Source organism: Alnus glutinosa, chromosome 5 (assembly GCF_958979055.1).
Source record: "Alnus glutinosa chromosome 5, dhAlnGlut1.1, whole genome shotgun sequence".
Classification (NCBI taxonomy): Eukaryota; Viridiplantae; Streptophyta; class Magnoliopsida; order Fagales; family Betulaceae; genus Alnus; species Alnus glutinosa.
Window position 1 is genome coordinate 882,667 of NC_084890.1, and position 72,089 is coordinate 954,755.

Genomic DNA, 72,089 nt, shown 5'->3' on the forward strand with positions numbered 1-72,089 from the left:
AAAAGATTCAAAAGGCATGAAAAACTGCCCCATACCAAGAAAAACAAAATTAATTTATGTTGCTAGCTTTGACCAGTCACCTAAAACTCATTCCAATGGCAGGTGAAGATTACGTAGGATGTTTGCAATTGGCTTTTTATTTGACCAAAAGTCAACGTTTAACCACTATAAATTTGCGACGTTAGTGAAAGAAATTTGTACAACAATCACTTGTTTCTCCCCTTTCTATGATGACCATGGTGCTCCAATATTCCTGGGCTCTCACCACTTTTCTTGTTTTCCTCTCTTTGGTTTGGCTGTTAAAGCTATCTAAAAGATCCAAAGGTCAGAAATTACCTCCGGGGCCATGGAAGTTACCTCTTATAGGAAACTTGCACAACTTTGTAGGATCATCACTACTACACCATGCTCTCAGAGAACTAGCCAGCAAACATGGACCCCTCATGCACCTTCAAATGGGTCAAGTTTCTACACTTGTGGTATCATCCCCCAAGATGGCCAGCAAGTTCATGAAGACGCATGACCTTGCCTTTGCATCGAGACCACTATTTCTAGCCCCTAAAATTATGACCTACGGTGGCTCAGACATTGGCTTTTCTCCATATTGTGATTACTGGAGGCAAATGAGAAAAGTCTGTGTGTTAGAACTCCTAAGTGCCAAGAGAGTCCAATCCTTCTCTTCTCTTCGAGTTGAAGAAGTTGATAATCTCATTGAGTCCATCCACTCATCTTCAGGATCTCCAATCAATTTTAGTGAGCATATTTCCACCTTAACCACTACTATTTTTTGTAGAGCGGCATTTGGTAGCAAATACAAACACCAAGATACATTTCTATCATTGACCAAGGAAACAGTCTCCTTGGCAAGTGGGTTTGAGTTGGCTGATTTGTTCCCTTCACAGAAAGTTGTTCATATGTTTAGCGGGACGAAAGCTAAGCTAGAGAAGATTCATATGAAGATGGATAAGATCCTGGAGGACATCATTCATGAGCACAAGGAGAACAAGAAGAGTGCATCAGCAGAGCAGGAAGATCTTGTTGACGTCCTTTTAGGCCTTCAGAAAAGTGGTACACTTGAGTACCCAATCACAACCGACAACATCAAGGGCGTCATTTTGGTTAGTATTTATGCTATAATCCTTGGGTTAAGTCATTTCTGTTGTCATAATCATATCTTTTTTCAATTAAAAAGAACCTGTAACTGTTGCTTGATAAATCACCGCTGTCCCAAAAGTGGTTTCGCGGCCCGTTCCATTAAGCTAGCATTGATGCAGGAAAGGTTTATATGATGGCTAGGAATTTATTATTATTATTATTATTATTATTATTATTATTATTATTTCATGTTTTCTAATTAATTACGACCTTTTTTACTTTTTGGGTTTTCCTATTAACTTTTGTAGAATTTGAGAAAAAAAGTTTCACACAGTTAATTATATATGTAACTTAAATGGAATGTACGTATATATAATATGAGTTAAAGTCAGAATCCAAAATTATTGCTTTCATAATATGTTAAATTTTAATTGTTTAAAAAGATTAAGCTTATAAAAATTTACCAAAATAATTAATTAACCATTGTTCTAAAATTTTCAATTTTTTCTAGGACATATTTACTGGAGGAGCAGACACTTCATCAACCACAATAGCGTGGGCTATGTCAGAAATGATGAGAAACCCTAGAGTGCTCGAGAAGGCACAAGCTGAGATAAGACAAGCCTGCAAAGGAAAGAAAAAAATCGATGAAAAAGACATTCAAAATCTAAGTTACTTGAAGTCAGTAATCAAAGAAACTCTAAGGTTACACCCTCCTGCTGCTTTGTTAATGCCAAGAGAATGTAGAGAAGCATGCGAAGTTGATGGCTATGAGATACCCATCAAAACCCAACTCATCATAAATGCATGGGCCATTGGAAGAGATCCAGCATTTTGGCATGATGGAGAGAGTTTTATACCAGAGAGGTTTGATAGTAGTTCAATTGATTATAAAGGGACTAACTTCGAATATATCCCTTTTGGGGCAGGAAGGAGGATGTGCCCGGGAATTTTATTTGGTGTAGCCAATGTGGAACTTCCTCTTGCTCAACTACTATACCAATTTGATTGGAAACTCCCGGGCAATATGAAACCAGAGGATCTAGACATGATTGAAAACTTTGGTGGTGTTGTCGCAAGGAAAAACAAATTGCATTTGATTCCTACTTCTTTTAGCCCTTCACTTGCCCTTTGAGGCATTATCTGTTATCAATGAGCTCATTAACTTGGCAAGAAGAATAAAGACAGTTTATTTTGGCCAGAATAAAGTATGCTTATTTGGCAAGAATTAAGTATTTTTCCTTTTAAAGCATGTAATCTCTAATTAGGTTTTTCTCCAAGTAATGTAATATTATTTAATAGGTAGTATTTTTTCTTTCTACGGGTAGAAAATAGGGGATATTTTCCCTGATTATCGCTATATATAGCTTGTAAGGGGTCTTTTATAAGACACCTATAGCATTTATTGAATAAGAGCATCTTACAATTTCTTTTGCATATTTCTTGTCATCAAAGGTCTTAAATCTTCTAACACCACTGGCCATTCCATTATCATTACGGTAACTTTGAATTCAGAATTAGTTCTGTTTGTTAATGCTTTTTAGAATGTACTTTTTGTTTTTTGTTTGAAAAGGTGTGACGTAAAAATGAAGATAGTTTTGAATGTTCTTTATTTTTGATTGTTCGTTAACGTTTTTGTTTTGAAATAATAAAAGAAAAAGAAAGAGTGTTATCAAATAAAGCATAATATATATTGCATGTCTTGATAATAAGTTAGTAGTTGTTAAGAATGATAATTCATTAATTTGTGGGATCGATGGTTGGTTGGACATTCAAGAGAAGGAAAGAAAAGTCTGAAATTTTTGGCAAGTTCTTCCGAAACTGGAAAGAAAGATAAAAAGAAATTAATTTTTGGATAAGCTTGAGTAATCTAATTATGCATGTTCAACGCAATATACTTCCTACCAAGTACACGTACGTACAGACAAACTCCTTCGACACAATATGCAAAGGGATTGAGATCCAATGAGGCATTGAACTCTAACTCTTATTTTACACCCCTAGGATATATAGATGTTAGGATGACGGAATTACTACTCTCTTGACCATAGGGTGGTTCGGTCCCCTCTCTCCAAACTCGCAATTAGGAGTAGCGCCACCCTAAACTAGCTATTAGCCCTAATTACAGACTAATTCTATGATGGCTAGGATTTTTCTTTTTCCAGGTTTTTCTACTTATATGAGGACCTTTTACTTTTTGGGTTTTCCCATTAACTTTTGCACTTCTATATTCTTGGATTTTCCTAAAAAATTTAGAATCTGTTTTATATGCTCTTTACGATTTTCTAGTATGCTTAGGATTAGAACCCATAACCTATAAAGAGTCATGTATAAATTTATTGAATCTTTATTTTATAAATGAGATAAAAACAAGAGTTTCTTTTATTGTCAAGGATTTGAGAAAAAGAGTTTCACATGCACCGTGAAATGAGTATAACTTCTATTCGGTGGTAACAAAAATCTAGACCTTTCTGCCCACCAATAAGGAGTTGACATATCAGCATGGAACAAAAAAAAACACAAAAATTATAAATGTTGGCAAAACACCGGATCATTCCTCATTCTTTCACCTTAAACAAAAACCAAAAATCCTCTCAGCCATAGAGCCATTGCCCCACGCGGCCACGCCGGACACCAGAGATCGGCAACTCCACTGCCAGACCGGGGCTTTTCATGTGACGTGGAGGCCACGGAACTCGAAGGAGAAGACAACGACGCGACAAAGCCGAACGAGTTGGGTAGTCCCGTTCGCTCTTCTTGGACCCAAAGTTGGCCTGGGTGGCCGCGCGGCTACCCTCGGTCCATGGGGGTGGCTGCGCGGCCATCACCGGGGACTGGGAGTGGCCTTCGGGCCAACCCTAGATCCATCTAGGGCTGGCCCGATGGCCACCTCAGGCCCTGCGCGACCACCCCCGGCCACTGGGGGGTGGCCATGGTCCATGGGGCGACCGCGCGGCCATCCCCGGGGTTTGGGGGTGGCCTTCGGGCCAGCCCTAGATCCATCTAGGGCTGGCCCGATGGCCACCCTAGGCTCTGCGCGGCCACCCCTGGTCACTGGAGGGTGGCCGCGCGGCTACCCCCGGTCCATGGGGCTGCCGTGCGGCCACCCCTCGGGGTCTAGGGTTGGCCTGAACCTGGGGGTGGCCTTCGGGCCAACTCTTCTGTCCGGGCGTCACTCACCGTCGGCCCAAGTCAACTCCGACTCTGACTCTGCCAGCCGGCCCATTGGTGGCAACTCCAGTTGTGGTGGCAACGGTGGCGGGTTGGGTTGGGTTGGGTAGGCGGTGATGAAGAATAGGGATGGGTTTCAACGGGTTGGGTGTATGAATTTGGTGTGATTGGGTGTTTTCACTCTATGGTACTTTGGTGTGATAAACTGACGTGTTGAGTGTTTATTGGTGGGCAAAATACTCTTGTTTTCTGCCATAACCGTATAGAAGGGGTTCTCCCATGAAATATGTAATTTAAATGGAATGTACGTATAACATGAGTTCATCGAAGTCCGAACTTATAATTATTGTGGAAAAGGATTAACCTTATATATATATATATATATATATATATATATATATATATATATATATATATATATATATATATATATATATATATATATATATATATATATATATATATATATATATATATATTAACATTATTCTAAAATTTTCAATTTTTTTCAGAACATATTTGTTGCTGGAAGTGATACTTCATCAACCATATTAGAGGTGAGTTATGTCATAAATGATGAGAAATCCTAGAGTGCTCTAGAAGGCAGAAGTTGAGATTAGACAAGCCTTCAAAAGAAAAGAAAAAGACAATTAATGAGTTAGACCTTCAGAATCTAAGTTACTTGAAGTAAGTGATCAAAGAAACTCTAGGGTTATACCCTCATGCTCCTTTGACACTTTTAAGAGAGTGTAGAGAGCCATGCGAAATTGATGGATATGAGATACCCATCAAAACCTATGTTATCATAAATGCATGGGCCATTGGAAGAGATCCTTCATATTAGCATGATGTCGAGAGTTTTATACCAGAGAGGTTTGATTCTAGTTCAATTGATTTTAATGAGGCTTGTTGGGAAAATTATCATTCATCTCGTTTAAATAGGCCCATCTTTGAATTTTGGGCCCAGCCAGCCCAATCGATCGGGAAGATCGCTCGATCACATTGTCATATCCGAGACTCGCGGATATCACGGAACCAGCCGAACAACCCAGGATATGAATCCTAGATTCTTGACATTACCTAGTGCAGCCGAGATCGCATCAATGGGTTATGGATCCCAGAAGATTCGTACACTCGAGATCGCCTCACCCTCAACTGTAGATCTCGAAGAAACCGGGATACCCGGAGCATTCTAACCGCATCAGAACATCTATAAATACAAGAGAACACCAAGTATCAAAGAATGGACATACATTCCTGTCTATCTGAAATTATACTAAATATTCATTGGAATTGCCTACTGACTTAAACATCGGAGTGGGATTATCAGCATCCCCCAATGCAGTTATTTATTACTTCACAGATCACGAAGAGAAGGCAAGTAACTAGACGAATTACGGAGTAACATGTCACCTACTGGAAAACTGCATCAACAAGACTTGCTTTGAATACATTCCTTTTGGGGGTAGGAAGAACGTATGCCAGGAGTATTATTTGGGGTAGCCAATATTGAGCTTCCTCTTGCTCACAATTACTATACTAATTAATTTGATTGGCAACTCCCGAGCAAGATGAAATCAGAGGATCTAGACTTGATTGAAGCCAATATCGGTGGTGGTGTTAGAAGGAAAAACAACTTGCATTTGATTCCTACTTCTTTTAGTCTTTCACATGCCCTTTGAGGGATTATCATTAATTACGTACGGTAGGTTTGAACCTAAAAACTTGGAAATATGGTCCAGGAAATTAGTATTGTCTTGATAATTAATTATAAATTGGTAGTTATTAAGAATGATAAATTAGTAGCTCCGAGATCCAAAATATATTTGGATTGGTGGAGGATGTAACCTTGTGTGATCACTAAAAGTGTTTGTGAATTCCAAAGAAAAAACAAGGGACCAAGATCTTTTAATACAAAATCAGCTTTCAATTTATTCAGTAGAGACCGAATGAGATAAAAATGTGTTCCCGTAACCAAGATGTCATCGACATAAATTAAAATGAACTAGTGTTAATTGAGAGCCACGATGAAGAACAAAATAGGGATGCATCACACTAGCGTACGTAGTCCAAATGAACTAGTGTTAACACTGCTTGCTCAAACAAAAGGCACAAAGGAGAATGCGCGGGAGACCAGTATATAGGACCCAGTACAACCTAAATTTCGCAGGCACTTGTGAATTGGTTTTGATTGCTTCCAAACTGGGTATTAATGGGTCAAGCTCAAAATCACAAATTTCTGAGTTTTTGGGTCTTTTTTTATTTTTATTTTTTGTTGAGAATTTTGGTTTTTGAGGTAGATTTGGATTTTGGGGTGTCTCACAAATGCTCAAATACTGGGGCTTTAGGGCCAAGCAAAACCCCTAAATTTCTCAGGCACTGAGAATTGGTTTTGATAGCTTCCAAACTGGGTATTAATGGGTCAAGTTCAAAATCACACATTTCTGATTTTTTGGTCCTTCTTGGGAATTTTGGATTTTGATGTAGATTTGGATTTGGGTTCTCTCGCAAACTTTCAAATACCGGGGGGGGGGGGCTCTGTGTGAAATTTCCTGTTTTGGTGGTTGCATAAATAGATTACTGTCCAAAAGTTGTAACAAAATGCGCTACTACGAGCTAAAGTTGCAGGTCAAACTGAATTTTGGAGCTCGGCTGTTTTCATGAGTACGAGCTGGACTAGAAAGAAAAAGCGTGTTTGTTTAGTGAGAAAGCGAATGCGCCAGACAAGAAAACTTTTAAATGGACCGAAAAAGAAAAAGTCTTGAGTGTATTTGGGCTTTGGCTGACTTTTCATAAATGGTGGCCTCTTTGTTTTGGCCCTTTTGAGTAATAACATGCCTATAAAGTTTTCCTTAAATTGAATTGAATAGATGTTTTTAAATTTTGTCTAAATTTAACCTATTAAATTGATCAATATTGTTAAAATTTGTAATTTTTATATACATTTTTAATAAAATTAACAAAGTATACGAGAATACTCTATGAACAAATGTTACTTTGCTAGACCTAATTAAAGAAACCTTCAACCCAGTTCAGTGAACAACTTTGTCCTAACTTAAGGGCTAGTCCGAATAGGAAATGGAAATAAAAAAAGTTGCATCTTAGTCACCAATTTGGAGAAATATTTGGTAAGTATTGTTTACTCACCAAAGATAAAAATAAAACATTTTTTTTTAAAATTTTAATATTCACTTTCCTTTAAATAAACAAAAAGTAAAGAAATTTTTGAAAAATATTATTTAAATAAAATAATGAAAATAATAGCTAAAATAGAAAATCAGATATAAGTTCTTTAAAAAAATGATAGCTAAAGTAAAAAAAAAAAAAAAAAAACAAAAAAACAAAAAAAAAAAAAAACAAAATCAAAAACAAAAACAAAAACTTTTTAGCTAAAATAAATAGCAAATTTATTTGAGAATTTTCAAATAAATTTATTTAAAAAAGATGATGACACATTTTAAAAAAATGATAAATCACATGAGATTGTGACATATTATTTGAAAATTAATATTTTTTTTTTTAAAAAAATTAAAATATGTAGCACTTCTCACAAAAATATGTTATGGACGCAAGAAGCACTTTGTAGAAATCAATCCCCATGGTCACGACTACATCAAATTTATATGCACACAAATTGTCTTTCCATCCTAACTTTGTTTCTGGCACTCCTAAATGATCTGAATAGTGAATACCTGTTACTTTTTTTTTTTTTTTTTTTTTAGGCTTGTTTGTTGAGGATTTGGCTGGGGTGATGTTAAAAAAATTATTAAAGATTTTATGTAATTTTTTTAACGGTCTAGATTTAATTTCCCCCTCTCTTGCTTGTGAAAATTTTGAAATTAAATCTGAATTGTTAAAAAAGTTAATTTTTTTTTTTTTTTTTTAAAAAAAATTTCAACATTCCATTAGAATTTTCCGTTTAAATCTTGCTAAAATTCTCAAAAAAAAAAAAAATTATAAAATTTGCAAAGAGTTAGGCAAGGATATTTTTGCAAATTCTGTTAAATTCTGACTAACATTTAAATCTTTGCGAAAAAAAATATTTTTTTTTTCCTTAAAAAAAATGAGGGACATTTTGAGAAATTTGACCGGATTTAAAGGAAAATTCGAACTGAGAGTTAAAATTGAAAAAAAAAAAAAAAAAAAAAAATTGAAAAATGGATACTTTAAATTGACACTTTTTAAAGTTTGAATACTTAATTTCAAAAGTGACAAAAGATCAATGATTATAAGTAAAGTTTTCCCTAAAATAAAAGTTTTTTTTATTCTTTCTTTCTTTTGTTGTCCAGAATATTTGAGAGAGAGGAGTGTTAACACTGTGAAATATGTACTTTAAATGGCAGATTTAACTAATATGAGTTAAAGTCTGAACCCAAAATCACCTTTGATACCATGTTAAGTTTTCAGTTGTTTCAAAACATTAAGCTTATATATAAAATTTATGAATATAATTATTTAACCATTATTCTAAAATTTTCAACTTTTTCTAGGATGTATTTTCTGGTGGAAGTGATACTTCATCTGTCACAACAGAGTGGGCTATGTCAGAAATGATGAAAAACCCTAGAGTGCTGGAGAAGGGACAAGCAGAGGTAAGAGAAGCCTTAAAAGGGAAGAAAAAAATCCATGAGAAAGACCTTCGGAATCTAAGTTACTTAAAGTCAGTGATCAACGAAACTCTAAGGTTTCACCCTTCTGCTCCTTTGTTACTCCCAAGAGAATGTAGAGAGCCATGCGAAATTAATGGATATGAGATACCCGTCAAAACCAAAGTCGTCATAAATGCATGGGACATTGGAAGAGATCCTGCATATTGGCACGATGCAGAAAGTTTTATACCAGAGAGATTTGCTTCTTTTAGTCCTTCACTTTCCCTTTGAGTCATTATCATTGCGGTGGCTTTGAACCTAAAACCGATGCTCTAAGAAATTAGTATTGTCTTCTTTATAATAAGTTAATTAGTAGTAATTAAGAATGATAATTTGTGGGATGGTTGGTTGGACGTTCAAGAGAATTAAGTATAGATTCTCCCTTCACTCTTTGATTCTATGTACTTAACAATAAGTCCACACTAGCCGTTCAATATCTTTGCATCGATTTATTCAAACGTCTGCTGTGTGGAAATGTGAGGCAAAAAAGAAGCCCATAACTATTGTTTAACTTGTTCAACAGTTTTGCTATAATACCAGACATCTAAATAACTTGGAGCTGAACATTTGTTAAAAAGACTACTTGATGCTTATCTCAATCGTAATAAATCATCATCGATCAGATGATAGCTAGGTGTGGACTCATTTGTTATGTTTTTAATCCTCGGTACCGTGCCAACTTTGTCGGGAAGAGATAAATATTCTGGATAGACCATATAAGATAAACTATAACATTTACGTATACAAATGTGTTTTTAGCATGATTTTTTCTGCATTAAACTATAAGTATTGTCATCGGAATTATGCTTCCGTAAACATTTTCAGAACAAACCATAACCTTTTAATGAGAGTATAGTAACAGAGCCGATACTTGCCATTTTTTGCAAAATATATACTTATGCATGTCTATGATTCCGCAAATAAAAGTTGATACTCAAGGCTTATTTCATAACCATTCTTCTAATGATTTATTTACTAAGTCATAGACCTACTCAATAGTTTCCTCTGTCTTGAAATCCCTTGGTGTGTCGGTAATTACCAGGTTGATTTTGGTTAGAGTTGAGAGGTTCATAAGGATGAAGACGTCAAGCGAATAATCCCTTGGTAATAGGTTTGTTTAGATTTGATTCAATTTTGGATAACTCTTGCTCTATATTTGATGATAACATTATTTGAGGTTTAATTACTTTTAGATTCTCAGATTTGATATTCTTTCGTATTCTCATTTTCTTTCACTCTAATTAGTTCACAAATGGAGTTTCTACTAGGCAATTACCTATTAATTGTTCTAAAGGTATTGACAATAACTCTCCAAGTTAATTAAAATCATTATCTAATTTTGGGAGCATTACAAATTAGGAGCCACGCACGGTTGCCACAATACAACACAATTATTATTATTATTATTACTATTATTATTATTATTTTTAAGTGATTTGAGTTTTGTAATTGGTTTTGAAAGATGTACATGTTAGCAGTGGCAGTGGGACTGCATCTGAAAATTTGTTTGGTTAACTAATTTTGAGAAGAGTTTTCAGAGTTTGAGATGTGACTAGAATTTTACAACATTTTACCAAATACTCACTAGTTCATGACTATCATCTTGATGATCATATTCTAAGATGCATAAGATTGTACTTCATACAAGTTATAATACTTGACATAACTTGTTTAGACACAAATTTCTTTTTATCATTCTTCCCATAATTGGAAGAACTCACCAAAATGTTCAAACTTTTCTTTCCTTCCATGAATGTCCAAACCAACCATCCCACAAATGATCATTCTTTATAACGACTAACTTATTATTAAGATAATAAGCTTTGTTTGATATTAACACTCTGTTTTTGTAGTTTTTATTTTTTTAAATATGTAAACTCAGAACACTTTTTTTTTATAATAATAATAAATAAAAAAAAAATCATCTGAAAAGCTTGACAAATGAAGATAATTTCTAGACCATCTTCCGAGTAATTTTTAGGTTCAAAGCTCCCATACTGATAATGCCTCAATGGGTATGTGAAGGACTAAAAGAAGTAGGGATCAAATGCAAGTAGTTTTTCCTTTTGACAACTACACCAAAGACTTCAATCATATCCAGATCCTCTGGTTTCAACCTGCCCGGGAGTTTCCAATCAAATTGGTATAGTAGTTGAGCAAGAGGAATCTCCACATTGGCTACACCAAATAATACTCCTGGGCACATCCTCCTTCCTGCCCCAAAAGGGATATATTCAAAGTAAGTCCCTTTAAAATCAATTGAACTATTATCAAATCTCTCAGGTATAAAACTCTCAACATCATGCCAATATGCAGGATCTCTTCCAATTGCCCACGCATTTATAATGACTTTGGTTTTGATGGGTATTTCATAGCCATCAATTGAGCATGGCTCCCTGCATTCTCTTGGAAGTAACAAAGAAACAGGAGGGTGTAGCCTTAGTGTTTCTCTGATTACTAACTTCAAATAACTTAGATTCTGAAGATCTTTCTCATGGAATTTTTTCTTTCCTTTGAAGACTTGTCTTATTTCAGCTTGTGCCTTCTCCAACACTCTAGGGTTTCTCATCATTTCCGACATAGCCCATTCCACTGTGGTTGATGAAGTATCACTTCCACCGGCAAAAATGTCCTGAAAAAAAAAATTGAAAATTTAGAATAGTGGTTAATTGATTATATTCATAAATTTTTATAAGCTTAATCTTTTTTCACAACTAAAATTTAACATAGTATGAAAACAATAATTATGTGTTCAAAGTTTAACTCATATTATTTCAGCTTCCATTTAAGTTAAAAATTTCACGGTGTGAAAGTACTATTTTTTCTCAAATTCTTGACAGCAAAAGGAACATTTCTATTTATTTTTTAATCTAAGTGACAAAATAAAGATTCGATAAGAGTCTTTTCATAGATTATGAATTATAATCCTAAGGCTACTAGAAAATCTTAAAGAGCATATAAAACAAATCCTAAACTTTCCAGAAAAATCCACGATCATAGAAGTAAAAAAGTTAATAGGAAAACCCAAAAAGTAAAAAGTCATAATATAATTAGAAAAACCTGATTCTTTTTTTTTTTTTTTAAAAAAAATAAAATAAAATCCTAGCCATCATATAAATTTTCCTGCATCGATCTGTTAATGGAACAGAACACCACTTTTGGGACAACACTGATTTATCAAGAAACTGTTACAGATTCTTTTTAATTGGAGAAAAATATGATGATGACAACAGATCGAAGTGACTTAACCCAATGATTATATATAGCAGGAATACTAACCAAAATGACGCCCTTGATGTTGTTGGTTGTGATTGGGTACTCAAGTGTACCACTTTTCTGAAGGCCTAAAAGGACGTCAACAAGATCTTCTTGATCTGCTGATGCACTCATCATCTGGTTCTCCGTGTGATCATGGATGATGTTCTCCAGGATCTTGTCCAGCTTCAAATGAATCTTCTCTAGCTTAGCTATCGTCGCACGACTAAACATATGAACAACTTTCTGTGAAGGGAGTAAATCAGCCAACTCAAAGCCTCCTGCCAAGGATATTATTTCTTGGACCAATGATAGAAATTCATCTCGGTCTTTGCATTTGTTACCGAATGCTGCTCTACATATAATAGTAGTCGTCAAAGTGAAAATATGTTCACTAAAATTGATTGGAGATCCTGAAGATGAGTGGATGGACTCAATGAGATTATGAACTTCTTCTTCTCGAAGAGAAGAGAAGGATTGGACCCTCTTGGCACTTAAGAGTTCCAACACGCAGACTTTTCTCATTTGCCTCCAGTAATCACAATATGGAGAAAAGGCAATGTCTGAGCCACCGTAGGTCATAATTTTAGCCGCAAGAAATAGTGGCCTTGACGCAAAGGCAAGGTCATGTGTCTTCATGAACTCACTGGCCATCCTGGGGGAAGATACCACAAGTGTAGAAACTTCACCCAGTTGAAGATGCATGAGGGGTCCATATTTCCTGGCTAGTTCTCTTAGAGCATGGTGTGGTAGTGATCCTATCAAGTTGTGCAAGTTTCCTATAAGAGGTAACTTCCATGGCCCTGGAGGCAATTTCTGAACTTTGGATTTTTTACATACTTTTAACAGCCAAACCAAAGAGAGGAAAAGAATGAAAGTGGTGAGAGCCAAGGGATATTGCAGCACCATCACAGAAAGGAGAGAAACAAGTGATTGTTCTACAAATTTCTTTCACTAACTTTTCAAATTTATAGTGCTAGCTAGCTAGTGTTATATTAGTTGGATCCCTCCCATCAGCCAGTTGGTAAAACATTGACTTTTTTTTGGTGCGCGCAAAGATCGATATATATAGTTTACTAGTGGACTATCACGTACAATTAATATTGCATCCCTAAACATGGAGAAAATTTAATCATTCGACTATTCTAAAAATTGGCCGGGCCGGGAGAGCAAATAATTGTTTTCTTTTACCTTCTAATATGATGCTTAATTAATTTAAGGGCGTGTCTCATTCGTGATAATGAAAAGGCATAATTTCATAATTTTTTTTTTGAATGGGCATAATTTCATAATTAATTTAAGGGCGTGTCTCATTCGTGATAATGAAAAGGCATATATAATTTCATAATTAATTTTAGGTAGGAAAAAAAATAATTCGAGAACCGTTTGGAGAAAACCGATCGACTGGTCAATGGGACATAGAGGCCATGCATGAACTAACTGTTGGTTATTCCATAATGATATGATTATAATTATTTAGTATTTTTCGCTCGTCCTAGAGTCCAAGAAAGACTATATATCCTTAGATGTTATAGTTTAATAAAGAGTTAGATTCCTTTCTTATTAGATTTGTCCTAATCCTAGATGTCAAGACTTAATTAACCTATTATGTTCAACCATAATATATTGTTTCTCTACTTAAATGTGAGCTATCAATAAGAAAAGTATGAATTTATTATTTTAGAATATAGTTTACTGTGTTTTGAAGGTCAAGACTCCCTCGAAGTAGTCATTGAAGATTACGGCTCTCTCAAAGTAACCGATTTATCCTTTCATGTGTTTTGTTATTAGTGAGTTCGCATCAAGTACTGAAGGGGGTGACTTATGGGCTGGATTAAAGAACTGATATGTGAGTAAAGCCGCTAAAAGAGAAATGACCACCATGGGGTCAGTGTTAATAGAGTGAGCCACCGTGAACGTCAGCTGCGGAAGCGTGGTAGTATGTTACAATTCTTATATCCGACATTTGTTAAGTTTAGTATTAACCGTGTGTGTATAAGCTATTGGGCATCTGAGCTTGTATGATGATTTTTAAGAGTGAGTTTTACCCAAAATTTGTCTCATTCACTTGGAATCATCTCTTGCCATATTCTTTCATTTAGAATAATCATATTAAGGTCTTGCCATCTTCCTCATTTAGAATTACGTAGATTATAATAACATGCATTTCTAAAAAATTAATAAAGATATATTTTAATATTTCTACAAAATATATTTTTAAATCACATTGGATTTAAAAATACAAAAAATACAAAAAAAAAAACAATTATTTAAAATATGGCAACCATATTTATGCATGATATGGAATAGTCATACAGAAAATTCCAATAAAAAGATTCACATGGAATAATCACACAAAAATCCAAAAAAGATTAGTGGGGAAAACAGTTCATACCATTCATATTCAAACGCTTAATATAAATAGAAAAAAAAAATGCTTAATATAAATAACAGTTGGAATAAAATACCAAAAAGAATGTTGTGGCCCAATGGTTAGTGTGTACGTTGCTCCTGAGCACATATAGAGGGTTCTTCATTTCTTTTTCGTTTTTTCTTAAAGCTGGGTCAGGCCCAATCGGTTCATGCCTAACAACAGGCCTAGTGAGTAATTAGCCTGCTGAGCTCAATGGGTCCGCTGGACTTGGGCTAGCCAATAAGTTTTTTTTTTTTTTTTTTTTTTTTTTTTTTTTTTTTTTTTAAAAAAAAAGACCTATATTTTTTTAAGAGTTCTGTAACAACATAAGGAAAAGCGCTAGCCACATCTGCGCTATCACCCTAAAAGGACTAGTCAATTTGAAACTTTCCCTAGAATCACTTATAAAGCCCAGTTTCACCTAGTAACTAGGCAATGTGGGACTTAGCAGCCATGAGTATCTTTAAAAACTACTAACTCTATGTGAACTATTGATCTCTTCCCAATATGGGACCGGAGTGTTACAAAAGTTATTGGGAGTGAGTCGTTACAAATGGTATCAGAGCCATTGCCCAGCCTGAGATGGTGGGAGCGTGCACAAGCCCACTGAGGGACGCTGGGTCCAAAGAGGGGGTGATTGTGACGTCCCACATCGCCTGGGAATGAGGATATGCTTATATGTATAAATGTACAATTTATGACATAACGCGTTTTAAAGCCGTGATGGTTATGAACCTATCAAAACTCTGCAGTTAAGCGTGCTTCTGCGAGAGCAATCCCAAGATGGGTGACCTCCTGGAAAGTCTGGTTTGAGGAGCTAAAAGTGGACAATATTGTGTCATTGGGAGTGAGTCGTTACAAGTTGGGCTTTTGGGCCGGGCCTAAGCGGGTTGAAAAGCCTTCTCGGAGCCCATACACATTGATCTGAAAATCTTTTTCCTTCTCCCACCACTGCCCTCCCCTCTTCAACCCAATACTTGCAAAATCTCAATTTGCATGACTTCACACATTTTATCAAATTCATTTTGTGAAGTTCAAACCTATCGCGCTCGCCTAAATGGTCAAGTTACATATGCAACAAAATCGTATCATCATTATCTGATTCTAACAAAATTGATGCTGCAACTCCACCTGTAATTGCGTTCTCAAGTAACTTATACAAATTGTCAATTTTCTTATCTTTCATTACCATTAAAGCACATTTAGCTATTTTCTTAACTCCACAGCACCTTTAGCCCAAAGAATCCAATGTGCTTAAGGATATCAAATCTTTCTTAAGGTCAGGAACATATCTAACATTCGTAATTATCCTAAATCCTAATAACCCTATCAAACATCCTGAATTTTATGGTATATATTGGTACCTATTCTAATAGCCTTAAACCTAGTATCATCACCTATCAGAACAGTATCAGTAGTACATGATTTAAATGCCTCAAATCACTGCCTATGTAGACATATATGATATGAGCAAGTAAAGTCCAAAATCCAAAAATTTATGAAAGAACCTATACTTGAATAAACTGTGAAAAGATTTGCGTTAACCTTATTGTCATTGGACTTGTCATTAGCAACATTGACTAAATTTTTGCAAAAAAAATCTGATTTTATTTTATTTTTTAATTTTCTAAATCTTGTTTCACCTCCCTGCAAAATCTTTCGTAGGGCCATTTCTTATTACACTAATAGCACTCCACATATTTTTCATCTCAGTAAGATTCTTCGTCATTTGCTGAATGTGACTTATACCAAGACTTACTATCTATGCCATTAATCATTATTCCCCTTAGGCTTATCTTTTCCACACTTTGGCTCAAAGCTCAGCATAAGCCCATCAATCTAATCAATTACAAGTTTTCTTCTTGTCTTATGTGACAAGAGAGTTCCACTCACCTTGATCTTCCAACTCCAACTTTTCTTCCCCATACACACTAAAAAAAATTCATAATATGCGGCATTTTAAAAACGCAGCCGATAAGGAAAATATCGTTAAGTGTATAAAAATAAAAAAATAAATAATAAAAAAAAATGTAATACAAAATAATAAAAATTACTGAAGTCAAAAAGTACCCAATACAACTAAATTGCATTCTCACAATTCTCTGATCCTAACACGTGCCGAGAAAATAATTAAGCTGCATGCATGTATTACAAAAGAGTAGAACACATGTATTTCTTTTTATAGATAAGGACACGTGAATTTCAAATCGGTCTCCATTCAACTCCAAATTCAAGTCGTCAGAAGATTCTGTAGAAAGGTTAAATTAATGGCCCATCGTGACATGATATGAAATTTATTCTTACACTAGCCGTTGATATCTTATTAAATTTATTGATATCAATTTATTCAAGCAACTGCACCGTTGAAATGTGGGATGATAGGCGTCGCATTAATGTGTGGTCTATACCAAATTGGGAAGGTGGGAGAAGAACAGAGAAAATTATAGCCCATGTACGTGTATCCCAAACATAGTCTCACAAATTTAATAAGATATAACAACTTGAATCCGGATGTGGTCTAAATTTACACGCAGCATCGATCCAATAAGAGTTGGACACATGCATCAGCTTAATTCAAACACAAAAGATGATAGCCCACCCATGGTGGCCGGGTAGATGCACTGTTGCCCATTCCAGAAACCACCGGATCTACCAAGACCCGCTTTCTCCGCTAAACACTACTGCCTAAATTAGCCAAAGGTCACCGTCCTGCCTTCTCCCATGTATAAAGGCCTTGTTTCGCAAATGAGGAAACAGAACAGAATATTGGGTTGTTAATGTTGAATTAGTAAAAAGTGATATATGTGATGTAGAGTAAAAAGAATTTGTATAGAAAAATTAAAAAGTTTTGTATTATAGTGAATTTTTTTATTTGAATAATAATAAAAAATGATTAATGTGAGAAAGCAAGAAAAAATGATGTGATTAGTGGCAAGCACTATCGGGCCTGTACTGGCCTTTGCCAAACATCGCCAAAGTCCCTGGTCAAGATTTCTATGAGAAGCCATACTCCCAAGGATTTTTTGGGCCACCAAACGGATCGTAGAGATAGAGTAAAAATGGGTTTCATGGCTTCTTAGAGAAATCAAGATCAGGGGATTTTATGAATTGGATTTCTTCTTTAATTTACTTGTGATTTCTCACATCCTGTTGGCATTAACTTTTGGGGATGAATTTACTTTTATTAGTTTACCCACCAAGGATTTCTCACATGCATCGTGATTTTCCTTTCAACTATATATCAAGTTTAATATGATGAGAGTATATATATATATATATATCAAGCCGGAAATTCATTTGGAGATATGAGCAACAATGTTAAAATTGGCAGAATTCCGTCAATTCCTTTTAGAAGCGCCGAAATCCAAATTCTTATTCTTGATTTATTCTTCTACAAAATCCCATTTTCACTGCTTTCTCAACTATCTGTTTGTTTGCTGAGAAAATCCTTAGGAGAGTGGCTTCTCAGCTAAATTGATGCCGGTGTAGGTGGATCTTGTGGTTTTTGGAATATTGGGCAACCAGGGACGGAACTAGAAGTTTTTATGGGCAGGGGCCAATGGCCAAATTTTTTTCTTGGTAGGGCTAATAGGCTATATTTTTATTTTTTACCTTATATTTTTAAATTCTTTTTAGAGTTTTTTTTTTCCCACTTTATAATTTTATTTTATTTTTTAAGGAAATCTGTGGGGTGGGGGGGGGGGACCATGGCCCCTGCCAGCCCCCCCTCCCTCCATCCCTGTGGGCAACGATGCATCGACAAACGTTGGGTTGGCTAATTCAGTGTTTTCGTAATTATTTTACTTTGTGTTTTAAGCTTATGTGTCCAATTCTTATTGGATACCGTAAATAAGTGGGTTTACATTATATCCGGATGAGAAATGATTGTTGTACAACTTTAACAACTTTGTTTCAAACTAATTATTGGATCTGTTTTCTTACATATATGTGGGTCTTAAATATCTAATGGTTGATCTAAAAAAAAAGTGGTAAGAGTGGCACACGAGTCGTTGTACGAAAGTTGTAAAGGTAATATATCTCCATTCGAATAATAGGGGCTCTCATTTAATAATAATTTTAAAAAATAAAAATATGGGAAAAGAACAAAGAAAAAAAAATAAGAATAATTTCTAAGAGTAATATTTACTGCACAACATTTATACACTATTTGTACAACAAAGCTGACATGAAAATTGTTGCACAACATTACACACTTTGTTAAAAACTTGAAAATAATTTACACGTTAACTTTGTGGGGAATGCTAAGCATTCCAAATTTTTTTCCTAAAAGTTGGTTCCCAAATGATGTGTCACAACCTCATATGATCTATCATTTTGAAAAATGTGTCACAATCTCATGGGATTATGACATATCATTTAGGAACCAACTTTTGAGAAAAAAATTTGGAATGTTTAGCATTTCTATAACTTTGTTGTACAAAACATGTACAAATATTCTGCGGCAAACAGTACTCAATTTCTAAAACCCTATTATATCACCGGCGTAGACTACACGATATTATACAGATCGGGAGATCAGAAAAGGCATGAAAAACTGCCCCATACCAAGAAAAACAAAATTAATTTATGTTGCTAGCTTTGACCAGTCACCTAAAACTCATTTCAACGGCAGGTGAAGGAGTACGTAGGATATTTGGCTTTTTATTTGCACCAAAAGTCAATGTTTTACCACTATAAATTTGCAACGTTAGTGAAAGAAATTTGTACAACAATCACTTGTTTCTCCCCTTTCTATGATGATCATGGTGCTCCAATATTCCTGGGCTCTCACCAGTTTCCTTTTTTTCCTCTCTTTGGTTTGGCTGTTAAAGCTATCTAAAAGATCCAAAGGTCAGAAATTACCTCCGGGGCCATGGAAGTTACCTCTTATAGGAAACTTGCACAACTTTGTAGGATCATCACTAGTACACCGTGCTCTCAGAGAACTAGCCAGCAAACATGGACCCCTCATGCACCTTCAAATGGGTCAAGTTTCTACACTTGTGGTATCATCCCCCAAGATGGCCAGCAAGTTCATGAAGACGCATGACCTTGCATTTGCGTCGAGGCCACTATTTCTAGCCCCTAAAATTATGACCTACGGTGGCTCAGACATTGGCTTTTCTCCATATTGTGATTACTGGAGGCAAATGAGAAAAGTCTGTGTGTTGGAACTCCTAAGTGCCAAGAGAGTCCAATCCTTCTCTTCTCTTCGAGTTGAAGAAGTTGATAATCTCATTGAGTCCATCCACTCATCTTCAGGATCTCCAATCAATTTTAGTGAGCATATTTCCACCTTAACCACTACTATTTTTTGTAGAGCGGCATTTGGTAGCAAATACAAACACCAAGATACATTTCTATCATTGACCAAGGAAACAGTCTCCTTGGCAAGTGGGTTTGAGTTGGCTGATTTGTTCCCTTCACAGAAAGTTGTTCATATGTTTAGCGGGACGAAAGCTAAGCTAGAGAAGATTCATATGAAGATGGACAAGATCCTGGAGGACATCATTCATGAGCACAAGGAGAACAAGAAGAGTGCATCAGCAGAGCAGGAAGATCTTGTTGACGTCCTTTTAGGCCTTCAGAAAAGTGGTACACTTGAGTACCCAATCACAACCAACAACATCAAGGGCGTCATTTTGGTTAGTATTTATGCTATAATCCTTGGGTTAAGTCATTTTTGTTGTCATCATCATATCTTTTTTCAATTAAAAAGAATCTGTAACTGTTGCGTCATAAATCACCGCTATCCCAAAAGTGGTTTCCCGGCCCGTTCCATTAAGCTAGCACTAATGCAGGAAAGGTTTATATGATGGCTAGGAATTTTTTATTATTATTATTATTTTTTTATGTTTTCTAATTAATTACGACCGTTTTTACTTTTTGGGTTTTCCTATTAACTTTTGTAGAATTTGAGAAAAAAAGTTTCACACAGTTAATTATATATGTAACTGAAATGGAATGTACGTATATATAATATGAGTTAAAGTCCGAATCCAAAATTATTGCTTTCATAATATGTTAAATTTTAATTGTTTAAAAAGATTAAGCTTATAAAAATTTACCAAAATAATTAATTAACCATTGTTCTAAAATTTTCAATTTTTTCTAGGACATATTTACTGGAGGAGCAGACACTTCGTCAACCACAATAGCATGGGGTATGTCAGAAATAATGAGAAACCCTAGAGTGCTCGAGAAGGTACAAGCTGAGATAAGACAAGCCTGCAAAGGAAAGAAAAAAATCGATGAAAAAGACATTCAGAATCTAAGTTACTTGAAGTCAATAATAAAAGAAACTCTAAGGTTACACCCTCCTGCTGCTTTGTTAATGCCAAGAGAATGTAGAGAAGCATGCGAAGTTGATGGATATAAGATACCCATCAAAACCCAACTCATCATAAATGCATGGGCCATTGGAAGAGATCCAGTATTTTGGCATGATGCAGAGAGTTTTATACCAGAGAGGTTTGATAGTAGTTCAATTGATTATAAAGGGGCTAACTTTGAATATATCCCTTTTGGGGCAGGAAGGAGGATGTGCCCGGGAATTTTATTTGGTGTAGCCAATGTGGAACTTCCTCTTGCTCAACTACTATACCAATTTGATTGGAAACTCCCGGGCAATATGAAACCAGAGGATCTAGACATGATTGAAAACTTTGGTGGTGTTGTCGCAAGGAAAAACAAATTGCATTTGATTCCTACTTCTTTTAGCCCTTCACGTGCCCTTTGAGGCATTATCTGTTATCAACGATCGAGCTCATTAACTTGGCAAGAAGAATAAAGACAGTTTATTTTGGCAAGAATAAAGTACGCTCATTTGGCAAGAATTATGTATTTTTCCTTTTAAAGCATGTAATCTCTAAGAGGAATGCTAGAGCTCCTTCTAGTGTCTATCTGGAAGGATATAAATGTAATAAAAAAAATTAAAAAATTGCATCCATGTCATCCAGAAGGACATAGATGTAATTTTTTTTTATTATATTTATGTCATTCCAGATGGATACCAAAAGAACACTAGAAAGAACTCTAGCATTTTTCAATCTCTAATTAGGCTTTCTCCAAGTAATGTAATATTATTTAATAGGTAGTATTTTTCCTTCTACATGTTGAAAATCGGGGATATTTTCCCTAATTATCGCTATATATAGCTTGTAATTAAGGTGTCTTTTATAAGACACCTATAATATTTATTGAATAAGAGCATCGTACAATTTCTTTTGCTTATTTCTCGTCATCGAAGGTCTTAAATCTTCTAATACCGGCCATTGGCCATTTCATTATTATTACGGTAACTTTGAATTCCAAATTAGTTATGTTTGTTAATGCTTTCTATAATGTGCTTTTTGTTTTAATTTGTTTGAAAAAATGTGACATAAAAAATGAAGTTAGTTTTGAGTGTTCTTTGTTTTTGGTGGCGTGTTAACGTTTTTGTTTTGAAATAATAAAAGAAGAAGAAAGAGTACTGTTACCAAATAAAGCATATTGTCTTGATAATAAGTTAGTATATAGTTATTAAGAATGATAATTCATTAATTTGTGGGATGGTTAATTGGTTGGACATTCAAGAGAAGGAAATAAAAGTTTGAAATTTTTGGCAAGTTAATTCTTCTGAAACTGGAAAGAATGATAAAAAGAAATTTTTGGATTACTTCTGGATAAGCTTGACTGCTTGAGTAATCTAATTATATATGCATGTTGAACACAATATATGAGAAGTGATTCTTGTACTCACAGTATACAACAAGTGTACAACACCAAGACACAATGGAGTGGGGCCCATTGTGTAGGCCCCACTCCATTGTGTCTTGGTGTTGTACACTGTGAGTATTTCTTTCATTTTCCTAGTTAGTTTGAAACAAAATTGCTAGAGGTGTACAAGAGTTGTGCAACAATCATTTCTCATCCGATCCAAATATAATGTAACCCACTTATTTAGGGTATCCAATAAAAATTGGACACATAAACTTAAAACATAAAGTAAAATAATAACGAAAACATTGGATTAGTCAACCCAACGTTAATTTGTCGATGCATGTTGCCCATTCCAAAAATAACAAGATCCACCTACACCGTACCTGCATCAATTTAAAACACAAAGTAAAATAAATCACGAGTAAAAATTATGATTTCAGGGCTTCTCAAAAGAATTGATGGAATTCTGCCAATTTTAATCTTGTTGCTCATATCCTCAAATGAATTTTCGGCTTGATATATATATATACTTTCATCATATTACTCACCAAATTAAACTCGATAGTTGAAAGTAAAATCACGATGTGAGAAATCACAAGTAAATTAAAAGATCGAAGAAATCCAATTCATACAATCCCCTGATCTTGATTTCTCTAAGAAGCCATGAAACCCATTTTCACTCTATCTCTACGTACAATTAATCCGTATGTCTTCTCGATCAGAGAAATCTTGATCAGGGGCTTTATACATAGAAGGAGGCAGGGCGGTGGCCTATGGCTAATTTCGGCACTAGTGTACGTTTGGCGAAGAAATTAAAGCGGGTCTTAATTAATTGGTGGATTCAGTGGTTTCTGGAATGGGCAGCATTAATGCATGCATCTACCCGGCCACCATATATAGGTTGGCTAATCCTGTGTTTTCATGTATATCATCTTTCGTGTTTCTCAAGCTGATGTGATAAGAATCGATGCTGTAAATTTAGACCACATCCGAATTCAAGATATTATATATCTTATTAAATTTGTGAGACTATGTTTGGTATACGCATCCATGGGCTGATCGATGGGCTATAATTTTCTGTGTTCTTCTCCTACCTTTCCAATTTGGTATGGACCAGATTAATGCGACGCCTATCATCTCACATTTCCACGTTGCAGTTGGTTGAATAAAATTGACCAAATCAATAGTGTACGTGCCATGTTCTTCTCCGATAGCCTATTATATTAACATATATGCAGACGAAAAAGTTCGACTGCTAGTGTAAGAATGTTGAATAAATTTCATATCATGTCGCGATGGGCCATTAATTATATTTCTTTGACCTGATCTACAGAATCTTCTGACGATGGGCCAATAAATGTTTTTGGTGTTGAAAATTAATGGAGACCGATTTGGAATACTTGTGTTCTACTCTTTTGAAATACATGCATCATGCATGCAGTTTATTTTCTCGGCACGTGTTAGCTAGGACTGGGGAATTGTGAGAATGAAATTTGGTTGTATTGGCTTTTTGACTTCAGTAATTTTTATTATTTTGTATTATATTTTTTATAGTAAATTTTTTCATGATCCATTGAATGTACCTAACTTAAATAAAAAAAAACCATGTAAATCTATTGTGTTATTTTGTGTGTTTGTTTTGTTTTACTTACTGTAGTTGTGGTATTTTGCACAATAAATAGTATCAAAGCTAATATTTAGTATTCAGATTGACGATTACTATAAATATGACGAGTACCAAGTATAGAATGAAAAATTTGTTGATTCAATAAGGAGTCTACGTACAAGGCGTTATTGGGAAAGGCAAAGAAACCTTAAAAGATAGACAATGATGAGTGGAAAGAGATAAATGCCAAGGTTCCCGGTGCGATCTGTCTTAATCTGTCAAATGAAGTTATTCATAATGTGATTGATGAAAAGAAGGTGTGCATAGATAATTTGACTGAAATTAGAGTCTGTATACGGCGACAAATTTGACAAATAAGTGGACATGAAGAAATAGATATATGGTTTACAAATAGAGGAAAATATATATTTCTTGAGTACCTTGACAAGTTTAACATGTTGAATACACAATTGTTAAACTTTGGAATGAAGATTGAAGGAGAAGAAAAAACGATACTTCTTTTAGCATCACTTTCCCCCTTCGTATGATCATCTAGTTACAATATTATTATACAATTAACGATATTTTTCCTTATCGGTGGTGTTTTTGAAATGCCGCAAATTAGAGATTTTTCTTTTTTAGTGTGTATAAAAAAGAAAATTTGGAGTTGGAAGAGGTGATTGGAGCTCTTTGTCACATAAGACAAGAAGAAAACTTGTAATTAATTAGATTGATGGGCTTGTGGTGAGGTCTTAGCCAAAGCAAAAGACATAATATCCCTCCAAAACCCACCATGACATATGTACCAGTGTACCACCATCTTCTATCTCTAAAGCAAACAGGGCTTTAAAAGACAAGCCGACACATGCATTACCGAACCATTTATTCCCCACACTACAACCTTCCAAATGCTACCCTACATTTCCTTTTGGACTTTCTCCCCCACCCTTTTCCTCCTTCAAAAAGTCCTTTTCCCCGCACATCCACCAGCTCAAAGCCTTCCTAGACTAGCCTTGTAACGCCCCCAAACCGCTAAGGGATAGGTTCGTCCATTTTCATTTAGAAACTCCAAAGATTCATAAAGTCTACCAAATAACTTAACTAATATGCTGAATTAAAATAAATTACTAAAATAAATAAATAACAATTTTAAAACTTAGAGCTTCAATAAATGCAGAAACGATGATTTCGAAAAAGTAATTATGAAAGATTCAATGACTGAGAATTTAAAGAAAAACTAAATTTGTTGTGCAAGTGCACTTATTAAGGTACTGAGATGAAATGTCCTAATGCTAGCCTAGATCTCATCCCAGTCTCCTAAGTCTCTTTATTCATAACCTGAAAACAAAACAAAATAAGGGGTGGGCGAGAAATGCTCAGTAAGGTAACCCTCAACCATAAAGCGGTTGAGTTAAATTCACTTTCTTTAAAACGAGTATTCAAAAACACACTTGGAATCAGAAATTTCCATAATATAAAATATAAATTCGGCATTGTTCATAAAGCATAAAATTATTGGTTGGTAAATAAACTTCTCATATTTAGGGCTCATGTACACTATTACGCCCTGTGTACTAGGGTTGCGCAGTCTACTGAGACCTCAGGCAGGTAAACTGTGGCAACAGGCCCTGCCCCGTCAGCTAATTAATTGAATTGCACTTAGCATGACATAAGGACAGAATCCGCCTTCTCTAAGTCTTTCAGCTGTTGCGCTTTCATTCAAGTAACGGTACCGAGCTTAAACTCTGTAAATATCTCTGAGGCCAAAATAATAATCTCCTCCACACACGTGCCTCATCTATATGAAAAAAATCTTTCTCCTCATACTTTATGCTTATTCCTTTTACTGTGCTTGGTACTTCTTGAGGCAACGCATGGGAGGGTTTTTACTCTCATTTTCTCATTAACTTTTAAAAAAATTGTAACTTCTCATCTCGGGAATAAACTTTACTGTAATTAGAAAATCCTTTATAACTAAAGCTTCTTTTAAAACTGCTGATATCAAGAATAACATTTATATCAACAACTTTCATCTCAAAACTATTTTTAAAATAGTCCTTCATGCATCAATATAAATTTGAAACACAAAACGAGAACAATTATTCATAAATATGTTAGAATCAATGGATAAAATAATGATAAAAATAATTTTAGAAGGGGTAGAGGCTTCATTACCTCTCCGAATGCAACTAAGGCAAATTCCTTGACAGCTAGCTAGTTATCTGAGTACAGGTCCTAATAAATTAATACTACATACTCGTCACTAGAAAATATCCAGACACCTTGCTAGCCTATTGAGAATGGATTCCCGGAGTGTATCTTTACGACATTAACCGAATAATATTTGAATCATTAATTAAGCAATAACACCTTTTCTTTTATTGATATTAGAAATACGACTCCATAAAGGTAATTGTCATCAGAAATATTTTATTTTATAATTATAGAGTTTAATAAATTCCGATATCACAAACTATACCCTTAAATAAAATAATTATAAAAATGATCCATGATTTTTAAGGAATTTACAAGAAGGTTTGAATGTTTACATTAAACTACTTTGTATCAAAAATAGAATTTTTAGGACTATACATCTCTTTGTGGAAGAATTTAGGACAAACCCAAATCTGTACATAAAAGTAAAAAGAAAAGAAACAAAACAAAATAAACAACAATTTATCATTTCTCCAAAATAGCCTCTGGCTGAATTGAAAAGTGAGAGGATTTCATAATCCACAATTCTGAATTGAGTTCGGCCAAGACAAAGAGAAGAGAAAAATATATATATATATATATATATATATATATACCTCTCGGTGGTATTAGAAAAAAGGAAAGAATAGAAAAAAAAAAAAAAAAAAAAAAAACCAAAAATAAAAGGAAGACAATACAATAAGGCATGTGACGTTGGTATGTGGAGAAAGACAAAGGAGAGAGAAAAAGGACAATTGATGCTACATCTCATGGTTAGAAAAGAGAAGAAAAAAGTATTGAACATGAGGCACACGGTTTTTAGAGGAAGAAGTCTAAAAGAAAAATTAGCAATCATTTTACTTGATTGTTATGCTGACAAGATGGACAATAAAACAAAATAAGGTAAACAAATGAAGGACAACAAGACAAAATATAATAAACAAATGGTTATATCAACAAATGAATGCTACAGTTTCACAAGAAAAAGAGAACTAAAGAGAACAAATAGGAGATAAGATGGTACCTTGTCTACAGAACCGAAAACTATGCAAGGGAACAGGGTGGGCGGCTAGAAAACAAAAAAAATGATGCGTAGGCTAGTTTATTTATATAAGTAGGGTTTTGTTTTTCTAAGAGGGAAATCAACTGCTAAGGGTTTTGACAAAAAGGGTTTTACATGGAATACTAAAATTGAGTTTTAGATATTAATATAACATATTAAATATAAAAGTGAAATTTAAATTGATATACAAATCATTAAATTTAAAAGCAGGTATTTAATAAAATATAGAAGCGGTTATTTAAAAAAATATAAATTAATATATATAAAATCAGGTGTTTCTTATTTCTGTCTAGTTATCCATTCTTATAGGTAGTAAAAGACCATTTTACCCTTAAAAAGGAGTCGGGGTTATTACAAGCCTCCACACTCTTCCTCTTGGATTTTGTATCACAGTAGCCGATTCTCAATCATGTTGCATCATCTTGAATCATTTACAAATATAAACACGCATGATGCATAAATTAATATGAATTAGAGTATCATCTCAATATCTAGCTTCTATAAATGCAAATCATCCATCATGGATCAGTACAACCAGTTTTACTAGCATCATTCTCGATTGCCTTCTCTGCCTTCGATTGAAAATTCTCTTTGGAGCTGTGCTGATCACTATTAAGATTGAAAAAAAATAAATAAAAAAAAAAAGAAAAAGAAAAAGATGCTCCTCTCTCTCTCTCTCTCTCTCTCTATATATATATATATGTTAGAGAATATATTGATACCGTATATTACGGTACTCTCTATATATTGTAGGATTTTATTTAATCCTCATTAATTGTAATTGATTATAATCAAATCAGATTTGAATACATTCAATTCTGATTTGATTATATTTTCGTTATATATTATTTTGTATTCTCTCTATATCCTTATAAATAATGATCATTTGTATTGTAAATTAATCAAGCAATAAGAACAACAATGTAGCCCTTTGGGCTTTACTCCGTGGACGTAAGTCATAGACTGAACCACGTAAAATCTCTTGTCTCTCTTATTTTATTATTCCGCATTTTATTTTCTTTTTCTGGTGCGAGTCTGGAGATTCTGGTGATTATTGGCAATTTTTCGGGTGGTGTGGTATGATTGGGTGGTTTTGGTGAGTCTGGTGGAAGTTCTCAAGCTTTTGCAGTCTCTGGTACTGATTTTTTTTTTTTTTTTTAATTTTTTTTTTCAGTATAGGGGTGCGGCAGTCTGGTGTTCCTATGTTGAAGGAAAAAATAAAAAAAAAATGATGAGAGGGAGACAGTTTGTGTAGGGCAGATGCAAGGTATGAGGGAAAAAAAAATGATGAGAGGGAGACGGTATGTGTAGGGCAGATGCAAGGTATGAGGAAAAAAAAAAGAAATTAGAGAGAAGAAGGTTTTATTATTTTATGGTGGATGGGATTCATGTATACTCTCGTGAAGATGAAAATGTTAGAAAAAAAAAAAAAAAAAAAAAAATCATTAAAAGAGGCCAAAGTTGCCCATGCTGTTTTTGGCCCTTTGTTGGCCTATTACTTGTATTCGGCCTTTATGGTATTGTTTCAAATTCAGGCCAATTTTAGCTCATAGTTGGCTCTTATTTTGGCCCATAGATAGCTCCACATTTCTTTTGGCATTTAAGGTATTCTTGAAAAACCTATGTCTATTTCAGCCTATAGTTAGCTTATTTTCTTTGGCCCATAGATGACCCATTATGTGTTTAGCCTTCGAGGTACTTTCTGAAACCTCACTACTCAGGCTCATTTAGCCCACAGTTGGCTCGAAGAATAAGAAGATGAAGAAAAAGGAAGACGAAGACGAAGAAGAAGAAGAATAAGAAGATGAAGAAAAAGGAAGAGGAAGACGAAGAAGAAGAAGAATAAAAAAGTTGTTCTCAAAACTGGGTTAGGTTATATTTGACCCAACATAAAAATTAAAAAAAAAAAAAAAAAATCAATCAAACTCAAGATTTCAGAATCTTCCACCTTGAGTTTGTAGGGGGGATTTTAGAGAATATATTGATACCGTATATTACGGTACTCTCCATATATTGTATGATTTGATTTAATCCTCATTAATTGTAATTGATTATAATCAAATCAGATTTGAATACATTCAATTCTAATTTGATTATATTCTCGTTACATATTATTTTATTTTCTCTCTATATTCTTATAAATAAGGATCATTTGTATTGTAAATTAATCAAGCAATAAGAGCAACAATGTAGCCATTTGGGCTTTATTCTGTAGACGTAGGTCATAGACCGAACCACGTAAAATCTCTTGTCTCTCTTATTTTATTATTCCGCATTTTATTTTCTTTTAAGTTCTAGATTTCTTTCAATATATATATATATATATATATATATGCACACACATGCATTGTAGCCCGGCCTTCAAAGCCAATATGGGTAGTCAAAGCTGCAGTGATGATGCCACCATGGTTAGCCCCTCCATTGCTCTCCTGCAAGAGAGGTTTAAACACTTGGAGAGAGGGGGAGGCAGCGGTGGGAGAAGAAAAAAGGTTTTCAGATCAGCTTGTATGGGCTCCGACTCCGAGAAGGGTTTTCAACCCGCTTAGGCCTGGCCCAACAAGTCCAACTCTTAAAAAAAATATGGGTCTTTTTTTTTATAAAAAAAAAAACAACTTATTGGGCTAGCCCAAGTCTAGCTGACCCATTGAGCTCTGCAGGCTAATTACCCTCTAGGCCTGTTGTTAGGCATGAACCGATTGGCCTGACCCATGCAGCTTTAAGAAAAAAACGAAAAAGATATGAAGCACCCTATATATGTGCTCAGGAGCAACACACTAACCATTGGGCCACAACATTCTTTTTGGTATTTTATTCCAACTGTTATTTATATTAAGCATATTTTTTTTTCTATTTATATTAAGCATTTGAATATGAATGGCATGAACTGCTTTCGATCGCCACTAATCTTTATTGGATTTTTGTGTGATTATTCCATGGGAATCTTTTTATTAGAATTTCTGTGTGACTATTCCAGATAATATCATGCATAAATATGGTTAATTGCCATTTTTTTTTTGGGTGTGTTTAAATGCAATGTGATTTAAAAATAATATTTTTTTAGAAATATTAAAATATACCTTTATTAATTTTTAGAAATGCATTTATTATAATTTATGTAATTCCAAATGAGGATATGGTGAGACCTTAATATGATTATTTTAAATGAGAAATATGGCAAGAGGTGATTCCAAGTGAATCGGACAAATTTTGAATAAAACTTACAATTAAAAATCGGCTTACAAGCTTGGGTGCTCAATAACTTATATATTCACAGTTAAAATTAAACTTAACAAATGTGGGATATAAGAATTGTAACATACTACTAAACTTTCATAATTGACGTTCACGGCAGCTCACTATATTAACACTGACCCGATGGTAGTCATTTTTCTTTTAGCGGCTTCACTCACCTATCAGTATTTTAATCTAACTCATAAGTCCACCCTTCATCTGATGTGAACCCACTAATATATAACAAAACACATGAAAGGATATATTGTCTACTTTGAGAGAGCCGTAATCTTCAATGGCTACCTCAATGGCTACCTCGAGAGAGCATCGTACTCATACTAATCAACGTACTCATACTTTTTCTATTGATAGCTCCCATTTAAGTAGAGAAACAATATATTATAGTTTACATATATAATAGACTAATTAGGTCTTGACTTCTAGGATTAGGACAAATCTACTAAGGAATGAATTTAACTCTTTATTAAACTATAACATCTAAAAATACCAAATAATTATAATCATATCATTATGGAATAACCAACGGTTAGTTCATGGCCTCTATGTCCCATTGACCAATCGATCGGTTTTCTCCAAAGGGTTCTCGAATAATTTTTTTTTAATTTCCTACTCAAAATTAATTATGAAATTATGCCTTTTCATTATCACGAATGAGACACGCCCTTAAATTAATTAGCATCATATTATTAGTCGGTAAAAGAAAACAATTAGGTCTCGTTTGGTTTGCGGAATGTCTATTCCATTAGGAAAATGAATAACTATTCCTGGGAATAGATGAAGGTGGAATGGAATAACTATTCCTATTCTTTTGTTTAGTTGTAACGGTGGAATAGAACATTGCATATGTATTCTTTTGTTTGGTACAGTGCAATACATTGGTGAATGGAATCATATTATAATCAAATTTCCTAAAATACCCTTATAATAAAAATATAATTTATATTCTTAAGGACATTTTTTTTCTTTATTTTAGAAACATAAACAATCATACTATGACCTTTTTTTTTGTTTTGTTTTTGTTTCTGTTTTTTTTTTTTTTTTTTTTTTAATTTCATAGAGTTCATGGCTTCTTTTTTTTTTCATATACAATTACGCTACAAAATGATTTGTAGGGAAAAAAAAAAAACACACACACACACACACACACACACATATAATCATCATATCACCATTATAAAAAAATAAAAAGAAAAAAAAATAGATCATCTGCAAAGCCCTTTTTATTTTATTCTTTTTTATTTGTTTTCCAGCAACAAACATTCATTCTTTGCTTACAAAGTAAAATGATTTATAAGAAAAAAAAAAAAAAAAAAAAAAACATAATCATCATAAAAAAATAAATCATCTGCAAAGCCCTTTTTATTTTATTCTTTTTTATTTGTTTTTCAGCAACAAACATTCGTTCTTTGCTTACAAAGTTTTTCTCAAACCTCCGCAAGGCAATTGGAGTCCTCCCGATATTAAGAGGTACTCGTTTTGCTACGTCTAAGTGCATTCTGTAGGCTAAATCATAGGAGGAAAAAAAAAAAAAATACTAACCCACAACAAATTAAGTTGGGTTGAGAAACAGAGAGAGGGGGATGAGAATATAATTGCAGAGATGGAGAGAGATATTGATGGTGCATTTGAGTAATGAATTTTTGAAATCAGAATTAAATTCTTATTCTGTTTGCGAATTTTGAGATTTGAATTTTTAGAAGAAAAAAAATTGAATAAAATATGATTTGTTTATAAAAAGTTGAATAAAATATGATTTGTTTTTGAAAAAGTTGAATAAAATATGATTTATTTTTGAAAAAAGTAGAATCAGAATTATATTTTATTTTCAAAATTTCGTATCCAAATACACCATGAGTTGAGAAACAGAGAGAGATAGGGATAAGAGACTTGGGTGTTGAGAGGGTTGGGGTTTTTGGGTAAAAGACGAATTTTATTTATTCCCACAGGAAAGGAATAGGTATTCCACTTCTTTTTTAATGGAATACATATTCCTCTTCGTAAGGGAATAGCTATTCCGTGGGAATAACTATTCCATTAAATAATATACAACCAAACAAAGGAATAGCTATTCAGTAGGAATAGTTATTCCTTTCCATGGGTCTAATCCGCAAACCAAACGAGACCTTAGTCTAATTATTTGCCCTCCCGGGTGGCCGGCCAGTTTTTCGAATAATCAAATGATTAAATTTTCTGTCGTGTTCTTGTTTAGGGATGCAATATTAATTGCGCGCATAAAAAAAAATGGCTGATCATGGGATCCAACTAACACTAGCACAACTATATATATATATATATATATATATATATATATATATATATATATATATATATATATATATATATATATATATATATATATATATATATATATAATTTTGAAAAGTTAGTGAAAGAAATTTGTAGAACAATCACTTGTTTCTCTCCTTTCTGCGATGGTGCTGCAATATCCCTTGGCTCTCACCACTTTCATTCTTTTCCTCTCTTTGGTTTGGCTGTTAAGGTATGTAAAAGATCCAAAGTTCAGAAATTGCCACCAGGGCCATGGAAGTTGCCTCTTACAGGAAACTTGCACAACTTGGTAGGATCACTACCACACCATGCTCTCAGAGAACTAGCCAGGAAACATGGGCCCTTCATGCACCTTCAACTAGGTGAAGTTTCTACACTTGTGGCATCTTCCCCCAGGATGGCCAGCGAGTTCATGAAGACACATGACCTTGCCTTTGCGTCGAGGCTACTATTTCTTGCAGCTAAAATTATGACCTACGGTGGCTCAGACATTGCCTTTTCTCCATATTGTGATTACTGGAGGCAAATGAGAAAAGTCTGCGTGTTGGAACTCTTAAGTGCCAAGAGGGTCCAATCCTTCTCTTCTCTTCGAGAAGAAGAAGTTCATAATCTCATTGAGTCCATCCACTCATCTTCAGGATCTCCAATCAATTTTAGCGAACATATTTTCACTTTGACGACTGCTATTATATGTAGAGCAGCATTCGGTAACAAATGCAAAGACCGAGATGAATTTCTATCATTGGTCCAGGAAATAATATCCTTGGCAGGAGGCTTTGAGTTGGCTGATTTACTCCCTTCACAGAAAGTTGTTCATATGTTTAGTGGGACGATAGCTAAGCTAGAGAAGATTCATTTGAAGCTGGACAAGATCCTGGAGAACATCATCCATGATCACACGGAGAACCAGATGATGAGTGCATCAGCAGATCAAGAAGATCTTGTTGACGTCCTTTTAGGCCTTCAGAAAAGTGGTACACTTGAGTACCCAATCACAACCAACAACATCAAGGGCGTCATTTTGGTTAGTAGTCCTGCTATAATCATTGGGTTAAGTTACTTCGATCTGTTGTCATCATCATATTTTTCCTTAATTAAAAAGAATCTGTAACTGTTTCTTGATAAATCAGCGTTGTCCCAAAAGTGGTGCATGTTCTGTTCCATTAACTGATTGATGCAAGAAAATTTATATGATGGCTAGGATTTTTTTTTTATTATTATTTTTAAAAAAAATCCGGTTTTTCTAATTATATTATGACTTTTTACTTTTTGGGTTTTCCTATTAACTTTTTTACTTCTATGATCTTGGATTTTCCTGGAAAGTTTAAGATTTGTTTTATATGCTCTTTAAGATTTTCTAGTAGCCTTAGGATTATAATTCATAATCTATGAAAAGATTCTTATCGAATCTTTATTTTGTCACTTAGATTAAAAAATAAAAAGAAAAGTTTCTTTTGCTGTCAAGAATTTGAGAAAAAATAGTACTTTCACACCGTGAAATTTTTAACTTAAATGGAAGTTGAAATAATATGAGTTAAACTTTGAACACATAATTATTGTTTTCATACTATGTTAAATTTTAGTTGTGGAAAAAGATTAAGCTTATAAAAATTTATGAATATAATCAATTAACCACTATTCTAAATTTTCAATTTTTTTTTTTCAGGACATTTTTGCCGGTGGAAGTGATACTTCATCAACCACAATGGAATGGGCTATGTCAGAAATGATGAGAAACCCTAGAGTGTTGGAGAAGGCACAAGCTTAAATAAGACAAGCCTTCAAGGGAAAGAAAAAATTCCATGAGAAAGATCTTCAGAATCTAAGTTATTTGAAGTTAGTGATCAGAGAAACACTAAGGCTACACCCTCCTGTTTCTTTGTTACTTCCAAGAGAATGCAGGGAGCCATGCACAATTAATGGCTATGAAAAACCCATCAAAACCAAAGTCATTATAAATGCGTGGGCAATTGGAAGAGATCCTGCATATTGGCATGATGTTGAGAGTTTTATACCTGAGAGATTTGATAATAGTTCAATTGATTTTAAAGGGACTTACTTTGAATACATCCCTTTTGGGGCAGGAAGGAGGATGTGCCCATGAGTATTATTTGGTGTAGCCAATGTGGAGCTTCCTCTTGCTCAATTACTATACCAATTTGATTGGAAACTCCCGGGCAGGTTGAAACCAGAGGATCTGGATATGATTGAAGTCTTTGGTGTAGTTGTCAAAAGGAAAAACTACTTGCATTTGATCCCTACTTCTTTTAGTCCTTCACATACCCATTGAGGCTGTTAGAAATAGAATTGTCATGCACAGTGGAATAGAGCATACCTTATATGCACTGCAATCAATTATTGTCCCACGTGATTTTTCAATAAGTCTATTCTTCTTGGCGGTGGAATACACTACCAAAACGTAATGGAGTAATATTCACTATATCCACGGTCTAGATGCATAGGAAATATTGAAAGTTTGATTTTTTTCTTTCAGAAAAACAAAAACTTCTCAACCCATTTACTAGGAGACTATTTATTAAGAACAGTTTGTGGCAGTTTGGAGCAGTTATACTATAGGAAAAAAATAACTGAAAATCAGTTATTATTTTTTTTTTTTTACACTAGCCAAGCGTTGTATTGCCTGGCTTGAATCTTGAGGGGCGTGCCCATGTGGACGCCCCTTCATATTCAACATCTCCCACTCGCACACAATGGGCACGACCCAGTCATGCATCTTTCAATATATTTTCCATTATTCATACTTGCAAATAGACCGTGCGACCACCGAGAACACCTGCATAAAATGGTTGGAGCACTATACCAAATCTTTACGAAAAAAGACCAGCATAGCAACATCCCAAAACGGAAAAATGTCTCGTTATGCCCTAGACTTATCTGAACACATCCGATCAAACACCTCTAATCCTTTTAAGTTTCAAAGAAAACTCAGAGCAATGTTTGACCTACCCATAATACCGTGACGCATTCACAATTATGTCGCTATCACTACATAGCGCCTTAACCTGTCGACAGTGAATACACTCAGTGACGTGTTGCCAAATAGTCTTCCCTTCGCCCTTATGTCACTCAACTTTGGTCCAATCACTTTCCCAGTTATGTCTCATTAGACTGAATCAATCATAGTCATAGATAACATACTAGAGTAGCAGACATCAAAAACTCCATTTAATAACATAGTCAAAAAGTCAATAAGGGCATAATATAGAGCCATAAAATGACTCATGGACTCACACAGTGAGGAAGTAAGGATCAATTCCCTCACCTCCACATTTGGTCGAATAAGCACATGTAGTATGAAATACATGCTACGGTGAAGTTCTCTTTCCAACAAAAGAGTGTATGTCTAAATTCAATACACCGTACAGATCTTAGTCTAGTCGCTATTCAAGCGCCTAACCTGAGTCTACAATTTGCTCACCATCTCAGGCGCCAAATTAATGTCTCACATCAGGCTAATCACAGGCTACATGGATTGTGGGATATCCATGCACGGTCTAAACAATACCACAGACCTCATCTTAGCTCCTACTAAGGTAACATATGTTTGTGTTAACCACCTTTACTTGCTAAACAAGTATCAAGGGACACAACATCCATTCTCTGCTCGCTACTTAAGCGCCAAAGTCGATCGCTCGTGTGAGTTAGCTGATCTTTGCCTGTCAACATACATTTCATCCTATGGAACCAATCACATGGTAAGTGTGTGTTTTAATCAACATGCCATATGATAAACCCAAACCAAAAAATAATGAATAACATCATATGTAATAATAAATAAATATCCCAAAAGAGTACATTACACAGTCAACTGAATAACAAACCATTACATTCTACGCAGTCCTAAACTCCTAACATGAGCCTGAAAAACATCTCTAGCTATAGGCTTTGTCAGGGGATCTGCAACCATGCGACTCGTAGAAATGTGTTTCAGGACCACCTCCTTTTGCGCAATCATGTCTCTAATGTAGTGATACCGTATGTCAATGTGTTTGGTTCTCCCATGATATTTGGGGTCCTTAGCATAGGCAAGAGCTGCCATACTATCACAATGAATTGTCACAGGATTTAGAGCATCTCTGACAATCTCAAGATGCTGAAGGAACCGTCTTAACCAAACAGCTTCCTGAACAGTTGCTGAACAAGCTACATACTCTGCCTCCATGGTTGATAAAGCTATACAGAATTGTTTCTTACTACTCCACGTAATGGCACCATTATTTAGCAAGAAAACATATCCAGATGTCGATTTGCGCTCATCTATGTTACCTCCCCAATCAGCATCACTATACCCAACAAGTCGCAAATCTAAACCTTAATAGCACAGTACATAGTCCATTGCTCCTTTGAGGTATCTCAATATCCTCTTGACTGCTTTCCAATGGGCCAATCCAGGGTTAGACTGGAATCTGCTGACTAAGCCAACTGCATAGCATATATCTGGCCGAGTACACATCATGGCATACATCAGGCTTCCTACGGCGTTAGCATAAGGAACACGAGCCATCTTTTCTATCTCATCTTGAGTCTTAGGACACATATCTAAGCACAATTTCTCGCTTTTAGCAATAGGATTGTCAATGGGTTTACAATCATACATCTGAAAGCGTTCAAGAACCTTCTTTATATAGGTTTGTTGAGACAAACCTAGAAGTTTCTTTGATCGATCCCTAAAGATCTTAACTCCCAGAATGTAGTCTGCCTTACCCATGTCCTTCATTTCAAAGTTCGAGGACAACCACCCTTTGGTGGAGACTATCATATTCTTATCATTTCCAGCCAATAATATGTCATCAACATACAATGACAAAATGATGAAACTCCCCTTTGACCTTTTAACATAAACACAATGGTCTTCTTCGATCATCGTAAACTTGTTCAAAAGAACGGCTCGATGGAATCTAAGATACCATTGTCTAGATGATTGCTTCAAGCCGTAGATGGACCGTTTGAGCTTACAAACTTTACGTTCTTGTCCATCGACCACGAAGCCAACTGGTTGATCCATATAGATCTCCTCATTTAGTTCTCCATTGAGAAAAGCTGTCTTAACGTCCATTTGGTAGAATTCCAAATTCATATAAGCAACAATGGCCAAAATTAGACGTATTGAGGCAAACCTTACTACTGGTGAGAAGGTTTCATCATAGTCTACACCCTCTTGTTGGGTATAACCTTTTGTCACAAGGCGAGCCTTGTACCTATCTATTGAACCGTCCGCCTTGCGTTTGACCTTAAGAACCCATTTGTTCCCAATGGCCTTTCGCCCTAGCGGTAGATTCACCAGATCCCAAACCTGATTACTTCTCATTGACTCAATCTCATCATTCATTGCTTTAATCCACTCATCTTTTGCCGAAGATGAGAGAGCCTCTTGTACTGTCCTAGGCTCATCATCATCATGCGGAGCAATCATGAAAGCTTCCCCTTCAATCTCAAAACGACGACGGGGAAGATTTCTGCGTTTGCTTCTTCGCGGCTAAGGTTGTTGTGAATCCACCTCTAGCGGTATACTCCCACTAGGCGGTAAGTCACTCCCACTGTCCCTAGGAGTTTGAGGAATTTCTTCATCATTCTCAACTAGTCTACTTAGAGCGCTTTCCTCTCGATCCATAGTTTCATAAAACTCCAAGTTTCTTTCAACCTCACCTCTGGTTGGAAACTCATCCTCAATGAAATCCACATCTCGTGACTCAATTTCAGTCACCCTTCCATCGGTTTGTTCACCTATCAACACATAACCCTTGGAATGCTCTGAATACCTTATAAAGATACATTTCTTTCCTCTGGGACCTAATTTCCCATATTTATGAGAAGTGTCGTGAACAATACCCGCTGAGCCCTATGGCCGAAAGTAACTCAAATTGGGTTTCTTACCAGTCCATAACTCATAAGGTGTGGAAGATACTGATTTGGAGGGCACTCGGTTAAGAATGTAGGCTGCAGTCAAAAGTGCATCTCCCCAATATGATATTGGTAAGTTTGCTTGCGCCATCATTGACCTAACCATTTCCAGAAGCGTTCGATTTCTCCTTTCCACCACGCCATTTTGTTGTGGCGTACTTGGCATCGTTAACTGCCTTTTTATTCCTTTTTCATCACAGAGCCTTTTAAATTGCTCAGAGAGATATTCGCGTCCACGATCAGTTCTTAGAGCCTTAATACTCTTGTCTAATTGATTCTCAACCATATTCATATATTGTCTAAAACAATCCAATGCTTCAGATTTATGGGAGATCAAATAGACATGACCGTATCGTGAAAAATCATCTATAAATGCAATGAAATAGAAACTGCCATGTCTTGCCCTCACATTCATTGGGCCACATATGTCCGAGTGGACTAATTGCAATGAAAAAAAATGCCCTAGTAGCTTTTCCAAACAGTTTTCTAATTGACTTTCCCATTAGACAATGTTCACATGTGGATAGAGTGACCTTAGCGAGATTGCCTATGAGACCTTCTCTTGCTAATCTAGTCATCCTATCTTGCCCAATATGGCCAAGCCTAGCATGCCATTTAATTGAATCCACATCATCAGAAGAAGTCAATAAAACAAATGATTTGTCATAATTATAATAATTCAAATCCAAAATCATAAATCCGTCTGAAATAAAACCACATCCATAATAAGTTGTTCCCAGATAAAAGAAAACACCATTGTCAAATACAAACCGAAAACCAAGTTTAATCATAGTAACTACAGAAAGCAAGTTTCGTCGAATCTCAGGAGAGTATAACACATCATGGAGTAATAGAGTACGACCACCTCGTAAGTCCAGCTTGTAGGTACCAATTCCGAGTACCTCCACACTAGCTCCATTCCCCACTTTGATATCTCGACTCCCAGCAGGAACTTGACGATACCCCACAAATCCAACCCGATCTCGAGCTACATGCTCGGTTGCTGCTGAGTCTACAGTCCACATAGGATAGGAGTGAGCAACCATAACATGGCTAGTAACATAAACATAGCGAGAAAAGTCAGAGAGTACCTTCTTCGACTCAGTACACTCACGAGCGAAGTGCCTTCCTTTCCGCAGTTAAAACAAACCATCTTGGACTTATCTCTTCTACCAGCGCACTTACCTCTCTTGCGCTTGTTAGTCCTTTCCTTCTTAGGCGCTGGTCCAGCAGTTCCATGTTTACCTTTGTTCTTGCGCTTGAGCCTAAAAGCCTTGCTCGAACTTGACTCAGCCAAGTATGCAGAACTATTGGGCTTAGCAGCCTCTAGGCGCTCAGCTTCAAGTTCCAAATGACGCGAAACATCTTCAAAAGTTTTAATGTTCTCATTGTGCGTCAAATTTTGGCTCATAGCATCCCAGGAACTAGGTAATGAACGAATCACCGCTTGGACCTGCTGCTCATCAGTAAGGTTGTTTCCGGCTGCTTTGAGTTCGCGGATCATGGATGACATCACCCTGAGATGCTGCTTCATTGTTTGATCTGAGCGCATCTTGTAGGAGTCAAATCTCATGGTCAATCCACGCAATCTAGTGGCAGAAGTGCCACCAAACTTTAACTTCAGTGCTTCCCACATGCCTTTAGCCGTTGGATGTACCTCGAACTCACCAATTAGATCATTGTGCATGCTGCTTAACATGGTAAAGCGCGCACATTGATCCTTTTTGCGCCAATTTTCAAAAGCAGCAATATCTCTTGTATTTTGTTCGGTATCTTCTTGCTCTGGCTCAGTCAATGAATGGGACAGGGTCTCCAAGACCTCTTGTTCATTTAGGACATATCGAATCTTTCGATGCCAAATGTCATAATTTTCCCCATCCAATTTTTCCCCTTTATTCAAATCAGCAACAATGCTTTTTGAAGCCATATTACTACAAAAAAAAATTGTGCAAGGGACATTACACATAACCCAAAAAAATTTACAGCGTTAATCTAAATTAAACAAAAATAATTATTAACACGTCGCGGGATCGAAAATTTGCTAAGCTTCTTAATCATCTCCCGCGCCACAAGTGTCAAATTATTAATTTTTAACTTAATTTTTGCGCAAAATTATGTATGGAAGGAAAAATAAATTCAACTCAACCATACTCCCACTTGTTAAAATAATCTGGGCATAATCCAATATATATATATATATGCCTCTTTACTGCTGAAAAACAATATTCATTCACACATATAAAACTAATAAAGGCTTCCCTTTATAAAGAGTTCCTGTAGCCCAGTGGTGAGGCTTTGGGACTTGGTATAATGAGGACTTGAGTTCTACTCCCCACATGCTCATAAATCAACAGATTTTATTTCTTTTACTAAACCAGAAAGGAATCACTAGATTGGGCTGGGTCAGTCGACCCAAGTTAAAAAAACTTGTTTTTTTTTTTTTTTTTTTTTTTTTTTTTTTTTTTTTTTTTTTTTTTAATAAAACTTGTGAAATAGGCCAAGCCCATTTTGGTTTTTAAGAAAACCATACTCGATGCATCTTCTTGTTTGTATTTCAAGTTTTCAACATCACTATCATCAATAGCCGCACACACAAAACACACTATCACAAACAGTGTCACACAGCCATGGCCATTACCACTGCAGCCCGTCGCCGAAGGCCATCGCACACTCGTCTTCCAGCGGCAGTACAGCCACCGCTTGCCACGGGTTCTCTCCTTCCTTTTTCTTTTTTGTTTTTATTTTATAAACACAGCACCACCATTTTGTTTCACAGTGCGGCGGCAACACGCCGCCACATAATGGTGCATAGTCATGACGTTTTGAAGGAGATGTCAGCCCCTTTGGGCACACGTGACTAAAATCGTAAGGCACGGTGGTGCTCTTGCCATTGCACGACACTTATATGCGCATTGGTGTGATGGAGCACTGCCATAAATGGCATAAACACAGTTACTATGTTTCGGATAAAAAATAAAATACATAGAAACTTGTAAACCATGAGAACAATAACCTGGCTTTGATACCAATGTTAGAAATAGAATTTTCATGCACAGCGGAATAGAGCATACCTTATATGCACTGCAATCAATTATTGTCCCACGTGATTTTTCAATAAGTCTCTTCTTCTTGGCGGTGGAATACACTACCAAAACGTAATGGAGTAATATTCACTATATCCACGGTCTAGATGCACAGGAAATATTGAAAGTTTGATTTTTTTCTTTCAGAAAAACAAAAACTTCTCAACCCATTTACTAGGAGACTATTTATTAAGAACAGTTTGTGGCAGTTTGGAGCAGTTATACTATAGGAAAAAAATAACTGAAAATCAGTTATTATTATTATTTTTTTACACTAGCCAGGCGTTGTATTGCCTAGCTTGAATCTTGAGGGGCGTGCCCATGTGGACGCCCCTTCATATTCAACAGAGGCATTATCAGTATGGGAGCTTTGAACCTAAAAATTACTCAGAAGATGGTCTAGAAATTATCTTCATTTGTCATGCTTTTTAGATGATTTTTTTTTAAAAAAAATAAATAAGTGTTCTGAGTTTACATAAGTGTGAAAATAGTTGAAATGTTTTCTTTTCTTTTTTTTGTTATTTTTTGATATTTTGGTTTTTTAAAAAAATAAAATGAAAACTACAAAAAAAAGGTGTTATCAAACAAAGCATATTATCTTAATAATAAGTTAGTCGTTATAAGGAAAGATCATTTGTGGGATTGTTGGTTTGGACATTCATGGAAGGAAAGAAAAGTTTGAACATTTTGGTGAGTTCTTCCGATTAAGGGAAGAATGATAAAAAGAAATTTGTGTCTAAACAAGTTATGTCAAGTATTATAACTTGTATGAAGTACAATCTTATGCATCTTAGAATATGATCATCAAGATGATAGTCATGAACTAGTGAGTGTTTGGTAAAATGTGGTAAAATTCTAGTCACATCTCAAACTCTGAAAACTCTTCTCAAAATTAGTTAACCAAACAAATTTTTAGATGCAGTCCCACTACTAACATGTACATCTTTCAAAACAAATTACAAAACTCAAATCACTTAAAAAAAAAAAAAAAAACATTTTTTCAAAAAAATAAAAAAAATAAAATAATTGTGTTGTATTGTGGCAACCATGCGTGGCTCCTAGTCTGTAATGCTCCCAAAATTAGATAATGATTTTAATTAACTTGGAGAGTTATTGTCAATACCTTTAGAACAATTAATAGGTAATTGCCTAGTAGAACCTCCATTTGTGAACTAATTGGAGTGAAAGAAAATGAGAAAACAAAAGAATATCAAATCTGAGAATCTAAAAGTAATTAAACTTCAAATAATGTTATCATCAAATATAGAGCAAGAGTTATCCAAAATTGAATCAAATCTAAACAAACCTGTTACCAAGGGATTATTCGCTTGACGTCTTCATCCTTATGAACCTCTGAACTCTAACCAAAATCAACTTGGTAATTACCGACACACCAAGGGATTTCAAGACAGAGGAGACCACTGAGTAGGTCTATAACTTAGTAAATAAAACATTACAAAAATGGTTATGAAATAAGCCTTGAGTATCCACTTTTATTTGCAGAATCATAGACATAAGTATATATTTTGCAAAAAATAGCAAGTATCGGCCCCGTTACTATATTCTCATTAAAAGGTTATGATTTGTTCTGAAAATATTTACGGAAGCATAATTTCGATGACAATACTTATAGTTTAATGCAGAGAAAATCATGCTAAAAATACATTTGTATACATATATGTTATAGTTTATCTTATATGGTCTATCCATAATATTAATTCCTTCCCGACAAAGTTGGCACGGTACCGAGGATTAAAAACATAACAAATTAGTCCACACCTAGCTATCATCTGATGATGATTTATTACGATTGAGATAAGCAACAAGTAGTCTTTCTAACAAATGTTCAGCTCCAAGTTATTTAGATGCATGTCTGGTATTAGCAAAATTATTTAACAAGTTAAACAATAGTTATGGGCTTCTTTTTTGCCTCACATTTCCACATAGCAGATGGTTGAATAAAACGATGCAAAGATATTGAACGGCTAGTGTAGACTTATTGTTAAGTACATAGAATCAAAGAGTACTAGTGAAGGGAGAATCTATACTTAATTCTCTTGAACGTCCAACCAACCATCCCACAAATTATCATTCTTAATTACTACTAATTAACTAATTATAAAGAAGACAATACTAATTGCTTAGAGCATCGGTTTTAGGTTCAAAGCCACCGCAATGATAATGACTCAAAGGGAAAGTGAAGGACTAAAAGAAGTAGGGATCAAATGCAAGTTATTTTTCCTTTCGACAACTGAACCAAAGGCTTCAATCATGTCCAGATCCTTTGGTTTCATCTTGCCTGGGAGTTCCCAATCAAATTGATATAATAGTTGAGCAAGAGGAAGTTCAATATGGGCTAAACCAAATGATACTCCTGGGCACATCCTCCTTCCTGCCCCAAAAGGGATATATTCAAAGTAAGTTCCTTTAAAATCAATTGAACTACTCGCAAACCTCTTTGGTATAAAACTTTCTGCATCGTGCCAATATGCAGGATCTCTTCCAATGGCCCATGCATTTATGACGACTTTGGTTTTGACGGGTATCTCATATCCATTAATTTCGCATGGCTCTCTACATTCTCTTGGGAGTAACAAAGGAGCAGGAGGGTGAAACCTTAGAGTTTCGTTGATCACTGACTTTAAGTAACTTACATTCCGAAGGTCTTTCTCATGGATTTTTTTCTTCTCTTTTAAGGCTTCTCTTACCTCTGCTTGTCCCTTCTCCAGCACTCTAGGGTTTTTCATCATTTCTGACATAGCCCACTCAGTTGTGACAGATGAAGTATCACTTCCAGCAGAAAATACATCCTGGAAAAAGTTGAAAATTTTAGAATAATGGTTAAATAATTATATTCATAAATTTTATACATAAGCTTAATGTTTTGAAATAACTGAAAACTTAACATAGTATCAAAGGTGATTTTGGGTTCAGACTTTAACTCATACTAGTTAAATCTGCCATTTAAAGTACATATTTCACAGTGTTAACGTACACTCCTCTCTCTCAAATATTCTTGACAACAAAGAAAGAATAAAAGAAACTTTTTATTTTAGGGAAAACTTCACTTATAATTATTGATCTTTCGTAACTTTTGAAATTAAGTATTCAAACTTTAAAAAGTGTCATTTTAAGGTATCCATCTTTCAATATATTTTTTTTTTTTTTTTTTTCAATTTTAACTCTCTATTTGAATTTTCCTTTAAATCCGGTCAAATTTCTCAAAATGTCCCTCATTTTTTTTAAAGAATTTTTTTTTTTTTTTTTTGCAAGGATTTAAATGTTGGTCAGAATTTAACAGAATTTGCAAAAATATCCATGCCTAACTCTTTGCAAATTTTATAATTTTTTTTTTTTTTTTTTAAAAAAAAGCCAAGGGTATTTTAAAAATTTTAGTAAGATTTAAACGGAAAATTCTAATGGAATGTTGAAATTTTAAAAATAAAATAAAATTGAAAGATGAATACTTTAAATTTACACTTTTTAAAGTTAGAACAATATTTAATTGCAAAAGTAATTAAAGATTATGAATTATAAGTGAAGTTCTCCATTTATTTTATAAAACAAATCAATAATAAACTCAATGATCTCAATGATCTCAATGATAAAATAAGATTCAATACAAACCTCTTTATAGGTTATGCATCTTAATCCTAAGGTTATTAGAAAATACTAAAAAGCATATAAAATAAACTTTCCAGGAAAATCCAAGAATATAGAAGTACTAATTAAAGTTAATATTTGAGAAAACCCAAAAAATAAAAGTCCTAGCTAATTAATATTAACAGGAAAAGAAAAGAAAAAAAAAAATCCTAGACATCGTAAACTTTTCCTACATCAGTTAATGCATGGAGCTGGACTCCATTTTTGGACAACAGTGATTTATTTATACTAAGAAACATTTATTGATTCTTTTTAATTGAAAAAAAAAATAAAAAATACTAGAGCTCTTTTTAGTGTTTTTATAATTCTTATTTGGAAGGATATAAATATAATAAAAAATTAAATTTATGTCCTTATTTTTTTTTATTACATTTATGTCATTTCAAATGAACATCAGTAGAAATCTAGTTCTAACATTTCAATATATATATATATATATATATGATAATGACAACAGAAGAGATTGTTCCCATGAGACCCCAAGTCAATGATTAGGTTATAGCATAAATACTAACCAGAATGATGGCCTTGATGTTGTTGGTTGTGATTGGGAACTCAAGTTTACCACATTGCTGAAGGCCTAAAAGGACGTCAACAAAATCTTCCTGCTCTGCTGATGTACTCATCTGGTTCTCCCTGTGCTCATGGATGATGTTCTCCAGGATCTTGTCAATCTTCCTATGAATCTTCTCTAGCTTAGCTTTCATCCCACTAATTACATGAACAATTTTTTGTGAAGGGAACAAATCCGGCAACTCAAAGCCTCCTGATATATATATATATATATATATCACGGTGTGAAACTCTTTTTCTCAAATCCTTGACAATAAAAGAAACTCTTGTTTTTATCTCATTTATAAAATAAAGATTCAATACATTTATACATGCATCTTTATAGGGTATGGATTCTAATCCTAAGGATACTAGAAAATCGTAAAGAGCATATAAAACAAATCCTAATTTTTTTAGGAAAATCCAGGAATATAGAAGTGCAAAAGTTAATAGGCAACCCGAAAAAGTAAAAAGGTCCTAATATATATATATATATATATATAATTAGAAAAACCTGAAAAATAAAAATCCTAGGCATCATATAATTAGTCTTTAGGGCTAATAGCTAGTTTGGGGTAGTGGCGCTACTCCTAATTGAGAGTTTGGAGAGAGGGGACCGAACCACCCCTATAGTACTAGTCAAGAGAGTAGCAATTCCGTCATCCTAATTAACATCTATCGGAAGGGGTGTAAAATAAGAGTTAATATTGTACAGATCGCGCGAGTGCAATGCCTTACTGGATCCCAATCCCTTTGCATATTAATTAATTTAATTGTGTCGTCGAAGGAGTTTGTCTTTGTACTTGGTAGGAAGTATTCATGTTTGTTGTACAACATTTGTATTCACTTTGTACAACAAAGTTGACGCTAAAATTACTGCACAACAATATACACTTTATTAAAAACTTGAAAATAATTTACTTGTTTACTTTGTTGTACAAAATATATATATATAAATGTTGTGCAACAAACATTACTCAATTTTTTATTTTTATTTTTTCTATTTTTTGAACAACAAACACTTTTTTTTATTACAAATGACCAAAGGCCATCACAAGTACAAGAGCACAAAAGGCTAATATAATGTCGAACGCGAAATCAAGACTTCCGGCGTAACAATATAGATCTAGCTAGAAAGATGGCCCAAAAAAAAAACGAACGGTCACTCCCCATAGACGTCTCAAAAGAAATGCCATTGCCAAAAGAAAACCCAAAAAAACATAAATAAGCTCTTTAGCCTCAACAGCTAGGAGGACAACAACTTCCATTGGATTTGACCGGGAGGACCAAAACCTCTACAACCAAGAGGCCGAAAGAAAAACATCACCCACTAACAACCGGAACCAGTGGAGTGAACAAAAGCCACCTTGACCATAAGGAGTAGGTGGAATACCAGCACTAGGAGGATAGGCAAAAACCCTCCCCTCCCACGAATCAAATCTCAAAAATGTCTCTCTACCTCTCTAGAAGAATCTTAGACGTTCTCTCTACCACAATAAGTTAACATTACTCAATCTCTAAAACCCTACTTTATCACCCGTGTAGACAACAAGATATTATAAAGGTTGGCAAGGACGGCCTGCCAGCCCCCCACCCCCAATTTCCTAAAAAAAGAAAATTAGTATATGGAATTTCTATGATCACGATGGTGCTCCAATATTCCTGGGCTCTCACCACTCTCCTTGTTTTCCTCTCTTTGGTTTGGCTGCTAAAGCTATCTAAAAGATCCAAACATCAGAAATTACCACCGGGGCCATGGAAGTTACCTCTTATAGGAAACTTGCACAACTTTGTAGGATCATCACACTACAAAAATCGCTGCAGTTTGACACGTGTCTACAGTACCCGTTACTGTAGACACGCGTCAAATTTGACACGTGTCTCAAAAGACACGTGTCAAATTGTGCATGCGTAAAAAATTGGACACGCGTATTAAATACACGTGTCAAAATGGACACGTGTATTATTACACGTGTCCATTTGGACACGAGTATAAAATACTCGTGTCGAACTGGACACGTGTAATAATACACGTGTCCAATTGGACACGAGTATTTTATACGCGTGTCCAATTGGACACGTGTATTTTTACACGTGTCAAATTGGTATTTTTTGCCAAAATAAACATTAAAAAAAAAAATTAGTGTTGTATTAATTTTTTAAAATTAAAAAAAAAAAAAAAAAAAAAAAAAAAAAATTAAACTCATTATCTTATTAATCATACAAATCTTTGAAAATACGGTATACATAACTTATACACATAAAATTAAGTTTGAAAACTATATGCTATATGTAAATTTTATGGTTGAAATTTATACTTTTTAGGTTCTTTATTTATATATATATATAGTATATTATATTGTACTATATGCATAATTAACCAAATTTGGTGCTATATATCTAATTAAACCAAATAGTTCAAATTAGGGTTCAGTTTTGTACACCATCTACGTTTAGAAACAAAAAAAAAAAAAATTTAAACATAACAAAGTTAAAAAACCTATAATTAATACTATATATATAGATATGCATGCATGTAAACGGTTTAGAAACTATATACAGTAACCTTTTTATTTATGGCTATATATAGTAAATGCAATTATTTTTAGAGTTCTGCGCTACATAATGAATTAAATACTTATAGTTTAGTCTCTCATATAGTACATACATTTAGAGTTTATGGCTATATATAGTACATACCCTTAGGGTTAGGGTTTATAGCTATATATAGTATATATAGTATATACACTTAGGGCTAGGGTTTATACCTATATATAGTATATATACTTAGGATTATGGTTTATCGATATATATAGTATATACACTTACGGTTTGGGTTTTAGGGTTTATAGGTATATATAATATATACACTTAGGGCTATGGGTTATAATTTAATTGATTTTACGTTTAATGAATAATAATGTCAATATATTTTTCACGTGTCATTATTGTACACTTTTAAATATATATATATATTAAATCATGAGCAGTTCAAAATTAAATAAAACCGATATATATAGTATATACACTTAAACTTAGGATTTATAGCTATATATAGTATACATACTTAGGGTTAGGGTTTATCGCTATATATAGTATATACACTTAGGGTTAGGGTTTATAGCTATATATAGTATATATACTTAGGGTTAAGGTTTATCGCTATATATAGTATATACACTTATGGTTAGGGTTTTATGTTGTATAGGTATATATAATATATACACTTAAAGCTATGGGTTATAATTTAATTGATTTTACATTTTATGAATAATAATGTCAATATATTTTTCATGTGTTATTATTGTATACTTTTAAATATATATATTAAATCACGAGGATTAGGGTTAGGGTTTACATACACATGCGGGACGAATGGGCGAGGGTAAATAGGCAGATTAAGCAGGCAATGTGGAACGCGCTGATGGTATGTTTATGAATATAATTTAATTATTTATTTGAATTTAAGTTGAGCTTAATGTTTTTGTTGAAGTTTTTAAACCTATAATGCTTTGATTGAAATGTGCAGGAGGAGTTCTATCTACCTGTATCAGTAGACATGCGCAGGGCACAACAGGAGGCGTGGAATGATATTGGACGTAAGCACCGCTCGTGGAAGTCGAGGTTCAAAACCCAACTACGAATTGGAGACGGTGACATGCCCGAGAGTATCCGTGCGAGAATGCCGGAAAATTTTTTTGAGGAGTATGATGCAGAAGATGTAGAATTCCTGCTAAGAGATTGGTGCAGAGAGCATAAAATCGTATGTAGGCCAAAAAATTGTCAACTATTTTTTAATAACAGTTCATTTAATTTTAGTTTTAATTTAAGTGTGTCAATTGTTACATGTTTATTTTCATGTTCAATGCGTAGGCAACCTCTGAACGGATGAAGAGGTTGCGGGAGCGGAATGACCTACCCCATTGTGTGGGATCTAAAAGTTATGCCAGATTTAATCACGAGGAGGTAATTAAATATATATGTTTATGTTTTTAATATTTGTTGGTAATTGTTTTTCTTTTTCTTTTTCTTTAAACTATTTTTATCGCTATCTGTTTGTTATATATGTCAACTGCATGACGACAGACATGTACATCTGGCACGCCCCCCACTCGCGCCGCGTCGTTCGTGAAGACCCACACAAGGAAGGACGGCACTTTCGTGAACGACCGTACACGGGTCTTATGCGTATGCTACTGATTTAGTTTACTAATATTTTTAAATTATGTGTGATATGTCATTATTCAATATATGACTTTTTCATGTTGACGACGTACAGGAGAGGATGACGCAGAGTTTAGCCAGTGATCCAGCCGCCACGCAAAGCGTCTCCGCAGACACGGTGCGTTGGGCACCGAACGACGCTTAGGAACAGGCGATTGGGAGGCCTGAGTATGCAGGGAGGGTTCGGCAGGTTGGGCCGAACGTCACACCTGTTCGAGGAACATGTTTCTCATATAGGCCTCAGTCACAGGGGGGACCATCTCAGGGGACGTCTCGGGATTAGGCCGAACAGTCTTGGAAGATGGAAGAGATGCAAGCGGAGCTACATGCTGAGCGAGCGAGGAATGACCGGTTGGAGCAGCGCGTGCAACAGTTCGACGGCATAGAGCAGCGCTTGCGACAGATGGAGGTCTTCATGTCCTCCATGGGAGTACCAGCACCATGTGTTGGTAATCAGTCTTCTCCTGCACACGTAGGTAGTATGTCGTCCGTTGGTAGTGCATCTGCAGGTATGATTTATATTGTGTATAGGACAAAATTAATTTCAATTTGTTTTCATTACCCCTTTAATTTTGCAAGTAATATTATATACTTTAATTGTCTATATTATTTGCAGGTAATTCGACAACGGTTGGTACGTTGTCGCCTGTTGGACGACAGCTGAGCCAGCACTCCACTGTCGCTACACCTTCGCCCGCTACACCATTCATTGCGCAGCAATCGCCGGTGGGCGAGAATACGCCTGGGACGGTACCTCGTGATTCGCAGAGACGCCCTTCAGATTTGTAGATATTGTGTGTAATTATTTTTTGTTCGTAAATATTTGCTTGTTAACGAATATGTTATTAATTATTTGTTTGTGTAGTATGATTTCGTGTTGGTTTTGGGTAAAATAAATGTTGCGTTATTTGTGGTCGAAAATTACCAAACTTGAAAAATTCAAAAAAAAAATTAATTAACCCAAATAAATTTTAAAAAACAATAAAAAAAGTATTTTAAAAAAAAAAAATCCAAATTCAGTTTTTTATTTAATTAAAATTTTTATTTAATTTTTTAATTGTATTTTTAATTAAATTAAAAATACAATTAAATAATTAAATTTAAATTTGATTTAAATAAAAAACTGAATTCGGATTTTTTTTTTTATTAAAAAACAGTTTGACACGTGTATTGAAATACACGTGTCAAATTTGACACGTGTATTCCAATATACGTGTCAAATTGTGCAGTTTGTAACATGCACATTTAACACGCGTAATACGCGTGTCAAACTGAACGTGTCTAAATGTTTGACACGTGTACGACACTGTACACGTGTCAAACTGCACGTGGCTATTTGCTGCAATTTTTGTAGTGTCACTACTACACCGTCTTCTCCGAGAACTAGCCAGCAAACATGGACCCCTCATGCACCTTCAAATGGGTGAAGTTTCTACACTTGTGGTATCATCCCCCAAGATGGCCAGCAAGTTCATGAAGACACATGACTTTGCCTTTGCGTCGAGGCCACTATTTCTATCCCCTAAAATTATGACCTACCGTGGTTCAATTCAGACATTGGCTTTTCTCCATATTGTGATTACTGGAGGCAAATGAGAAAAGTCTGCGTGTTGGAACTCCTAAGTGCCAAGAGGGTTCAATCCTTCTCTTCTCTTCGAGAAGAAGAAGTTGATAATCTCATTGAGTCCATCCACTCGTCTTCAAGATCTCCAATCAATTTTAGTGAACATATTTCCACTTTAACCACTACTATTTTTTGTAGAGCAGAATTTGGTAGCAAATACAAACACCAAGATGCATTTCTATCATTGACCAAGGAAACAGTCTGCTTGGCAAGTGGGTTTGAGTTGGCTGATTTGTTCCCTTCACAGAAAGTTGTTCATATGTTTAGTGGGACGAAAGCTAAGCTAGAGAAGATTCATATGAAGATGAACAAGATCTTGGAGGACATCATTCATGAGCACAAGGAGAACAAGAAGAGTGCATCAACAGTGCAGGAAGATCTTGTTGACGTCCTTTTAGGCCTTCAGAAAAGTGGTACACTTGAGTACCCAATCACAACCAACAACATCAAGGGCGTCATTTTGGTTAGTATTTCTGCTATAATCCTTGGGTTAAGTCACTTCTGTTGTCATCATCATATATATTTTTCTTCAATTAAAAAGAATCTGTAACTTTTGCTTGATAAATCACCGCTGTCCCAAAAGTGGTTTCCCGGCCCGTTCCATTAACTGATGCAGGAAAGGTTTCTCTGATGGCTAGGATTTTTTATTTTTTTTTAATTTATTATTATTATTTCATGTTTTCTAATTAATTAGGACTTTTTTACTCTTTGGGTTTTCCTATTAACTTTTGTACTTCTATATTCTTGGATTTTCCTGGAAAGTTTATGACGCAGGAAAAATCAAAAAGAAAAGAAAATAGGCATCACACCTAAAAGAAGGGCTTCTCACCCATGGACAGAGTAATCTCAACTCAAAATAGACTATCAAAAGATTTCTTTTTTCAATCTCTGAATCAAAAGTATTACATAGCTTTTATAGACTTGTCTACTTATTCTAAATTGACAAGGAAAAGTAAAACTAAAACAACTAGGAAATTTAATTAGTAACCTACGTACTTGGAAATCCACCTTTGATATGGACTTGGAGTTCTACAAAAACCTGGATTCCTTTGCCGACTTGAAATACAAGCTGACTTAGGAGAAACAAAAATTCCCTTGATTTGGTTTCCATTCACGTAAGCCAACAATGATTTGGACTAGAACTTTTCTTAAAAAAAAAACATAAAGTAGAAGTAGACAACGTACTCCGTCAATTTCCCCCCTCCTAAAAAGAACTCGACTCCGGCGAGTTACGGGATTGATAAAGATCATAGAGGTCAGGATTCAATCGCTGAACTTCTTCAGTCTGTAACCAACAACAATCTGAGAGAGGGCGGTTTTTCCATTTAACCAAGAATTTCTGATATCCTCCTCGCCTAGTAGACACCAATTGATCATCTAAAATGTCTTCAATCTCATCACGCGGTTTTGCAGCAATAGGTATGTTTGGAGACAAATTATTTGTGGTTGGTTCTTCGATGTTACCTGAAAAAGCCGTGAGGTCTTCAACATTAAACACAGGACTGAGATGAAACTCAGGTGGAAGTTCTATGTGATAAGCATTAGGTCCAAGTCGTTGCAGGATCTTAAATGGACCTGCCCGCCGATGATGTAGCTTTTGGAACGATCCTTTGGGAAAACGTTCAGGTCTGAGTCGGATCAAGACTGAATCACCAGGTTGGAATTCTACAGAACGACGATGGAGATCAACTCTTTGTTTGTATTTCTCAGAACTAAGGGCAATACGTTTGCGCACTTCTGCGTGAATATCTTGCATGTGTTTGATGAAATCTTCAGTTCCTTCACAAACCCGAGAGGAGGTATTGAGGGGAGATAAATCAATGGGAACTTTAGGCTTGGCACCCGTAACGATCTCAAAAGGAGACAATCCCGTGCTCCGATTGACAGAATAATTGTAAGCAAATTCAGCATGTGGTAGAAAGAGGTCCCAAGTTGTGTTGTAGTCAGTTACCAAACAACGGAGAAGGTTGCCAAGACTTCTATTTACTGATTCGGTTTGCCCATCAGTTTGTGGATGAAAAGCACTTGAAAACTTGAGTTTGGTCCCCATCTTTGCCCATAATGCCTTCCAAAAGTAACTAGTAAATTTGACATCCCTATCTGAAACGATAGTCGCAGGAAGACCATGGAGACGAACAACTTCTGCAAAAAATAAAGAAGCAACACGGGAGGCATCAAAAGTCTTGGAACAAGCTAGAAAGTGTGCCATCTTTGAAAAACGATCAACGATTACAAAGATGGAGTCATGACCCCTAATCGTTTTAGGAAGTCCTAGCACAAAATCCATGCTAAGATCGAGCCAAGGAGCACTCGGTACAGGTAATGGGCTGTATAGTCCGGCATTGGAACGGTTCCCTTTTGACAATTGGCAAGTTCGACACCGAGCAATAATGGTCGAAACTTGTTTCCGCAACCCGGGCCAATGAAAACGATCTTCTACCAAAGAGATTGTTTTATCTCTTCCAAAATGTCCTGCAAGTCCACCCGCATGTAATTCACTAACCACAAATTCACGCATAGAAGAATCTGGTAGACATAACTTTGTTCCTCTAAAAACAAACCCATTGAAGATGGAATATTGACCCTCCAAATCTCGTGGATTGTTGAGTAATTGCTTGTAAATCTTCCCAAAATCAGGATCCTCGGGATATTGCTCTTTCACATCGTGAAACCAATTGACATCGACTGTAAGAGTGTGTAACAAGAATGCTTTTACGGCTGAGTGCATCAGCCACTCGATTCTCAGTGCCAGCCTTGTGTTTGAGCACAAAAGTGTATTGTTGGAGAAACTCGACCCAACGAGCATGCCTCGCATTGAGGTGTTTTTGTGAATGAAGATGTCGTAAAGAATCATGATCCGAAAACAGCACAAACTCACGATGGATAAGATAATGACGCCAATGCTTGAGGGATTGAATGACTACAAAAAGTTCCAAGTCATACGTGGAGTACCTTTTCCAAGCATCATTCAACTTTTCACTGTAAAATGCTACTGGATGACCGTTCTGGCTGAGCACGCCCCCGATGCCCAAGTGAGAAGCATCACAAGAGACTTCAAAGGGAATCTCAAAATTGGGTAGCCTAAGTATAGGAGCTTGAGTAAGCTGTACCTTGATAACCTCAAAGGCCTTTTGAGCCGCCGTAGTCCATACAAAGGCTCCCTTCTTCGTGCATTCTGTAATGGGTGCCATGATGGAACTAAACCCCTTCACAAACCGCCGATAGAAAGAGGCTAATCCGTGAAAACTTCGAACTTCATGAATATTATTAGGTGATGGCCAATCACTGACAGCACGCACTTTTTCTGGATCAACGGCTACTCCATTAGCCGACACAATGAATCCCAGAAAAATAACCTTGCTTTGCGCAAATGAACACTTTTTGAGATTAATAAAAAAACTTTCAAAACGTAATGTTTGAAATACCTGGAGGAGATGGTTCATGTGGTCTTGGAGACTTCGGCTGAAAATGAGAATGTCTTCAAAATAGACAACCACGAACTTATCAATGAATGGTTTCAAAATCTGGTTCATAACATGCATGAAAGTGCTTGGGGCGTTTGTTAAGCCAAAGGGCATAACTAGCCACTCAAAAAGTCCATCCCTTGTTTTGAATGCAGTCTTCCACTCGTCTCCTGGCCGAATGCGCAGTTGGTGGTAACCACTTCGGAGATCAATTTTTGAGAAATATGTAGATCCATGAAGTACATCAAGCATATCATCAAGGCGAGGGATAGGAAATCTGTATTTTACCGTAATCTTGTTGATAGCACGGCTATCAATACACATGCGCCAACTACCATCTTTTTTTGGTGTGAGTAAGGCGGGTACTGCGCAAGGGCTTAGGCTTTCACGAATGAAACCACGGTCCAAAAGATCTTGAACTTGTCGCTGCAATTCTTTATGTTCTTCTGGACTCATCCTGTATGCAGGTAAATTGGGGAGAACAGACCCAGGTACTAGATCGATGGCATGCTGAATATTCCTCATAGGAGGCAGAATTTTTGGTAATTCTTCTGGCACTAAATCCACAAACTCAGCTAACAGCTGTTTAACCTCCTGAGGTACTGGTCTCTCGGCTTCTACTGGAACAGTTCGTGAGATGAGGAGCAAGACCACGCCAGTTTCTTTGCACGCTGTAGTAAATTTCTGCAAGGTTAGTACACGGCTCTCTGTAGGTTTGTTACCTTCAAATTCGTCGATTTTCAAGGGTTGTAAGACGATCTTATGACCATCAAATGAGAAAGAGTAGGTGTTAGAATACCCATCATAAGAAACTCGCCTATCATATAACCATGGCCTTCCTAGAAGTATATGACATGCCTTCATTGGAATTACATCACACCATACGGAATCCCTGTAACGTTTGCCTAAAGAGAATGAAATGAGGCACCGGTGTTTAACGGGTATTGATGTGTCATCAACCCAACTAACCTTGTATGGTTTTGGGTGTCTTTCTACTGGACATTTCAATTTGGTGACAGCCTCTTGAGATATCACATTCATGCCACTCCCATTGTCAATAATTAAATTCAATGCTTTGCCTTTGTGTTCAACACGTGTGTGAAAGATATTGGTTCGAAGCCAATCATCTTTGTCTGGATCCTCCAGCCGCTGTCCCGTTAGCATTCTCCTTATAACACAAAGAGGAAGGTTTGATCCTTCGAGCTGCTCCTCAGGTAATTCTGTATGTTCAGAGATTGGTTGTTCTTGTGGAGCTTCTTGTTCGGCCAAATCAAACTCTTCATTACAAAATAAGGCTGGTTTTTGTTCCCGTGTAGGACACACCACAGCGTAGTGTCCTCTGCCTCCGCATCTATAACACTCTTCACGGCCTTTGTCCAATTTCACGCCCATTGCAGATTTGCCCCTTCTATCATCCCGATCTTGGAAGTTCCTATCATTGCTGCGCATGACAGGTTTTTCAGTAGTATTATTGGTAGTGGATCGAATTGTGGAATTCTGTGTAAATCTGGATGCATTGCTTACCCACCCAGTAGTTCCACGTCTGGCAGCAAACGCCTTGGACTGCTGTTCAATGCGTAAGGCCAATTGGTAGGCTTCATCCACACTTACCAACCTTACCGTGAGTAACTCACGCCGGATGTCATCACGAAGGCCAGTTTTGTAACGGGCTATTGACTGGCGTTCTGTCTCATTGACTTGACTTCGAGTTGTTAGTTCGTGGAACCGGTGTGTGTATTCATCGATAGTCATGTTACCTTGTCGATGGGACAACAATTCCTCAAATAATGACTCCTCATAATCCATTGGAAGGTATTTCTCTTGGAGCTTTAATCGCATTTCTTCCCAATGTAGGATGGGAGCTCGACGCAGTCGATGGAGCTGCTCTTCCACACTATGCCACCATACTCGTGCTTGCCCTTTGAGCTTCATTTTGACAAACCGCACCTTGCGCTCAGAAGTTAAATCAAACCATTCAAAATAGTCTTCTAAAGAGGTCAACCAATCTTGAAAGGCATGAGGATCCAACTTACCATGAAAATCTGGTACGTCCACCCTTACCCTTTTAGTAACATCGTCAAACCTATTCTCAAGGTTGTCCCTATGTTCGGGGAACAAATGGAGGGGAATTTGAGTGTGCGGAGAATAATCAAACACCTGGTGGGCGTGTTGCTGAATACGTGGATGATGTTGATTTTGTGACTGATAGCCTGGCGTGGTGAATCGAGGAGAATTTTTGACCTCTTCTGTGTCTTCTTCAGTGCCCTTGAGTTTATCATCTTCAATGCTTTCCCTCTTGTTTTTTTCTCCAGAACATTCAGGTGTGTCGAAGACTTGACTCCAAAGGGTGTCCACACGTTTGGATAAAGATCCCATTTGATGGGCTATCTCAAGCAAAAGATCGTCACGTTGCTGTTGAGACAAACGGTTCCCTCCATATGACTGCCCACTACGAGTAGTCATGGTAGAATTCGGAGATTGGTTGGTTTGGTGTTGGTGGATATGAGGTTGGATGTAGAGGATTCTGTATATGGGGTTGATGAGAACTTAAGATGATTTGTTGGGTATGGGTGATAGGTTTGGGTGAGAAGAGTGGTTACTGAGTCTGTAGATCGTTGAGTGTTTGAGGAAACAATCAAAACTGATGCTTTGATACCAAAATTGACGCAGGAAAAATCAAAAAGAAAAGAAAATAGGCATCACACCCAAAAGAAGGGCTTCTCACCCATGGACAGAGTAATCTCAACTCAAAATAGACTGTCAAAAGATTTCTTTTTTCAATCTCTGAATCAAAAGTATTACATAGCTTTTATAGACTTGTCTACTTATTCTAAATTGACAAGGAAAAGTAAAACTAAAACAACTAGGAAATTTAATTAGTAACCTACGTACTTGGAAATCCACCTTTGATATGGACTTGGAGTTCTACAAAAACCTGGATTCCTTTGCCGACTTGAAATACAAGCTGACTTAGGAGAAACAAAAATTCCCTTGATTTGGTTTCCATTCACGTAAGCCAACAATGATTTGGACTAGAACTTTTCTTAAAAAAAAACATAAAGTAGAAGTAGACAACGTACTCCGTCAGTTTAGGATTTATTTTATATGCTTTTTAGGATTTTTTATCTCGTAGCCTTAGGATTAGAATTCATATAATTAACCTACAGAGAGGCTTGTATCGAATCTTTATTTTTATTGTTTCTTTTGTTCTTTCTTTCTTTTGGTGCCCAGAATTTGAGAAAAAAAGTTTCACACCGTTAATTATATACGTAACTTAAATGGAAAGTATATATAATATGAGTTAAATTAAGTCCGAATCCAAAATTATTGCTTTCATAATATGTTAAATTTTAGTTGTTTAAAAAGATTAATTAAGCTTATAAAAATTTACCAAAATAATTAATTAACCATTTTTCTAAAATTTTCAATTTTTTCTAGGACATATTTACTGGAGGAGCAGACACTTCATCAACCACAATAGCATGGGCTATGTCAGAAATGATGAGAAACCCTATAGTGCTCGAGAAGGTACAAGAGGAGATAAGACAAGTCTGCAAAGGAAAGAAAAAAATCGATGAAAAAGACATTCAAAATCTAAGTTACTTAAAGTCAGTAATCAAAGAAACTCTAAGGTTACACCCTCCTGCTGCTTTGTTAATGCCAAGAAAATGTAGAGAAGCATGCGAAATTGATGGATATGAGATACCCATCAAAACCCAACTCATCATAAATGCATGGGCCATTGGAAGAGATCCAGCATTTTGGCATGATGGAGAGAGTTTTATACCAGAGAGGTTTGATAGTAGTTCAATTGATTATAAAGGGACCAACTTTGAATATATCCCTTTTGGAGCAGGAAGGAGGATGTGCCCGGGAATTTTATTTGGTGTAGCCAATGTGGAACTTCCTCTTGCTCAACTATTATACCAATTTGATTGGAAACTTTTGGGCAATATGAAACCAGAGGATCTAGACATGATTGAAAACTTTGGTGGTGTACGTTGTTGCAAGGAAAAACAACTTGCATTATCTATTATCAACGAGCTCATAAATTTGGCAAGAAGAATAAAGACAATTTATTTTGGCAAGAATAAAGTATGCTTATTTGGCAAGAATTATGTATTTTTCCTTTTAAAGCATGTAATCTCTAATTAGGTTTTCTCCAAGTAATGTAATATTATTTAATAGGTAGTATTTTTCCTTCTACAGGAAGAAAATCGAGGATATTTTCTCTATTTATCACTATATATAGCTCGTAAGGGGTCTTCTATAAGACACTTATAGTATTTATTGAATAAGAGCATCGTACAATTCTTTTGCATATTTCTCGTCATTAAAGGTCTTAAATCTTCTTATACCACGTTACCACTATCGATTTCTACACAGAAAATGTGGGCCGGGCTTCCCTTAAAGTTTGAATGTGTCTAATTCGGGCCTGATATAGTAACAATTCAGATCCGTACTCTGTAAAATTATTGGGCCGGCATGCATGTAATTAATGACTTGAAGATTATGGTCCAAGTCCATCATAATTGGCTGTTTGAATTGCAAGTAATTTGAGCAGTTATATAGAGAGGGCCTGCAGATAGATCTTGCAGTCTCCTCATTATAGATGTGCCTGAATACTGAATAGCCTTCAGTTGAGGCAACCAAATTGTATAGATCGTGATTAGGGACGAAACTACATTGGCAATGTCTTTCTTTTTTCTTTTTCTTTTTTTTTTTTTTTTAAATACCCTTATAATTCTTTTAAAATCAATTTTTTTCCTCCAAACTTTTTTTTTTTTTTACAATTTTTTAGTTATGAGTTTTTCATGAAAAAGAAAGAAATAGTAATTAAAAAATCTTTATCGTTAAAAAAATTATAAGAGATCTAATTTAGTCACTTAAAAATCATCCTATTAGCCTATATAAAATAATTGTAATAAATAATAGTAAACAGTGGCATTATTCTTAAATAAATGATAATTTAACGGCATGGATAATATTCTTTGTCATGCTGGATCTGTTTGAATAGTTTTTTTTATTAAAAATAAAATAAAATAGTTAATTGTAAATAAAAGACGGTCCATTTGGGTTTGTGCACGAGTCTCATATCTGAAGTAGTAGCACTGAAACGTGGTGCCTCCAGCTGTGATGGAGAAAGAGTAGCCCCCCTGTGGTGAGCCTCGCCCACAAAGTTTAGGTCCAAGTGAATTCAATCAGTTATTCATAGTCGCAGTTAAACATCAATGGTCAGCTAAACAGCTCATTAAGTACTTTTTGGTGTTTGGACGTTTCCTGGACTCGTCGGTTATTGTATTAATGTCTAAGGATTTATTTGGTAAAGGAATAGAATTTTTTTTTTTTTTTTAGTAGTAATAAAAAAAAATAATTAATGTGATATCTATAAAGAATTTGTATGAAAATGTGAAAATATTTTATATTGTAGTAAATTTTTTTATTTGAATAGTAATAAAAAATTATTTATATGATATAAAAAGTGAAAAAAAAAATTAAAATATTTTGAAGTTGATTGTTTTTTAGATAAGTGAAAATAAGGAAAGGGAATTTGTGGTACGTTACCAAACATACCCTTAATGTAATTTTTTTTTTAATTAGATAAATGCCATGCGTCATATACTTTTAGATCTTTTCCATTATCATTACGGTAACTTTAAATTCGGAATTAGTTCTTTTTATTAATGCTTTCTAGAATGTGTTTTTTGTTTTAAATGTGACATAAAAATGAAGTTAGTAATTTTGAGTGTTCTTTACTTTTGGTTATTTGTTAACGGTTTTGTTTTGAAATAATAAAAGAAAAAGAAAGAGTGTTATCAAATAAATTAAAGCATATTGTCTTGATAATAAGTTAGTAGTTATTAAAAGTGATAGTTCATTAATTTGTGGGATGGTTGGTTGGACATTCAAGAGAAGGAAAGAAAAGTCTGAAATTTTTGGCAAGTTCTTCCGAAACTGGGAAGAATGATAAAAAGAAATTTTTGGATTACTTCTGGAAGCTTGAGTAATAATTACTACTCTCTTGACTATAGGGTGGTTCGGTCCCCTCTCTCCAAACTCACAATTAGGAGTAGCGCCACCCCAAACTAGCTATTAATTAGCCAGCCCTAAAGAGTACTAGTTATATGATGGCTAGGATTTTTCATTTTCAGGTTTTTCTAATTATATTAGGACCTTTTACTTTTTGGGTTTTCCTATATATTAACTTTCGCACTTCTATATATATTCTTGCATTTTCCTAAAAAAAATAGGACTTGTTTTATATTCTCTTTATATAATTACGATTTTCTAGTATCCTTAGGATTAGAATCCATACCCTATAAAGAGGCATGTATAAATGTATTGAATCTTTATTTTATAACTGAGATAAAAACAAGAGTTTCTTTAATTTATTGTCAAGGATTTGAGAAAAAAGAGTTTCACACCGTGAAATATGTAATTTAATTAGAAGGTATAACATGAGTTGATCGAAGTCATGAGTTGATTGCGGAAAAAATTAACCTTATATATATATTAGCATTCTTCATATTAACATTATTCTAAAATTTTCAATTTTTTACTTCATTAACCATAGTAGAGTGAGCTATGTCATAAATGATTAGAAACCTTATAGTGCTCTGGAAGACACAATCTGAGATTAGATAAGCCTTCAAAAAAAAAAAAAAAACTAAGTTAGACATTTAGAATCTAAGTTACTTGAAGTAAGTGATCAAAGAAACTTTAAGGTTATACCCTCGTGCTCCTTTGATACTTCCAAGAGGATGTAGGTAGAGAGCCATGCGAAATTGATGGATATGAGATAACCATCAAAACCAATGTTATCATAAATGCATGGGCCATTGGAAGAGATCCTTCACATTAGCATGATGTCGAGAGTTTTATACCAGAGAAGTTTGATTCTAATTCAATTGATTTTAATGAGACTTGTTGGAAAAATTACCATTCATCTCATTTAAATAGGCCCATCTCTGAATTTTGGGCCCAGCTGGCCCAACCAACCATGAAGATCGCTTGATCACATTGTCATATTCGAGACCCGCAAATATCACAGAACTAGCCAGACTACCCAAGATATGAATACCAGATTCTTCACTCTACCTAGTGCAGCTGAGATCACATCAACGGGTTATGGATCCTGGAAGATTTGTACACCCGAGATCGCCTCACTCTCAACTGCAAATCCTAAAGAAACTGGGATCCTCAAAGCATTCTAACCGTATCAGAACATTTATAAATACAGGAGAACACCAGGTATTAAAGAAGGGGCATACATTCCTGTCTATCTGAAATTATACTAAATATTTCCTAGAACTAAGGGTGTAAATGAGCCAAGCTCGAGCGAGCCAGTGCCGAGCTCGAGTGAGTCAGTGCCGAGTTCGAACGAGTCAGAACCAAGCTCGAGCTCATTCATCACGAGCCCGAGCCGGTCTCGAGCTCATTCATCACAAGCTCGAGCCGAGTTCGAGCGGTAACAATTAAGCTCAAGTCGCACTACAAGAAATTTGATCATTAGCGGCCAAACACAATTGGCCGCTAATCGTTGCCGTTATTTGTAAACTATTGGTGGCCGCTAAAAATGGCCGCTAATAACTTGGCAGAGAGTTGCGGGAAATTCCAGAATAATTGATTATTAGCGGCCACTTTTTTGGCCGCTAATAGTTTTATTATTAGCGGCGACTAATAGTTTCCCGCAACTCCCCGCCAAGTTATTAACGGCCACTTTTTTATATGGCCGCTAATAATATTTTTACTTTTTTCTTTTTTCGTTTTTTTTTTTAATGTTTTCAAAATTTCCAGTTTTTATTTTAAAAAAATATATATTTTTATTTTTATTAGTCACCACTAATAATAAAACTATTAGCGGCCAAAAAAGTGGCCGCTAATAATATTTTTACTTTTTTCTTTTTTCATTTTTTTTTTATGTTTTCAAAATTTCCAGCTTTTATTTAAAAAAATATATATATTTTTCATTTTCATTAGTCATCACTAATAATAAAACTATTAACGGCCAAAAAAATGGCCGCTAATAATTGATTATTAGCGGCCACTTATGTGGCTGCTAATAATATTTTTACTTTTTTCTTTTTTCGTTTTTTTTTTAAAATATATATATTTTTCATTTTTTTTTCTTTAATTTTTTAATTTGTTTGTAAAAACCTTCTCTTTTTTTTTTCGAGAATTTGGTTTTTTTTTTAAAATTAAAAAAAAAAGTTAAGTTTTGGTTTTTCTTTCAACAAAAAAAAAATCGTTCTTTTTCTTTTTTTTAAAAAAAATAATAGAAAACTAGTTTTTCTTTTTAATTTTTTTTTTTAAAAAAATATATTGTTTTTATAATTAATGCATTATGGTCAATCAAATGGTTTATCAATCATATTAATTGATCAAACCTTCATTGTGTGAAGTCTGATCAGTCAACCTTTATCACAATCGATCAAATGATCTATCGATTCTATTGGTCTATCAAGATCGATCGAATAATTTATCGATCATATTGATCGATCACGATCGATCGGATGATTTATTGGTCATATTTATTGATCAGGATCGATAAGATGATCTATCAATCCTATCGACCAATCACGATCGATTGGATGAATAATCATAATCGATCGGATGATCTATCGATCTTATAGATCTATCATGATCAAGCAGATGATCTACCATGATTGATCGAATGATCTATCGATCTTATTGATCTATCATGATCGATCAGATGATTTACCATGATTGATCGGATAATCTATCGATCCTATTAATCGATCGGATGATCAATCAATCCTATGGATCTATCATGATCGATCAGATGATCTATTAATCCTATTAATCTATCATGATCGATCAGATGATCTACCATGATTGATCGGATGATATAACGATCATTTTGATCTATCATGGTCGATCGGATGATCTATTAATCCTATTGATCTTTCATGATTGATCGGATGATCTATTGATCCTATTGATATATCATGATCGATCGGATGATCTATCATGATCGATTGAATGATTTACCATGATTGATCGGATGATCTATCGATCCTATTGATTTATCATGATCGATCGGATGATCTATCGATCCTATTAATCTATCATGATCGATTAGATGATCTACCATGATTGATCGAATGATCTATCAATCCTATTGATCTATCGATCCTATAGATCAATATGATTGATAGATCATTCGATCAATCGGATGATCTATCCATCCTATTGATATATTATGATCGATCGGATAATCTACCATGATTGATTGGATGATCTATGAATCCTATTGATCTATTATGATCGATCGGATAATTTATCGGTCCTATCGATCAATCACGATCGATTTAATGATCTATCATAATCGATCGGATGATCTATCGATCTTATGGATCTATCAAGATCAAGCGGATGATCTACCATGATTGATCGGATGATTTATCGATCTTATTGATCTATCATGATCGATCGGATGATCTACCATGATTGATTGGATAATCTATCGATCCTATTAATCGATCGGATGATCAATCAATCCTATGGATCTATCATAATCGATCAGATGATCTATCGATCCTATTGATCTATCATGATCGATCAGATGATTTACCATGATTGATTGGATGATATAATGATCCTATTGATCTATCATGGTCGATCGGATGATCTATTAATCCTATTGATCTTACATGATTGATCGGATGATCTATCGATCCTATTGATATATCATGATCGATCGGATGATCTATCATGATCGATTGAATGATTTACCATGATTGATCGGATGATCTATCGATCCTATTGATCTATCATGATCGATCGGATGATCTATCGATCCTATTAATCTATCATGATCGATTTGATGATCTATCAATCCTATTGATCTATCGATCCTATAGATCAATAGGATTGATAGATCATTCGATCAATCAGATGATCTATCCATCCTATTGATCTATTATGATCGATCAGATAATCTACCTTGATTGATTGGATGATCTATGAATCCTATTGATCTATCATGATCGATCGGATGATTTATTAGTCCTATTGATCGATCATGATCGATTGGATGATCTATCATAATCAATCGGATGATCTATCGATCTTATAGATCTATAACGATCAAGCGGATGATCTACCATGATTGATCAGATGATTTATCGATATTATTGATCTATCATGATCGATCGGATGATCTACCATGATTGATCGGATAATCTATCGATCCTATTAATCGATCGGACGATCAATCAATCCTATGGATCTATCATAATCGATCAGATGATCTATCGATCCTATTGATCTATCATGATCGATCAGATGATCTACCATGATTGATTGGATGATATAACGATCCTATTGATCTCTCATGGTCGATCGGATGATCTATTAATCCTATTGATCTTTCATGATTGATCGGATGATTTATCGATCCTATTGATATATCATGATCAATCGGATGATCTATCATGATCGATTGAATGATTTACCATAATTGATCGGATGATCTATGGATCTTATTGATTTATCATGATCGATCGGATGATCTATCGATCCTATTAATCTATCATGATCGATTTAATGATCTACCATGATTGATCGAATGATCTATCAATCCTATTGATCTATCGATTCTATAGATCAATAGGATCGATAGATCATTCGATCAATCGGATGATCTATCCATCCTATTGATCTATCATGATCGATCGGATAATCTACCATGATTGATTGGATGATCTATGAATCCTATTGATCTATCATGATCAATCGGATGATCTATCGGTCCTATCGATCGATCACGATCGATTGGATGATCTATCATAATCGATCGGATGATCTATCGATCTTATGGATCTATCACGATCAAGCGGATGATCTACCATGATTGATCGAATGATCTATCGATCTTATTGATCTTTCATGATTGATCGGATGATCTATCAATCCTATTAATCTACCATGATTGATCGGATGATCTATCGATCCTATTGATCGATCGGATGATCTATAATGACTAATCATAAAATCTACCATGATTAATCAGATGATCTATCGATCTTATTGATCTATCCGGATTGATCAAATGATTTATCAATCATATTGATCTATCATGATGGATTAGATGATCTATCGATCGTGATAGAGTTTGATGGATCAGACTTGACACAGTGAAGGTTCAATCGAACGTCCGATCGATCATAGTGTAGTAGACTAATCAATCATGATAGAACAATATGATCGATATACCATCTAATCAATCATAGTGCATTAATTAGTCCGATCAATCGTTATATATAAACTAAAAAAACATTAAAAAATAAAAAAATTTAAATTTAAAAATAAAAAAATAAAATAAAATTGAGAATAATCTAAGTTGATTAAAATTTTATTTTACTTTTTGAAATAAAAATATGAACTCATTTAAAAAAAAATTATATTTAATTCTTTTTGTAATTTTTTTTTAAAAAAAATTATTAACAGATTTTTTGTCATATATATATATATATAAAGTTTTAAATTTTTAAATCTTTTAGTTTTTTTTTTTTTTTTTTTTTTTTTTTTTTAATTTAAGTTTTATATTAATTGGAGCTTTTTTTTAAAAAAAGGGGAGGGGGAAGGGGTTGGCGCGCAGGACACAAAATTTTTCGTGTCCCGCGCACCCCCTATTTTATTGAAAAAAATTTCAAACTCCTTTTTTTTTTTTTCTTCTTCTTCTTTTCTCTTCCTTTCTCCCTGGCCTGCCAATTCTTTCTTGTTCTTCTTTTCTTTTCTTCTTCACTTTTCTTTCTCCCGGCTTCACATAGAATGGGTTCGAGAGAGAGAGTGAAACAGAGAGTGAGAGGGATCGAGAGAGTGAGAGATTGGAAGAGAGAGAGATGCCGAGAGAGGGAGAGTGAGAGATCGGGAGACAGAGAGAGATCGACGGGAGAGGAGAGAACCAGGGGTGATCCGTCGACCTGGGGCCCGACTTCCGGCGATGCAGGACGGTCCGATGGTTCCTGTGTAGCAGGGTTGATGCCGGAGGAGCAGGAGGCTCGACGCTCGGTGCTGGATCGTCGGTCGGGGGCCAGAGACGCTGGATTTTCCGGTGGGTCAACAGATGTACGATTTTCGGGGGCCAGAACAGAGATCCGGTGAGGCAGGGAGCGATTTCCAGGGGGATGGATGTGGGTCTGGCAGTTTGAGAGATGATTTTCGGTGGAATTTTCTGTGATGAAACAGAAAATTCTTAAGGTAAATTCTAGACAATTTCTTGTAATTTCTATTGGGTTTACTATGGATTTCTGCTGGGTGTTTGAATGGGTAGAACCCGTGCAGTGAGTACGTGTGTGTTCGGCCTAGGGGAGCCGTGGCTTGTTTGTGATGTGTTGATGGATTTTTATGGGTATTTTTCTGGTTGTTAAAAACTGTGTTTGGCCATGTGATCCTCTCTTTATGCTTGGGTTCCTTGTTGGACAATTGGTGTATGGTATGGGTTGTTCTTAGCCGGTTACTGTGAAGATTCGATGATGGGTATTGTTCTTATTTCGGCCTTGTTCATCCTCTGTTCAGGGGTGTGTGTGTGTGGTCTTGAGAAACTTAGATCAAATACCCCATGCTTAGCCGAATATCCTTTGTTATGGGTTTTGGTTACCGATTGTAGTGTGTTGATAAGTCTTGATGTTAATTTAGCTGTTAAAAGTAGATTATATTATGAGAAGATATAATGATTTTAATGTTTAAAGAAAAGGGTTCTTCGTATTTGGAAATTGTGAGGGAAATTATCATCCCCTAGGCAAATGGGTTTATACCTGAACCAAGGCCTAGTTGATATTGCTAGCCCAACTTGACCCGCTCAGTCACTAAGGCTTAACAGAGTCTTATAACACCTTGAAGGCTATGTTTGGAACACATGGAATAAATACATTATCCCATGAGGAGTAAGTGTCCCACTCTTTCACTCTCCCACTTAACCTCTATCTCATCCCACTAAGGGTCCCACTCAGCCATGACATGAAGGTGGAACAATGCGGTTGAGAATTATGTGCTTATAAATAAGCTGCTACCCCAGGTACAAGATATACTCTGAATATATGCTGAAAATATACTAAACTCTCGACTCTCAATACTCTCTAAAATGGCCCACTGACTTAGGCATCGGAGAGGGGACGTCGGGAGACCCCCTCTGACGCATTGTTTGTTCTTCTTTGCAGATTATGAAGAACACAGCGAATCAAAGATCTACACGTCACCGGACTGAAAACTGTTCTAACAGAAATTAATATGTGAGATATGTTAAGAATTTAAAAAGGATTTTTCCAAGGTTAATGGATAACTAAATTTGTGAATATAATTAATATTCAGAAGTTGGTGATGCTGGACTTGGTTTTGAACTTTTGACAGTGAAGAAGCTGCAAAGTCGTTTGCAGAAAGGCATGGTTGGAAATATGTGGTATGTGTTGGTTAACTTTTTGAAAATTTGCTACTGTAAGTCGTTTATAGTTTGTTATAATTATGGACTTGCATCTCTTTGCAATTCTTCCTAACAGCTGAGGAGTCGATTGACTACTACAATCAGAAAATATGTTTTGACGGAAAATGGCTTGTTCTGCCGAGTCAAATTGTTAGTCTTTCGTTTTTGTGATAATTTTTTGAATCCTTGATATCTTATGACATGTACTTCTTTTAGAATATTTGCTCTTATTCTGAATTTCTGCATTGCAATATGCATGTAGAAATTTAATTAATGCAGTGAGGTTGGATGTATCTATATATATATATATATATATATATATATATATATATATATATATATATATCATTTTTTAATAGTATTAGTTGCATATGGAGATTTAATTAATGCAGTGAAAATGAATGGATCTGAATTTTTTTTGTTTTTGTTTTTTGTTTTCCATTTTTTAATAGTATTTGTGGCCGCTAATAGTCTAGTATTAGCGGCCACATATGTGTCGCCGCAAATAGTCTAGTATTAGCGGCGACTTTAGACTCAGTTAACAATTATTAGCGACAGATAAAATTACTTTTAGCGGCGAACTTGGTGGCCGCTGTAAAACAATTATTAGCGGCGAGCAAAAAAAGTGGCCGCTAATAATCTTTAGCGTCGGACTATTAGCGGCCAAATTTGGCCACTATTTATTAATAGTGGCCAAAATAACATCATTAGCGGCCAAATTTGTTGGCCGCTAATGAGCAGATTTTTTGTAGTGTCGGCTAAATGAGCTCGAGCTTATGACGAGTTCTACAAATTAAGTTCGGTTAGGCTGAGTTTGTTGTAAGTTGTATAGTTTATTTAACATACAAAAAAAAGGGTGAGCTCATTTAAAAATTAATATTACATTATATATATAACATATAAACAATATATATTTATATTTTATGTTAAATAAAGTATATAACTTACAATAAAAAATAAAATAAATAAATGATGTAATGATTGTTAAATATCTAATGATAATACTTATAACATATAATAAAATGATTAAATGTTATATAACACAATGTTATATTATTATATGATTATATAGTCTTATAATTCTATTATATTACATGAATAATATGATTAAGTATTTAGATTGTTATTATATCATATATATGACTAACAATTAAGTATTGATATTATTTAGTTTTACTATTTTTTATACATATAACCAATTAATATATACTGTCCAATGACCACTGTTATTTGTTATTTAATTTATGCTTACATTAGTATATTGTTTATTAATATACTATATTATAAAAATAAGTTATATATTAACAAATTAGTATAATAAATATATACGAGTCAAGCCTTAATAAGCGAGTCAATCTTTATACAAGCGGGTTCACGAGCTTTAACCGAGTCGAGCCGAGTTTATACGAGTTTGTATCGTTTAATAATCGATCATATTCGTGTTCACGAACGGCTCATTTAATAATCGATTCGAGCACGAGTCGAGTTTCAATCGAGCCGATCCCGAATAAGCTCGCAAGTAGCTCAGTTCGTTTACACCACTACCTGGAACTACCTATTGACTTAGTCATCGGAGGGGGATTGCTGGCATCCTCCGACATAGTTATTTATTACTTTACAGATCACGAAGAGAAAGCGAGTAACCAAACGATTCACGGAGTAACACGTCACCTAACAAAAAACTGCATCAACAAGACTTGCATTGAATACATTCCTTTTGGGGACAGGAAGAAGGATGTGCCAGGAGTATTATTTGGTGTAGCCAATATTGAACTTCCTCTTGCCCAATTACCATACAAATTAATTTGATTGGCAACTCCTGGGCAAGATGAAATCAGAGGATCTAGACTTGATTGAAGCCAATACTGGTGGGGTTGTTAGAAAGAAAAACAAATTGCATTTGATTCCTATTTCATGCCCTTTGAGGGATTATCATTAATTACGTACGGTAGGTTTGAACCTAAAAAATTAGAAATATGGTCCAGGAAACTAGTATTGTCTTGATAATTATAAATTGGTAGTTATTAAGAATGATAAATTAGTAGCTCCAAGATCCAAAATATATTTGGATTGGTGGAGGATGTAAACTTGTGTGATCACTAAAAGTGCATGTGAATTCCCAAGAAAAAACGAAGGTCGACCAATTAAGATCTTTTAATACAAAATCAGCTTTCAATTTATTCAGTAGAGACCAAATGAGATAAAAATGTGTTCCCGTAATCAATATGTCATCAACATAAATTAAAATGAATTAGTGTTAATTGAGAGCCATGATGAAGAACAAAATAGGGATGCATCACACTAGCTAGCATAGTCCATATATATGATATTATGCAAAGAGGCATGAAAAATTGCCCCATATATACCAAGAAAAACAAAATAATTAAGGGGCATGGAAGATTGGAAGTTGGCCTCCTATACGAAACTTGCACAACTTGATAGGATCACTACTACATCGTTTTCATGCCCCTTAAATTCCAAGAAAAAACAAAATAAGGGGCATGGAAGACTGAAAGTTGGCCTCATAATTAAGGGGCATGGAAGAGTCAGGAAGACTGATAGTTGAATTGAACAAAATAAGGGGCATGGAAGACTAGAAGTTGGCCTCCTATAAGAAACTTGCACAACTTGATAGGATCACTACTGTATCGTTTTCATGCCCTATAAATACCAAGAAAAAACAAAATAAGGGGCATGGAAGCAGGGGCGGTCCTACATGGAGGCTAGGGGGGGCCCTGGCCCCCCCAACCCCAAAATTTTCCCCTAAAAAAAATTTTTTTTCCCAAAAAAAAAAATTTAAAATTTAAAATTTTACCCCTTAATTTTTTAATTTTTTTAATTTTGCCCCTTTTATTTTTTTTCTTTACAATTTGGCACCTCCATTTTTAAAAGCCTAGGTCTGCCACTGCATGGAAGACTGAAAGTTGGCCTCATAATTAAGGGGCATGGAAGATTGGAAGTTGGCGTCTTAAGCTTATAGGAAACTTGCACAACTTGAGAGGATCACTAGATTGCCTACTACATCATGCTCACCGGCCGAGAACTCGATGCATTTCTATTTTTAGGCATGCTAGATAAAATAAATAAATAAAATAAAATAAAATAAATCACTGCTTACACACCCATATATATCCTCTCAGATGGAGTGGGGTTCATGTGGTGTGGGTTCCACCTCATGTGAGATGGTAAATGTGTAAAAGGTGTGTATGCAGTGTTTTTGTAGCACTCTCCTATTAGCTAATTTATTCCCCAATATCATGGAATAAATTATGAATAATCATATTAAGGTCATGTCATATTTCTCATTTAGAATTACATAGATGATAACATGCATTTCCAAAAAAATAATAATAAAGGTATGTTTTAATATTTCTCAAAAATTATTATTTTAAAGCATATTGGAATTAAATACAAAAACAAAAACAA

The 72,089-nt window shown here is 35.0% G+C and overlaps 4 protein-coding genes, 1 long non-coding RNA gene and 2 pseudogenes across 5 annotated transcripts; 5 read left to right on the forward strand and 2 right to left on the reverse strand.

Moving 5' to 3' along the window:
• The first annotated feature begins 206 nt into the window (after nt 1-206).
• Nucleotides 207-2,505, forward strand: LOC133868711 (desmethyl-deoxy-podophyllotoxin synthase-like). Its single transcript, XM_062305690.1, has 2 exons — nt 207-1,118; nt 1,607-2,505. Exons 1-2 carry the CDS (start codon nt 228-230, stop codon nt 2,228-2,230), a joined length of 1,515 nt encoding a protein of 504 aa, XP_062161674.1. The 5' UTR covers nt 207-227; the 3' UTR covers nt 2,231-2,505.
• Nucleotides 2,506-10,500: 7,995 nt separating this feature from the next.
• LOC133869738 (cytochrome P450 71D8-like) lies at nt 10,501-13,130 on the reverse strand. Its single transcript, XM_062306817.1, has 2 exons — nt 12,195-13,130; nt 10,501-11,547 (listed from the first exon to the last, which is right to left on the reverse strand). Exons 1-2 carry the CDS (start codon nt 13,077-13,079, stop codon nt 10,924-10,926), a joined length of 1,509 nt encoding a protein of 502 aa, XP_062162801.1. The 5' UTR covers nt 13,080-13,130; the 3' UTR covers nt 10,501-10,923.
• A 6,195-nt stretch (nt 13,131-19,325) lies between these two features.
• LOC133868633 (cytochrome P450 71D8-like) lies at nt 19,326-21,476 on the forward strand. Its single transcript, XM_062305561.1, has 2 exons — nt 19,326-20,228; nt 20,699-21,476. The coding sequence occupies exons 1-2, from the start codon at nt 19,338-19,340 to the stop codon at nt 21,320-21,322; spliced, it is 1,515 nt and encodes a 504-aa protein (XP_062161545.1). The 5' UTR covers nt 19,326-19,337; the 3' UTR covers nt 21,323-21,476.
• An 11,354-nt stretch (nt 21,477-32,830) lies between these two features.
• LOC133868776 (cytochrome P450 71D8-like) lies at nt 32,831-35,061 on the forward strand (annotated as a pseudogene).
• An 8,667-nt stretch (nt 35,062-43,728) lies between these two features.
• On the reverse strand, nt 43,729-47,080 carry LOC133868166 (cytochrome P450 71D8-like). The gene is made up of 3 exons (XM_062304989.1): nt 47,068-47,080; nt 45,871-46,160; nt 43,729-44,502 (listed from the first exon to the last, which is right to left on the reverse strand). The coding sequence occupies exons 1-3, from the start codon at nt 47,078-47,080 to the stop codon at nt 43,879-43,881; spliced, it is 927 nt and encodes a 308-aa protein (XP_062160973.1). The 3' UTR covers nt 43,729-43,878.
• Nucleotides 47,081-47,544: 464 nt separating this feature from the next.
• LOC133868167 (desmethyl-deoxy-podophyllotoxin synthase-like) lies at nt 47,545-59,270 on the forward strand (annotated as a pseudogene).
• Nucleotides 49,620-50,348, forward strand: LOC133869478 (uncharacterized). Its single transcript, XR_009900454.1, has 3 exons — nt 49,620-49,670; nt 49,781-50,095; nt 50,187-50,348. It is a non-coding gene; the product is annotated as an uncharacterized LOC133869478 (long non-coding RNA).
• Nucleotides 59,271-72,089: the final 12,819 nt, after the last annotated feature.

What these genes read in the sequence shown, in the direction of transcription:
- LOC133868711 (XM_062305690.1), top strand. Translation starts at nt 228, where the DNA reads ATGATGACCATGGTGCTCCAATATTCCTGGGCTCTCACCACTTTTCTT. An exon ending in ACATCAAGGGCGTCATTTTG is followed by an intron (nt 1,119 to 1,606) that starts GTTAGTATTTAT and finishes AATTTTTTCTAG; the next exon opens with GACATATTTACTGGAGGAGC.
- LOC133868633 (XM_062305561.1), top strand. Translation starts at nt 19,338, where the DNA reads ATGATGATCATGGTGCTCCAATATTCCTGGGCTCTCACCAGTTTCCTT. An exon ending in ACATCAAGGGCGTCATTTTG is followed by an intron (nt 20,229 to 20,698) that starts GTTAGTATTTAT and finishes AATTTTTTCTAG; the next exon opens with GACATATTTACTGGAGGAGC.
- LOC133868166 (XM_062304989.1), bottom strand. An exon ending in ACATCAAGGCCATCATTCTG is followed by an intron (nt 44,503 to 45,870) that starts GTTAGTATTTAT and finishes AACTTTTTCCAG; the next exon opens with GATGTATTTTCTGCTGGAAG.
- LOC133869738 (XM_062306817.1), bottom strand. Translation starts at nt 13,079, where the DNA reads ATGGTGCTGCAATATCCCTTGGCTCTCACCACTTTCATTCTTTTCCTC. An exon ending in ACATCAAGGGCGTCATTTTG is followed by an intron (nt 11,548 to 12,194) that starts GTTAGTATTCCT and finishes TTTTTTTTTCAG; the next exon opens with GACATTTTTGCCGGTGGAAG.